At 34.8% G+C, this 70,588-nt stretch overlaps 9 protein-coding genes across 15 annotated transcripts in view; 5 read left to right on the top strand and 4 right to left on the bottom strand.

Annotated features, from left to right (window-relative positions):
- LOC122599436 (phosphatidylinositol 4-phosphate 5-kinase 9-like) overlaps positions 1-6,298 on the top strand; it is a 6,646-nt gene extending 348 nt beyond the window's left edge. The window contains exons 2-9 of one of the 2 annotated variants that reach the window (XM_043771949.1): positions 791-2,116; positions 2,211-2,378; positions 2,533-2,698; positions 2,903-3,013; positions 3,167-3,354; positions 4,106-4,263; positions 4,400-4,559; positions 5,750-6,298. In XM_043771949.1, the coding sequence (XP_043627884.1) occupies positions 900-2,116; positions 2,211-2,378; positions 2,533-2,698; positions 2,903-3,013; positions 3,167-3,354; positions 4,106-4,263; positions 4,400-4,559; positions 5,750-6,026 (2,445 nt within the window). In that variant the 5' untranslated portion in view covers positions 791-899 and the 3' untranslated portion in view covers positions 6,027-6,298. The remainder of the gene's footprint in view (positions 1-790; positions 2,117-2,210; positions 2,379-2,532; positions 2,699-2,902; positions 3,014-3,166; positions 3,355-4,105; positions 4,264-4,399; positions 4,560-5,749) is intronic. The other variant, XM_043771957.1, reaches the window with a different exon arrangement.
- A 3,063-nt stretch (positions 6,299-9,361) lies between these two features.
- LOC122611169 (phosphatidylinositol 4-phosphate 5-kinase 9-like) lies at positions 9,362-14,562 on the top strand. Its single transcript, XM_043784149.1, has 9 exons — positions 9,362-9,393; positions 10,016-11,340; positions 11,428-11,595; positions 11,729-11,894; positions 11,964-12,074; positions 12,240-12,427; positions 12,711-12,868; positions 13,016-13,175; positions 13,911-14,562. The coding sequence occupies exons 2-9, from the start codon at positions 10,124-10,126 to the stop codon at positions 14,185-14,187; spliced, it is 2,445 nt and encodes an 814-aa protein (XP_043640084.1). The 5' UTR covers positions 9,362-9,393; positions 10,016-10,123; the 3' UTR covers positions 14,188-14,562.
- Positions 14,563-23,815: 9,253 nt separating this feature from the next.
- Positions 23,816-28,225, top strand: LOC122610296 (ras-related protein RABC2a-like). 2 transcript variants are annotated; one of them, XM_043783292.1, is made up of 7 exons: positions 23,816-23,916; positions 24,040-24,284; positions 25,275-25,343; positions 25,605-25,670; positions 26,377-26,498; positions 26,649-26,777; positions 27,752-28,225. In XM_043783292.1, exons 2-7 carry the CDS (start codon positions 24,155-24,157, stop codon positions 27,854-27,856), a joined length of 621 nt encoding a protein of 206 aa, XP_043639227.1. In that variant the 5' UTR covers positions 23,816-23,916; positions 24,040-24,154; the 3' UTR covers positions 27,857-28,225. The 2 variants fall into 2 exon arrangements, with proteins under 2 accessions (XP_043639227.1, XP_043639232.1); XM_043783297.1 differs by lacking the exon at positions 23,816-23,916 and having other exon boundaries at positions 23,993-24,284.
- A 403-nt stretch (positions 28,226-28,628) lies between these two features.
- On the bottom strand, positions 28,629-31,207 carry LOC122582016 (poly [ADP-ribose] polymerase tankyrase-2). The gene is made up of 6 exons (XM_043754363.1): positions 30,968-31,207; positions 29,658-29,749; positions 29,368-29,446; positions 29,197-29,291; positions 28,986-29,081; positions 28,629-28,905 (listed from the first exon to the last, which is right to left on the bottom strand). The coding sequence occupies exons 1-6, from the start codon at positions 31,137-31,139 to the stop codon at positions 28,822-28,824; spliced, it is 618 nt and encodes a 205-aa protein (XP_043610298.1). The 5' UTR covers positions 31,140-31,207; the 3' UTR covers positions 28,629-28,821.
- A 1,532-nt stretch (positions 31,208-32,739) lies between these two features.
- Positions 32,740-33,653, bottom strand: LOC122586075 (zinc finger protein ZAT5-like). Its single transcript, XM_043758180.1, has one exon. It carries the CDS (start codon positions 33,612-33,614, stop codon positions 32,835-32,837), a length of 780 nt encoding a protein of 259 aa, XP_043614115.1. The 5' UTR covers positions 33,615-33,653; the 3' UTR covers positions 32,740-32,834.
- A 6,370-nt stretch (positions 33,654-40,023) lies between these two features.
- Positions 40,024-40,611, bottom strand: LOC122595062. Its single transcript, XM_043767356.1, has one exon. It carries the CDS (start codon positions 40,609-40,611, stop codon positions 40,024-40,026), a length of 588 nt encoding a protein of 195 aa, XP_043623291.1.
- A 1,627-nt stretch (positions 40,612-42,238) lies between these two features.
- Positions 42,239-48,953, top strand: LOC122600672 (indole-3-acetaldehyde oxidase-like). The gene is made up of 9 exons (XM_043773428.1): positions 42,239-42,525; positions 43,515-45,179; positions 45,445-45,695; positions 45,775-45,984; positions 46,357-46,575; positions 46,671-47,732; positions 47,871-47,969; positions 48,074-48,263; positions 48,353-48,953. The coding sequence occupies exons 1-9, from the start codon at positions 42,384-42,386 to the stop codon at positions 48,568-48,570; spliced, it is 4,056 nt and encodes a 1,351-aa protein (XP_043629363.1). The 5' UTR covers positions 42,239-42,383; the 3' UTR covers positions 48,571-48,953.
- A 744-nt stretch (positions 48,954-49,697) lies between these two features.
- Positions 49,698-51,048, bottom strand: LOC122579892 (signal recognition particle 43 kDa protein, chloroplastic). The gene has a single exon (XM_043752154.1). The coding sequence runs from the start codon at positions 50,967-50,969 to the stop codon at positions 49,857-49,859; it is 1,113 nt and encodes a 370-aa protein (XP_043608089.1). The 5' UTR covers positions 50,970-51,048; the 3' UTR covers positions 49,698-49,856.
- Positions 51,049-56,960: 5,912 nt separating this feature from the next.
- On the top strand, positions 56,961-67,975 carry LOC122585692 (abscisic-aldehyde oxidase-like). 5 transcript variants are annotated; one of them, XR_006321765.1, is made up of 11 exons: positions 56,972-57,348; positions 58,593-60,233; positions 60,424-60,674; positions 60,750-60,959; positions 61,635-61,853; positions 61,949-63,010; positions 63,158-63,256; positions 63,360-63,549; positions 63,643-63,872; positions 67,209-67,264; positions 67,644-67,975. XR_006321765.1 is itself a non-coding variant. In XM_043757814.1 (10 exons), the coding sequence occupies exons 1-9, from the start codon at positions 57,171-57,173 to the stop codon at positions 63,864-63,866; spliced, it is 4,074 nt and encodes a 1,357-aa protein (XP_043613749.1). In that variant the 5' UTR covers positions 56,972-57,170; the 3' UTR covers positions 63,867-63,872; positions 67,644-67,975. The 5 variants fall into 5 exon arrangements, 4 of the variants coding, with proteins under 4 accessions (XP_043613751.1, XP_043613749.1, XP_043613750.1 ...); XM_043757814.1 differs by lacking the exon at positions 67,209-67,264; XM_043757815.1 differs by lacking the exons at positions 67,209-67,264; positions 67,644-67,975 and adding an exon at positions 65,371-65,729.
- Positions 67,976-70,588: the final 2,613 nt, after the last annotated feature.

Genomic DNA, 70,588 nt, shown 5'->3' with positions numbered 1-70,588 from the left:
TATATATGTCAGAATATTTCTGTATATATTTTTGTTATTGATAATAGCTTTAACTTAATGTGTCCACGGATTAAGTTGAAATAATATTCTTCTGTCATGAATCTTATAATAATAATTTATATATACAAAGATATAGATATAGTATTTGATAAAGAGGTTGAATAGAGTTTTGGTCAACAATATATGGTTGATTTGTTGACTTTTTATATGGCGTTAATGCCAAGGCCATAATTGAAATTGGAGCTGGTTTTGTTCACAAAAAATTATCTGGTTTTTCTTCATTCTCTAATTTATGATTATAATATGAATGCATTTGTATGTTTGGATATATTTATCTTCCCCCCATTACCCTTTATATATTTTTGTTGCTATCGAATTATTTGAGTTTTGTTGCTGTTCAAGTATTTGAGTTATTGTGTTAAATCTGTTTGAACAAAGGTAAATGGAGAAGCACACGTGTTCAGGTTACTGGGAAAGTCGAGTTTCTGGCTCTGATGTAGGCCGCCTAACCAATATGACCGAGGTCGTTTCCTAGAATTTTTCCCGGGCCATCCCAAGCCCGGTGAGGTTGAACAAACAGAATACACATACACACACGATGTATGAGAAACTTCTAAATGCTGTGTTGATGTTTGTGATCTAGATATATAAATCATCAGAATATCTTTTTAATATTATTATTTTTATTCGAATTTGATCATGCTTGATTGTATAATTGTTTAATTTTTTGGTTATGAATATATATGCTTAGTTTTTTATTGTCATCTCATGTTATTTATTTTATGAATAGGTTACATGAGTAAACTGTGAAGTTTTTTGACCCTTTGTTACAACTCTCAGAAGGTCTTGTAAGCACATACAATTTTTTGTAGATACTGAAAAGCCTTTAGAAATTATGCATGTCTGGCCCTGTGGCCATAGCTGACAACGTCGAACGAACACTATCTTTTACAAGTAGGACAAGGTCTCTTGATTCTGTTCCATTTCATAACAATGACGTGAACGGTTCTATGACGAATGGTGAAACAACCGCTCGATCTTCGACTGAAAGCGTAGCTTTTAGATTTGGAGAGCTTAAACTCCAAAATGGAGAGTTTTACTCTGGTTCACTGCTTGGGAATGTACCCGAGGGTTTAGGGAAGTATGTGTGGGCAAGTGGCTGCAACTATGATGGGGAATGGAGACGGGGAATTTGGCATGGTTATGGAAAACTTCATTGGCCTTCGGGGACCTATTACGAAGGGGAATTTACGGGTGGGTATATGCAGGGGACAGGAACATACATTCGGGCCGATAAGTTAGTATACAAGGGTAGGTGGCGGTTGAACAGAAAGCACGGGCTAGGTTATCAAACTTTCCCAAATGGAGACGTGTTTGAAGGATCTTGGATTCAGGGTTCACCAGATGGTCCGGGTAAGTACACTTGGGCTAATGGAAATGAGTATTTGGGTAACATGAAAGGAGGGAGAATGTCGGGTAAAGGCGTTTTTACTTGGACTAATGGTGATTCTTATGAAGGGAGTTGGTCTAATGGAGTAATGCATGGTTTTGGTGCTTATACATGGAGTGATGGAGGTCGTTATGTCGGTACTTGGACATGGGGGTTAAAAGATGGAAAAGGAGCATTTTATCCAAGTGGCTGCAGATTGCCCCAGAGACAAGAGCTATACCTTAAAGCTTTAAGAAAACGAGGGTTGTTATCAGATCTTCAGAAAGTTAAACAAGTTTCGCGCATTCAACATGCTTCTTCAATTGACATGGGGAACTTTAAAATTGGTGGTAGCAGATCATCTGATGAGCCCCGCAACAATAATGTATCATTAGAAAGACGATGGAGTCTAGAGGTGGCCATTGAAAATGTCATGGGACATGATTTGGCATCGTTTATGTCTGATTCGGGTAGGGAGAATGATACCAAGACTCCAATTCTTGAAAGAGAATATATGCAAGGAATTTTGATTAGTGAGCTTGTGGTTGATAATAGCTTTTCACCTGGTTCTAAGAGAGAAATGAGGCGTCAGAAGAAAATTGTGAAGGAGGTTAAGAGGCCAGGGGAAGCGATTATTAAGGGTCACCGGAGTTATGATTTAATGCTCAGTTTACAGCTTGGGATCAGGTACACATTCAACTCAAGTGATCACTGTATGGTATTTCACGATTCTTAGTTTGGACCAATACACATTGAACTTGTTTGACTGACGTGTGTTTAGGTATACCGTGGGGAAAATAACACCAGTTCAAAAGAGAGAAGTACGAACTTCAGATTTTGGCCCTCGAGCTAGCTTCTGGATGCAATTCCCTAAAGAAGGATCTCAATTAACGCCTACTCATCAGTCAGAGGATTTTAAGTGGAAGGATTACTGTCCAATGGTTTTCAGGTTGGTTACTCCCATCTTTTTGACATGCTGAGGTTCTATATTCAAGTGTGTATTCATTTGGCCCGTTCTCGACTTCTTATAATCTGTTTTTCAATGATTAAGATATTTGAGCTGTTATTTATTGTAACGCACTTTTTGTTTGTTATGACACTAGGAACTTAAGAGAGATGTTCAAGATTGACGCTGCTGATTACATGATGTCGATTTGTGGCAATGATGCCCTTAGAGAACTTTCTTCTCCTGGAAAAAGTGGCAGTGTCTTTTTCCTCTCTCAAGATGACCGTTTCATGATTAAGACATTGCGAAAGTCTGAAGTACAGGTATCCATATAATATGAATATCCAGCTATTCATCATATATAATCATTACTTACATTATTAATCTCACATACATCGTTGTCTAATGTACATTTTCCTTTCAAAAGGAAACAGAAAACAAATACATGTTTTTTTTTTCTTTCATTTCTGATTCATTTTACACCCGTGAGATTCTTCAAGCACACACTGACTTGTGCTAGTGTATAGGTCCTTCTGCGGATGCTTCCAGATTATCATCGTCATGTGCGAACTTATGAGAATACGTTAATAACTAAATTCTTTGGTCTCCACAGGATAAAACCATCAAGTGGTCAAAAGGTAACATTACCTTTTATTCTTTTTCCGCATAATAAGACCACACATATATTGCTATATATGACATCTGGAAATTAGTTTCTTTTAGTTAACATTACCTATTGCGCAACTAACTTTTGGCCCGACCTTTCTAATTCATTGTTATAATTATTTCAGTTCCGGTTTGTAGTGATGGGTAATATGTTCTGCACAGAATTAAGGATCCATAGAAGATTTGATTTGAAAGGTTCTTCCCTTGGAAGATCTGCAGACAAGGTTGAAATAGATGAGAACACAATACTCAAAGATCTTGATTTAAACTATTGCTTTTATCTAGAACCTTCATGGTGTGGTGCTCTGCTAAAGTAAGTGCTGCATGCGTAATCATCTGCATTTTCATGTACATCTATATCTGAATAGTTCTAGCTGTCTCTTAAAAAAATGGTGACATCCAGGTCTTGGAATTTGGTAGATTTCATTTGCAACCAATAAGTTACATAATTTATTTATTCAGCAACCTGCAGATCGTCATATATTTATTTAAATATAAATATATTCTAGTTTGAGTTCTACTTTTTGTAGACTATGTTGGGTTAATAGGGTTAGTTTACGGGTTATCAGTTATGGGTGAACACTTTATGGGGTCACCTGTGATACGTTAACGGTTGTGGGTCAAGAGATCTAATGGTCCAGTGGTGAAGGGGTCTTTTACCGTCCCAATTGGATATGAAATAGCCAAGTTTGCTTATTTCATTTAGTTCACTGCGCATGATGGGTTTTGTGCCTCTTCTATTACAAAAAAGTAGTAGGATGTGACTTAGTCTTTTTAGCATGTATTTGTTTGAGTTAAAGTATAAATAGAGAGTAGTCTGTAAGTTTCTTTTGTACACCCAATTTTTCAATTAATGAAGCTTTTTATCCGTGTGTCAGTTTTTCTTTTACCCGTATTTACATACATATATCTTCGGATTCCCTTCCCCCTCTCCTAATATGATATCAGAATCGAAGATGTCGAGGCCTGTGAACCAACAGACTAATTGGTCCGTTTTCTTAAAATAGTCTACTCAACTGACATGATGATTGATGACGTTACCATATTTGTCTTTCTGTTTGCAGGCAGATTGAAATTGACAGTAACTTTTTAGAAGCTCAGAATATTATGGATTACAGCCTTCTGCTTGGTGTTCATTATCGAGCCCCTCGGCACCTAAAATCGTTGATGACGTTTAACCAAAGTGTAACAGGAGATGGACTGGGGATCGTTGCCGAAGAAGGTGTGCCTTACGCTGATGGATATTTTGTAATAGATTTCATAGATTTTGCACATGTCTGCAATTAAATGCATAAAAAACGGTAAGTGTCAAATTTCTGATAGCAAATTCCTGACCTTTTCTGGTGGTTTATAAACAGAATCAATGGAGGATGAGATATTACCCCAAGGGCTCGTTTTGGTCCCACATGGATCTGAAGATAGTAGCGTTGTTGCGGGTCCACATATTCGAGGTAGCCGTCTACGATCATCAGCCACTGGTGATGCAGAAGTGGATCTGCTTCTTCCTGGCACAGCAAGGTATCATATATAATCATAAACTCACTATTAATATAAATTTAGGAGGTGGCAAATTGGGCAATTTACCCTTGATTTTAATTATTTTTGCCTAATAAAAAAGAAATGTTGGTATATTTTCTTAAGAAACTATCTTGTTGACATTTTGAGCCTCATGGATTGCAACATAAGAAAGTGTACAAGCGAATGTGGCATCCGTATACCATGTAAGAAATCGGATCATTAAATCAAACAAAATATCCAATGGGTGGGTCAAACTATAGGTGTTTGTCAAATGAGTCAAAGAAAACATAAACAGTCAATTGAAGAGCTGGAATTTGAACGTTTGTCTAGGAGTAAAGAAATAACCAAAAAAAAGGTAACATAAAATACCAATGTTGACAATGTGAGGTACTTAAAATCATCTCAAGTTTAGTTTTGCATTCAAAAGTTTTGTCAAATTAGTTACCTGCAGTTGGGGATTTAATCGGTAGCATTCAAAAGACTCCTATGTGGACTAACACGTTGGCAGGGTTGATGCTTGGACTTCCTCATAGATTGCCCTGCAGGTGGAGGTGATGTTGACAGCCACGTGGCCTGAGGCTATGAAGTCGGATTCTACGTAGGTGGAGGTGATGGGTTGGACGAATGAGTGGACTACCACATACACATTTTTTTTAGAATGGCAGAAAGTACCACATACACATTAATTGACTAACCTGCTGACCCGTCACCCATATTGAGCTTCCGGGGACGACGTTTTTTGCAAAATTGGATTTATAATCCATTTCGATGGGGAGAAATTGTACATACCCACGTTGTCAAAATTGGTGTTTTATGTTACTTTTCTTGGCAGTTTTCGCTAGTAACACTAACTTTATTTACCATAAGGGCGCTCTAATTATATTTAAGGTCTTTTCCAGCTACGGAACAGAGTATTCACCAAATAAAGAAATGGCTTGGCATCATAGTTATAGTTAATGCTTTTGCATATTATAAGTTTTAGCATATCTATGGTGTTTCATGGTATATGCTAGACTAAACATGTATACTCCTAAGGTTGTGTTCTTGAGTAATTTTTTGAAAAAGTATATAGATCAGGAGCTGATGTATCTTAAGGCAAAAATCATGTGAAACAAAACTTGTGCAATCACATCATGATGACCAAGCTTGCAATTTGCTTCATTTTGATTATTCAAGTTTTCTTTTGTTAGGTTACAGATACAGCTAGGAGTGAACATGCCAGCAAGAGCAGAGCTTCTTCCAGGTGTAGAAGAAAAACAAATGTTTCACGAGGTATATGACGTCGTGTTATACCTGGGTATCATTGATATATTACAAGAGTACAACATTACCAAAAAGATTGAACATAAATATAAATCACTCCAATTTGATTCTCTATCCATATCGGCTGTGGACCCCACATATTACTCCCAACGGTTTCTTGAGTTTATTAGGAAGGTATTCCCTCAAAACGGCGCTGCAAACTAGAGCAGTACTACGATGTAACGTTGTTCTTACCGAGGTATGCTCTTCAAACTTTTCCGATGAGTAACAAAGGTGTTAATTTCGAAGGTTCAAGGAAAACAACTGGGAACTAGAGAGGTAAATGCATTGCAAGGTACAGAAAGTGTGGTGAATAATATGAATTTTGGATCTACATAGAATGGTTAGGCAAGAAACAATACTTGTTATGTTGTTTGCTGGTATTCTCCATCTGTTGACAACTTGACATTAGTTTTTTAACCTTTTTTTTCCATGCATACATATATATTGGTTTTTGTACTTGCATGCTGATACGCTGATTTGCTTGAATCATGCGTATTTGAGCATTTACATTTGGAAAAAGCGGCGTAACCATAGAAATGAGGAGAAAAGTGTGGAGTGAGTTTAATTATACAAAATGTCAGGAGGTGTTTGGATACAAAATGGTAGAGACTAGATAGATAATATTTGGAATGGGGGGATACACTTGGCGATATGAATCATTTGCTAAATAAACATATTCGTTCATCCGTTTAGAAACACGAGGGAAAGTGCCCGCGCATTGCAGCGGTGAGATGGTAGGGTTGATAGGTCATAGGAGGTGATAAGTCATAGAGTGTGATAGCCAAATGCTTTATCCGTACCAGCTCCGCCCTCGCATTTAAAAGTTCGTCGAAAGTATATCGAATGAAATCTCTAATGAAAGAGCATGAAATTTTAAGAACACCCATACAATTTTTATAATTTATTGATATATGGTTTTTGAGATAAAATTTTTTTGAATGAATTAGAGGAATAAAATGATTTATAGAGGATAGAGAAAAAAATGAATGGTTAAGATTTGAGGAGAGAGAAAAAAAATGAGTGGTTGAGATTTAAGATTATTATATGTATATTAGATAGAGATGTTTAAATTAGTGAATAAGGGTATTTTGGGTAGTTCAAATCATGAATTGAGATTTTTAAAAAGGGCAAAATGTTTTATAAGATAGTATAGATATAGAAGTATAGATATAGATATGGCTTGAGGAAATATATATACACGACACTTATACATGACTCTCCTTAAAGCTTAAGATGAGTAATGCCTTAACAGCTAACATTAAAGGGTACGTCTTAATTGCTTAGAAGATAGTCAGATAGATGGCCTTGTCTTACTGTTTGACCGAATAATCACGTATGGGGTAAACATTAAGCCTTGTAGCCTGACAAGCTACATAGAGGTAAAAATGATTGGGGAAGATGTTTATTTTGTTTCGGATGACAAACTGATTAAGTGGTAGTGTCATTAATTCGGACTACATACCAGTAGAATTTGCCAAATTCAAGTTCAGAGGCTATCTGAATATCACGATATGTTCCAAAATTCTACCGGTATGCATGTTTCTGTAAATGTTGAGACTTCCTTTAATAAGGATGATACTGCACAGTCTGCACTCCATAAATAAAACGACAAAAGACAGTTTTTAAACAAAGTTAAGCCACATGCACGGCAGGATTATCTAGGAACAGGTGACATACAAACATATAATCCAACCAGAAAATCAACATTAATTACTAGTATAAAAAAAAATTAAAAATTCACACCCTAATTTATAATTTATCTAATATCTAATACTATTTTATAAAGCATTTTGCCTCCCCCTCCTTTTTTTTTAAAAAAAAAATGATTTGAACTACCCAAAATACCCTTATTTTTTATTCACTAATTTAAACATCTCTACCTAATATACTTATAATAACCTTAAATCTCAACCACTTATTTTTTCTCCTTCCTCAAATCTCAACTACTCATTTTTTCTTTCTCATCCATAAATCATTTTATTCCTCTAATTCATTCGAAATCTTTTATCTCAAAAACCGTATATTGATAAATTATAAAAATTGTATGGGTGTTCTTAAATTTCATGCTCTTTCATTAGAGATGTCATTCGATATACTTTTGATGAATTTTTAAATCTGAGGGCGGAACCCGTACGACTAAGACATTTGGCTATCATATTTTATGACTTGACCTATCATTCCTACCATTTCGCTGCCGCAACGCATGAGCACTATCTCTCGTATCATAGAAGGGAGTAACCATGCTACAACAAGCCCTAATTAATACTTCCACGCAATCTGAGTTATTTTAAGATGAATGAATACAAGAAACAATGGCCAAACACCGAGTCAATCTATCAAAGATTTGAGTCTCAAGTGGGGTGGGAATGTGGGATGGGGCAGACTGGCAGAGAAGAGAATTATAATACTAGTAAAAAAGAAATGATTAATCCTCTTAACAAAATAAATTAAAAATCTTTTTAACTATTGGATGACGACATGTGCAAAAATTAGGGGACAAGATTAGGAAAGAGAATTAGTGGATAACACGTGTCACCTTCTTAAGGTTTTAGGAGGATTTTTAGGCTATTCTTTAGGAGGGTTAATCATTTTCCCTAGTAAAATAAGACTCGAAACACAGTTTTGCAAAACATATTATTATTAGATTAGAAGTGGCAGACAGTATAGAATGGTTGTTGGGTCGAATTGGGTAATAGGTCAAAATGGATAAGGGGTGGCAACTTTGACAAACAGGTCAGAATTGGTCACGCTTGGGTCTACCACTCAACCCTCAGCCATACAGATAACAGAAAAAATTCAGCATTTAAAAAGACAAAAAGAAAACAAAAAAAAAAACAAGAAAAAAAACAGAAAAATTTCTACGGACTAGTGTTAGTTTATCCTATGCTAGTTGTTAAGTATATATGTTACTTGCAAACTCCAAAATAAAACTTAACTAACACGTACTAAATTTAACCAACTGATATTTTTGATAGGAAATGTCTCATGAGTTACGTCTACATATCTCTATCAGTCTACTATAATATGATTAACACACATGAATAAGGAATAAACTTATTAATAAATATATACGTGCGTCAAACATTGTTTTATAAAATAAGCTAAATCAAACTGTGTATAACAAACGACTATTAAGAAGACTAGTATATGGAACATATATGTCGACGATTCACAAATAAACAAACTTTTATACTATTATTATATTAATATTAATTTTTATATAATTACATTATTTTATATACTATACTATATGTGGAATGGCAATCACATATTTAACTATTAATTATATAATTAATTAATTAAAGTTTAGCTAAATGCAAGCCGACATTTATCAACTAATTATTATACTAATGCAAGTTGTTTTGCAGGTCGAAATCAGAATGAATGGCAACACTATGTATATGATTATGACCTCTGATTCTTTTTTTTTTTTTTTTTTTTTAATCTTGTACTAGTATTAAAGAGAATATTGAAGAACAGAATTTGAAAATGCTATAATTTGTTAAAGAGAACCAGAGAAACAAAAAATGTAACTTACTTTAAGTTTTTTTTTCCCTTCCATTTTGCTTTCTCTAATTTATACATTCAAATGAAAAAAGTCGTAATCTTTTCGAGATAAATGGTTTATATCACAGACGACAAAAACTCAAATACATATATATCTATATACTTATACTTGTTGCTATCGAATTATTTGAGTTTTGTTGCTATTTGAATTATATGTGTTATATATGTACGTATGAACAAACGTAAATGGAGAAGGATACATGTTCAGGTTAATGGGGAAAGTTGAGTTTTTCGCTTTGATGTATGCAGCCTAATCAACATGACTGTAGCGGTTCTCTAGACTTTTTCACCCGATGGTTACCGGGTGAGGTTGAACAAAGAGAACACGCATACAAAGACTATGTATGCAAATTGTGTCTGTGAAGTAATTTGAAAAAGAATATAGAGAAAATTCTAAATGTTGTGTTGAATTTTGTTAGCTAGACTTCATTTTCTATAGATCATCAGAGTATCTTTATGATTTTTCTTACAATTATTGTTTTTATTTCTATCTTCTTTTTCGAATTTGATCATGTTGTTTGTTATTTAGTTATATATACTATTAGTTTTTAATTGTTGTCTCATGATATTTATCTTATAAATAGGTTACAGGAATAACCAGTCAGAATTTTGCGACTCTTAGATACAACTCTCAAAAGGTTCTAAGCACATACCATTTTTTGTAGATACTGAAAAGCCTTTAGGAAGTATACATGTCTGGCCCTGTGGCAATAGCCGACAACGTCGAACAAAAGCTAGCGTTCTCAAGCAGGACAATGTCTCTTGATTCTGTACCATTTCATAAAAATGACATCAACAGTTCCATGACGAATGGAGAAACCACCGCTCCTTCTTCAACTGAAAGCGTAGATTTTAGGTTTGGAGAACTTAAACCCCAAAATGGGGAGTTTTACTCGGGTTACCTGCTTGGGAATGTGCCCGAGGGTTCAGGGAAGTATGTGTGGGCAAGTGGCTGCAAGTATGAAGGGGAATGGAGACGGGGAATTAGGCATGGTTATGGAAAACTTCACTGGCCTTCGGGGGCCTATTATGAAGGGGATTTTACAGGTGGGTATATGCAGGGTACAGGAACATACATTCGGGCCGATAAGTTAGTTTATAAGGGTAGGTGGAGGTTGAGCAGAAAACACGGGCTAGGTTATCAAACTTTCCCAAATGGAGACGTGTTTGAAGGATCTTGGATTCAAGGGTCACCAGATGGTCCGGGTAAGTACACTTGGGCCAATGGAAATGAGTATTTGGGTAACATGAAAGGAGGGAGAATGTCGGGTAAAGGCATTTTCACTTGGACTAAGGGTGATTCTTATGAAGGGAGTTGGTCTAATGGAGTAATGCATCGTTTTGGTGCTTATACATGGAGTGATGGAGGGCGTTATGTCGGTACTTGGACATGGGGGTTAAAAGATGGAAAAGGAGCTTTTTATCCAAACGGCTGCAGATTGCCACCGAGACAAGAACTATACCTTAAAGCTTTGAGAAAACGAGGCTTGTTGTCGGATCTTCAGAGAGTTAAACAAGTAACGCGCATACAACATGCTTCTTCAATCGACGTGGGGAATTTTAAGATTGGTGATACCGTGTCATCTGATGAGCTCCACAACAATAGTGTATCTTTAGAAAGACGATGGAGTCTAGAAGTAGCTGTTGAAAATGTCATGGGACATGATTTGACATCTTTTATGTCTGAATCTGGTAGGAAAAATGATACCAAGACTCCAATTCTTGAAAGAGAATATATGCAAGGAATTTTGATCAGTGAGCATGTGGTTGATGATAGTTTTTCACCCGGTTCTAAGAGAGAAATCAAGCGTCAGAAGAAACTAGTGAAGGAGGTTAAGAGGCCAGGTGAAGCGATTATTAAGGGTCACCGGAGTTATGATCTAATGCTCAGTTTACAGCTTGGGATCAGGTACGCATCAACTCAAATGATCACTATGTTATTTCACAATTATCAGCTTCGACCAACACAAATTGAACTTGTTTGACATGTGAGTAGGTATACCGTGGGGAAAATAACACCAGTTCAAAAGAAAGAAGTAAGGGCATCAGATTTTGGCCGTCGAGCTAGCTTCAGGATGCAATTCCCTAAAGAAGGATCTCAGTTAACGCCTAGGCATCAGTCAGAGGACTTTAAGTGGAAGGATTACTGCCCAATGGTTTTCAGGTTGGTTGCTCCCATCTTTTTAACATGTAAGAGGTTTTATATTCAAGTTTGCATTCATTTGGCCCGTTCTCGACTCTTATAGAGGTTTTATATTTATCTTCTGAAATTAACATTTTGTTCGTTATGACACTAGGAACTTAAGGGAGCTGTTCAAGATTGACGCTGCTGATTACATGATGTCAATTTGTGGCAATGATGCCCTTCGAGAACTTTCTTCTCCTGGGAAAAGTGGCAGTGTCTTTTTCCTCTCTCAAGATGATCGTTTCATGATTAAGACATTGCGAAAGTCTGAAGTACAGGTATCCATATAATGTGGATATCCAACTATTTATCACATCTATTCATTACTGACTTGTGCCAGTGTATAGGTCCTTCTGCGGATGCTTCCAGATTACCATCGCCATGTGCGAACTTATGAGAACACGTTAATTACTAAATTTTTTGGTCTCCACAGGATAAAACCATCAAGTGGTCAAAAGGTAAGACTACCTTTTTCTCATATAATAAGACCACAAACGTTGGATCCGCTGAGTAATTGAGGATATGACATCTGGAAATTAGTTTCTTTTGGTTAATTCAAGATTACCTATTGTGTAACTAACTTTTGGCCCGGCCTTTCTAATATATTGTTATAATTATTTCAGTTCCGGTTTGTAGTGATGGGTAACATGTTCTGCACAGAATTAAGGATCCATAGAAGATTCGATTTGAAAGGTTCCTCCCTTGGAAGATCCGCATACAAGGTTGAAATAGATGAGAGCACAATACTCAAAGATCTTGATTTAAACTATTGCTTTTATCTAGAACCTTCATGGTGTGGTGCTCTGCTAAAGTAAGTTCTGCATGCCGAATATCTGCATTTTCTTGTACAGTAAATCTATACTTTGATAGTTCCAGTTGTCTCTTTAAGTATCATACTGATATACAGGTAACAGGTCTTGGAACTGGTAGATTTCATTTGTAACAAGGAAAACCTTTAAAAGTTGCATAGTTTATATATTCAGCAACCGATTGATCGTCAAATATCTTTTTAAGTATATTCTAGTTTGAGGAATTTAATTTGTTTCTACTCAACTGACAAGACAACATGACCATATTTGTCTTTCTGGATGCAGACAGATTGAAACTGATAGTAACTTCTTAGAAGCTCAGAATATTATGGATTACAGCCTTTTACTTGGTGTTAATTATCGAGCCCCTCAGCCCCTGAAATCGTTGATGTCATACAACCCAAGTGTAACAGGAGATGGACTGGGAATCGTTGCAGAAGAAGGTGTGCCTTTACACTGATGCGTATTTTTTAATAAGCTTTATTTAATCTTGCATTTCATATGTCTGCATTTGAAAAGAATAAATAGCAATAAGAACTGTTAGATTTCTGATTGCAAATTCCTGGCCTTTTCTGGTGGTTCAATAACAGAATCTATGGAGGATGAGATATTACCCCAAGGGCTTGTTTTGGTCCCACATGGATCTGAAGATAGTAGTGTTGTTGTGGGCCCACATATTCGAGGAAGACGTCTACGTTCACAATCCACTGGTGATGCAGAAGCGGATCTGCTTCTTCCTGGCACAGCAAGGTATCATATTGATATGATCCCACATCGGCCAAGTATGGGATTGGTTAGTGGTTTATAAGCCTAGGTGTCCCCTTCTCCTTTGAGCTAGCTTTTGGGAGTGAGTTCTACACTTAGCTTATGGCATGATGCGAGCCTATTATGGGTTGCGTTAACATCACATATATAGATATCATAAACTCACTATTAGGGAACAAAACTATTAGGGAACAAAATGTCCAATGGGAGTGTTTATCAAATCAGCCAAAGAAAATGTAACCTGGAATTTGAGTTGTTTTGTAGTAAAGAAAAATTACCAAAAAAAGGTAACATAAAATACCAATGTTGACAATGTGGGGTATTTAAAATCATTACAAATCTAATATTGCACTGAAAAAGGATTAGTTACCTGTGTAAAATTGGATTTATAATTCTTTTCTGTAGGGAGAAAATGTACATACCCACATTGTCAAAGTTGGAATTTGTAAATGGCAGTTTTCCCTTGTAATTAACACTAATTTACTTTATGGGCCTCTAATTTTATATGATTAAGTCCGTCTCCAGCTAAGGAACATGTATTCTCTTAAGGGTGTGTTCTTGAGTTTGTTTTGAAGAAGTATATAAGTCAGAAGATGATGATGGATCTTAACTCTTAAGGCAAAACTTGTGCAATCCATCATGGATATATAACCAAGCCTGCAAATTGTTTATTTTTTACTTTGCTTTATAATTTTGATTATTCAAGTTTTCTTTTGGTAGGTTACAAATACAGCTGGGAGTGAACATGCCAGCAAGAGCAGAGCTTCTTCCAGGGGTAGAAGAAAAACACATGTTTCACGATGTATATGACGTAGTATTATACCTGGGTATCATCGACATATTACAAGAGTACAATATCACCAAAAAGATTGAACATAAATACAAATCATTTCAATTCGATCCTTTATCCATATCGGCTGTGGACCCCAAATATTACTCCCGACGGTTTCTTAAGTTTGTTAGGAAGGTATTCCCTCACAACGACGCTGCAAACTAGAACAGTTTTACAATGTAACGTTCTCATGCATTGAGGTATGCTTTTCAACCCTTCCCGATGAGCAACAAAATGGTAGAGTGAGATCAGATGGGTAAATTTTGGAGAGGCCAGTTACATTACATATATGAATCATTTGCGAAAATAAACATAAACATATGGCTCGAGGAAATATATATGTATAACATAAACATATTTTAAGTGGGGACTTTTCATCAGTTTAAGAGCAATATTGTCTTACCATTGAAGGCTCTTTCTTACATGATACATGGCCTTATCTATGTCAAACATTTACATGCTTGATAGATAGATATATAGAAACAATTCCAACATGTTGTTTGTTGTTGTTGTTGTCCTGTTGTAAGTTTTTCTTTTTGATTTGAGTAGATCTTGATATACAAGTTTTTCTTTTGATGTTTGTTAGGTATTTTAGATGGCCGGAAAATGATATATATATCCTCCTAAAATGAAACCTATTAAACGTATACACCCGACTTTGTGCAAGTAATAATGGAAACAAAACCCCCAGAATAGATATTTGCCGGAGAAACCAACAAGTTGATTAAGTGGGTGGATGAGTTAATTAAGCTTATTTGAAAAAGCTTCTGAGTACTATTTGTTAAGAGGATTTTGAGCCTAATTAGCTCTTTTGGAAAAACTCAATATCAATGGCTATTGGCTTGTTTAATAGAAGTATATATAGAACTCTTAAAACACTCTCCTTAAAGAAGTGTATGGGTGTATTAAGGAGAATATTGTATCTTGAAAACACAATAAGCAAATAAGCTCGTAAATAAGCAAATCTAGCTAAGCACGTACCCCTAAATGATACTAACAATGTTGTCACATATTTATATATGTTTGAAACTAGATGGGTGGCCGCGCGTTGCGGCGACACTAACAAATTACAACATGTTTTACGCTTACCGTTCGATTCATTGGATATTTATAAAAGAGATTCGTTGTATGTGTGTGGTAATAGTTTTGGGGGTTGAAATATTGTAGGGGTATTTTTGTCCAATTGTGTATGTGATATATAGAAGATGTAAAAGAAAAAGGGTAATATAGTCTTTTTAAATTCTTAATTAATTAAACATGGGTCTAGTTTATTTTATAAAAGACTAGACGGATGCTTGCGCAATGCAACGGTGATGGTAGTAGCGAAGACGGTATGGCAACGACAGCAGTGGTGGCGCCGATGTGCAGCGGAGGCGGTGGCATGGTAGTGATTGTAAATTAATTGATGTGAGAAGGGTTAATATGACTATTTAAAGGTTAGAGGATTTATGTTGTAAGTTATTTTATTAAGGGTATTATAGGTATATAGGTGAAAATGTTTAAATTAGTGAATAAAGAAGAGGGCTAATATGGTCATTTCAAAGTCTTAATTACTTGGGTTAAGTCACTGGATGAATAATGTATTTTCCCTCATTTACATGGTTGTCCATTGAACTGGATTATTGATGTGTATCACCCATATACTTTTCATTTTTTTACATGGTTGACCAACTGCTGACTTAATGACCTGCTATAACAGGTTAATCTCTATTTACATGGTTGCTCATTGAACTGGATGACTAATGTATTTTGTCTCATTTACATGGTTGCCCCTTGAATTGGATTATTAGTATATATCACCAACATACTTTTCTATGTTTTACTTGGTTGACCAAAATGTTGACCTGATGACCTACAATAACAGGTTAAACTCTATATATACTTTTTATTTTTCCAGAAATTATCTTCATCATCTTCATCAATTTTCTAGATGAAAATTCCGGCAACCATGTTCTTTCGTTTCAAATTGACCCAAACGTCTATAAACTGGGTCATACTGGGTCGCCAGTTCAAAAATTTGAGTGATACTGGACTTTAAAATATTTTCAGGTGGGTTATTATTGATCAAAAGGAAAAGTGAAATCCTAAAGTACAGGTCATAACAGATTGAGTTGATTGTTGGGTTGTTAAAGCTTCCAAGGTTAAAGATCATAGACTGATTTATATTGCTAGTACAATTATATTATTATGATATTATTAAAAATATAAACATATCTACTATATGATTGTACGATTATTATATAATATTATAATATAGTTGTTTCGGTCAAAAATTATCTAAGATAACTTTAGAAATGATTTTAGATAACTCAAGAACCGAAGATTTGTAAGTGAGGTTAGGTGTTCAAGGATCTTCAATTAAAAGGAAAGTTTTCTTAACAATAATAACTAAAACTAAGAGTTTTATCTAAAAAGAAGTTTGAGAAAGTCTTTGAGATAAAAATACTTCGAGTAATTAAGAAAACTGTTGAAGATAAAGCTATAGTACTGAAAATTAAAGCTAGGATCTTTAAATAAAGAAAGGATTTTGCTAATGAAATAGTACGAAAAGAGTTTTGATCAGAAAACCTCTAACAAAGACCTTAAAAAGACTTTTTAAAGAAGATATGATAAAAACAACGAAGATTAAAGCAAAAGGTGAAAAGACCAGATTCGATAAACCGAAAATACAATTTTTTTTTTATATCCCCACTGCGCCGCAGTGGGAATCCTCGGCCAAAGATTGAGGCGTAGTGGGTTTAACACATCCCCCACTACGCCGCAGTGGGAGTAAACCAGATTTGTTTCCGTGGCAATCTTCCAAAACCATTTTAACACTTAAACCAAATTGCAAACCAAAACCAGATTTACGCCGCAGTGGGCTACCTGATCAGCAAACCAAAACCATTTTAACACTTAAACCAAATTGCAACCTTCCCATATCAAGATGAACTTCATAAAACACATTCTTAAGATTTTCAAGACACATAAAGACACAATTTAAACAAATTTACATCATCAACATGTTCACAAATCATGGATACCATCAAACGGGTCATTTACCCATTTTGTCATCGTTTCAACCAAAAATGCAACTTCATAATTGATTGAAAACTTTACACCTGATCATAGACACAAGTTTAATAAAAGTATGACCATCAACATACAATGTACCAAGAGCCAAAAGGTATGAGACTTCTAAGCATCTACCAAAAGATCGTCATTCATCCCCAAATGACCTAATTACCTTCAAGAACTTGCTAAATCCAACTTCGAGCTCAAATCAACTCTTTTCAATTAACAATACCAGTTCCTCCTTCCGGAACTACCTATAAAAGGGTAAACAACTAAAATATAAGCAAAGGCTTAGTGAATATACTTGCATACATTTACGGATACGAAGGAGGGCAAAGTACAAGGGCTTTTACATGTAACCTATGGCATCGTCATGTCACATTTACATATTCACCTTGTACACTAACAACACATATATGGATCCATATAAGCTAAACAATCATATCTATCGGGATTCTTAGGCCCCAGAGGTTCTTAGGCCTCATAATCACAATGCCCCACATGAGCTCATGCCACATCAATTACCACACATGGATTTACAAACTTCAACATGAAATGGTCAAAACCACCATGGACAAAAGGCTTCAACATGATATGGTCAATTGATCCAACATAAACATAAAGGTATGCAAATATACTCACCTCCTTCGCAACTTGGAAAAATAAAGCTAAACGATTATGCACAACAAGCTTCAATCTATGATCATATCATAAAATGTATAAGCTTACATTCACAACTTGACTAGCTCAACCTAGTCATACTAAATCATAGCCTTTCTAAACCCAAAACCCAACCCATTTGTCATTGAGTTACTTTCATTCTTACAATAACACTAGGTAGCTCATTCTACCATTTTCATCATTATTTCAATAACTAGAAAAAACTCATCTTTTCTCAAAAACTCAAATTATCACATGAACTTATCAATTTCATAATCAAACACATCATATAACTCAATGACAACTAGGTTAACTAAGGAATTGAGAAAAATTCATCCATAAATCACATTCTAGCAAAAACCCCCAATTTGGTTCATCCATGAACCCTAGTTTCAAAGGAAAGATAAAAACTAAATTAGGGGAAATCAATACCTCAACAATGGAAGACAATAGATTAGGGTTTTCAATTCACAATTTCTTCCCCTTTTTCCTCTTAAATTTTCAGCCACCACCACAACCCACAAACCCTAACTTTTAATTCTTGAATAAAGATTATTTGATGGTGATGGTTAAGATGATTTCTATTATTGAATTAAAGAGAGAATTGCTTTGATTTTTTTGAAGGAATAAGATGAATCTTGCATGAAGAAAATGGAGGTGAAAAGAAAAGAGTGAGTGGAAGATAGTACCAAACAAAATTGGATGGCTGGCACATTTTGGGGGTGCCACGACCCACTTCTAATTTTGTGGGCATTTTACCCGCTATCCGCTAAAGTTTCAACTAAATTAACCCCATAACCAAAAATAAAATACTAGGAAATTAATTTAATGTCAAAACTATAAAAAGGGGTTAATTTCTTTTACCTTAAAATCTTTGGGGTGTTACAAAAAGACTCAAGATCTAGATTATGATCCCTAAATAAAAGATTTTCTGGCAATAACTCTTGTGAAATTTGATTTTAATGCATAAAATGGAAACAAGTAAAGTGTTTTAATGTCAAAAACTCAGTAAGTTTAAGGTAAACTTTTCACAAAGAATTAAATACATGCACAAGCTAAATATTTTGCAAAAAGAGTTAATAAACTACTAAAAAACGTTTCATAAATGCAAACTAAGACAAATAAAAAGTAAAGAGCATGAACACAGAGCATTTTTACGAGGAAAAGCCCTTAATCCATCTGGATTGCCGACATAAAAACCTCGGGATGAAGCAATTGCTCCTTCCTTGTTGTTTTATTATTATAATTTAATGTTAATTACAATACGAGGGCACAAGTGATCGTTCTAAGTAGTGAATTTGTGGTTGAATGTTGGTGTGAACGAACTCTGAGTGTTTACAGAGATTTATTGGAGTTTTAGAGAGAAGATGTGTGTATTTTTCTGTGGAAAACCGAATTAATCAACCTATTGATCACTTGCCCCTTTTATAGGGAAAAAGTACAACTAACTATCCTAAAATTCCGGGATCTTGGCAGATTCTTCTCTTGACTTGAAGACTTGGCTCTTGAACGTTAAAGGACCATTTCTACACATTTTCCAACAACTAACTCCGACTTTGGGGGCAAGAAAACACTTTTACACGTTTCTATATTTCTTAGATAGAATAAATAACCGTTAGTAATCTCAGAGCCCAAGATCCTGGACATATTTCGGATCTTGACCCATATCTTAATATCCTGACCATATGTCAACTATTTGAACATATCTTATGATTGTAAGCACGTTTTAGGATCTTTCTCATTATTCATATTTATGATCCTGAAGTACAAAGTTTAGCCATGAATAGTAGTTACGATCTTGATACCCCATGATCTTAGATCTGAAAATCTCAATCCAAACAATAGTTAATAATAATCTCCTCTATTTCTATCCACTGATTTCAATTGTTGCTTTTATATTGCAAATTTTTATGAAAAATTGATAAAGAGGATGAAGCAACAATTAATAAATTTCTGAAAAAATAAAAATAAAAATAGAGATTAACTTGTTATTTTAAGTCATCAGGTCGACATTTGGTCAACCATGTAAAAGTTAGAAAAGTATGTGGGTGGTGTATATTAATAATTCAGTTTAATGAGCAACCATGTAAATGAGGGAAAGTACATTAGTCATCTAGTTCAGTGGGCAACCATGTAAATAGAAATTAACCTGTTATAGCATGTCATCAGGTCAGCAGTTGGTCAACCATGTAAAAAATTAAAAAGTAAATGGGTGATACACATCAATAATCCAGTTCAATGGATAACCATGTAAATGAGAGAAAGTACATTGTTTATTTAGTGACTTAACCTTAATTACTTAAAGAAAAAGGGTAGTTTGCTAGCTTTACATAGTAGTATAGATATAGAAGATATAGATTATAGATATAGAGATATAGATATGTGATTGGTAATAATGGATAAATTCTTGAAATCGTGTTTGTTCATTTTCGCAATAAAATATTGCGACCATGTATAGTACACAATATACCATATTTTATTTTTATATTATATCTAAGAAAAAGATAAAACCTGCTTTTCATCCAACTTTACAAATACAAAAGGAAAAATCCAACCTGAATGGGTTGGTCCACGAGGTAATAAAGTCCAAAATAAAATGGAGCCCCGTATTCGGTAAATGATCGACGGCATTTAATATTTAAGAGAATAGCGAGGCCTACGTACATGAACATGCCATAATAATAACTATCATTTCAGAAGCTCTCCTTTCCGCCTCGACTTAATTGTGGGGTTTGCCTTTGCCCACCCGGTCGATCAATCATATTCATCCTACCCATGCTTTAGCTAGCTCACTCTCTTTATTTTTCTTTTCTTGTTGTTGAACACTTTTTATTATGTTTGATCTTTTCCGTGTTAAGAAAAACCAATAAATACACCTTATTTGTTTCAATTATTTTGTCTGCAGACGAGACGACATCTTTTTATATATAAAGAGTAGAGTATTCAATGGGTGTAATTTTACGATAGATAACAATGTAAAGGTTAAGATAATTGCTTAAGGTTAGATGTTACCGTCGTAACTTTTTCTAAGACTTCAAAAGCAAGTAATTACCATATCAATTTGCATATCCCTGAACTTTCCAACTATTTGACTAGTAATATAGTAAGGTAAGTCAAAGAGACGTACATATGATATATCATGATTGGCATGACTTTTAGTCAACCTTAATAGAAGTGAAAATCAATTTATAATATCAATTTATTTCACGAACAAAAGAATATGGTGATGTTAACATATGAAGACGGGATAAAGTTTAAATGAACATCCAACCAAAACACATTCCGTAATATGTTATTTATATGGTTTCACATTTCTGGTTACCCAAAAGTAATAAGTGCTTTTACTCAAATATATTTGTCTAACTGGGTATCTCGAGATTTCTTGTGATGATGAAATAAAACTTCTAACCACCATATCACACATAATTGTCAGTGATGAAACCAGAGATGAAAGCGATCCCTCAAAAAGTTCTTTTAACACAAACACAGTATCCATGTATATAGTAAAATATATACGATTATAAATAACTAGTTTATATATTGTACGGGTAATAAAAATTAATTAATATTTATACTTATACATATAGCATTTCAACTACTCCTCATCTAAAAATTTAAGACTCTCAATTTTTAAATTAACACAAGATCTGAGACATCCCTCTTTAATATGATAAATCTAAACCATTCATTCTTATACGATAGAAAAAACAATTCAGTCATTTTACATGCTTTTGAAAGAAACAAAAAGATAATATTTAATCTAAGGAATTCATTCTCTTACATTCTTATCCACACATCTCAGTGACACTTACACATCACTCTCAAATTTCTCCTTCCTAAGACGTATAATATTATTATATATAATATATCATGAGAGGATTGATAAACTACTAAAAGCTATATGAACATATTTACTTCACAACTAATATATATCGTCACAAATAACATTTAACCACGACATATCAACTCGCTGTTATGCGCGGGTACTCTGTTAGTGTGTGTGTGTATATATATATATATATATTTATGATAAATATCAAAAGAGAATGTATCTTAAGAAAAGAAGAGAAAGAATGTTTGTTTTTTGATTTTTTTTCACTTTTTTCATTCTCTATAATTAACTAATTAAAAAAAATTAAGATATTTTTTTTAAAAGGACATAACCCGTAAGCCATAGGTGAAGTCTGTCAATTTATGACGAAACTCTGATGGCTAAGGGCGGACCCGTTCAATAGATTACCCAATTACCAATCACTTCCTATAATTTATCATCTCCTATGACTTATCACTCTTACCGGCTACCCCTTATTAATATTTTAAAGGCGAAACCTGTACCGTACTCTTATATGTATAGCTCACCAACTCATATAAGAATTTTTTTTTTTAATTTTTAACTCTTCTTAAAAATGAGTTAATTAAAAAAAAAAGTGAAATAAAAAAATAAAACCTTAAAAAAATCAAAAATAAATCTTCTATTTCTAATTAAAAGTAAGCAAAGCTTAGTGAATAATCTTGCATACGTTTATACACACGAAGGAGGGCAATGCACAAAGGTCTATTGCATATAGACTATGGCACCGTCGTGCCATATCTATAATACTCACCTTTGTACCAACGTATTACATGGATCCATATAAGCAAATGATTACAATCTCAATAAACAATATCAATGCTACACATGAGCTATGTCCCACATGAACTATGGCCACTACTTAGGCTCGTAATCAAAGATGACCACTACTTAGGCTCTTTAAGATATTTTTTAAGATCTCTACCATATATATATATATATATATATATATATATATATTAAAATATTCATATTATCAAAATCTAGATTTTAACACTACACTTAAGATCTTTATACAATAGTCAAAGTGTAAATTAATATAGAAAATTGGATACAAAACAAAAAACTATCCCGACTTGTCGACTAACTGCCTAAGGTGAAGATGGTAATTGGTAGGGGGCAGAAGAGGAGAAATAAAATAAACTTGGCGAGTAGGGGCTACAATTTGAGGCATTGTCCTAGTAAATGATAGTTGTTATTTAATGGGAAAATCTTCTTGTTATTTATGAGTTTTTTTTTTTTTCAACAACGTTTTAACAAAATTGATCCTAAACACATATACCAATCATGATCATAATTTTACATAAAATAATGAACCAGCTACAAATATAATAAATCATGACCATAAAATTATGAAAGAACAAAATATTTAGATTATGATAATGATAGTCATAAAAATCCATTAGTAAAGACGTTTCATTGTTAAAAATTAATAATAAAAAATTAGTTTATTGATAAGACAAAAAATACCGTTTATGCATGTAATAAATTATAACTGAATAACTTTTCAGAAATTTTTTTTACTATAACTGAGTAACTGACACTATTGTCATTTTCAAAACTTAGTTCATTTTTAAATCTTTTACACAAATAGGAAACAAGTTTTAAAATAAAGCTAGCTATCAAATTTATTGAAAGATATAACTCCAAGCAAAATAACAAAATGATCTAGTTAAATATTTATTATTATCTACATTACTTTATAATAATTCTAAATTTCTCATGTTAAAAATTATATTTTTTATATGAGATATTATCATTTTTTTAGTGAACTACTTTACACCATCAACCATTTTTTTAATATATTTTCATTACCACATTTACATCAATCACATATATAACCCAATGACGCCGCCATAAACAGTCACCATTACCACCAGTCACCGCCGCGATATTACGATATCTCTTTATATATAACATACGACTTATGTCTTAATTTTTAAAATATATTGATTTTATTATATTATTCTTACTAATAAATAGAAATAAAGTTGATCATTCATTTCTAATTTTAAATATTTCATCAATAAATAAATAATATAAATTTTTTGAACAACTTAAAGCGGCAGTCGTCGAATCATTTTCAGTCATATATATTGAAGTTTATGAAATTTAAAATTTAAATTTAAATTACATCAAAATTTTAGTAATACTTTTTAGGGAAAAACCCACCAACGCCACTATCTGAAATGAATAAAACAGGAAGTAGAAAATATGTTGAACGGATACTTAAAAAACCGAAACGTGCAGCTGGTGACTTGATTCGCATCTCACTTTCTCTTTCTCTCTCTCTCTCTCATTACAGAAAGTAACATCTCATCATCTTTCAGGTATGTATGTATCCTCCCTCTCTCTCTCTCTCTAAATTCTCTCTCTAGATAGATTCCATCATTTTAGGAACTCATGTTTACTCTCTGCCATTCAGTTACTAATTTATTCACACTTTTTTACAGCAAACAGTCTGCCTGATTTCTCAGCTGCCGTTCAGATATATATATATATATATATACACACAGATATACGAACGGAGACAGCTATACGTATATCGAATTGAGTTGAGTTGGTAAAATGAGTACGTCGGTTGGTCAGTATGATCTGTCATTTAAGATCTTACTCATCGGAGATTCAGGCGTCGGTAAAAGCAGTCTTCTCGTCACTTTTATTTCTAATTCCGTCGATGATCTACCTCCTACTATCGGTAACTTTTACTTACTGATCGGAATTCTGTATTCAATTTACATCACCATTTTAATCTTCCAAAGAATTCATTTTATGTTGACAAAATAATGTGTCTGTGTATACATATATACATATACATATATATATATATTCAGAATATGAATGTATTTTTAAGTGTATCTGATTTTAAGTAGTGATATATTCTATGTTTGCAAAATTGTGTGTATCTACGCTACTTAGAAAATCTATTAGTTATTGTATGTGTCTGGTGGTGCCGTGGTGGTGACCTTTGCTGACTAATAAGTTGCGAAGTCGTCAAGACTGACTAGGCACCATCGGTTTACTAGATAGGAGAGGCTACATTAGATATAGTTCAAAATTGAAAGTTTGATATAACAAAAGCCAGTTCTAAAGTCGCGAAGACACTATAGCAAAATGTGATAAGTTGTTATGCTGCTTAAAAAAAGTGACAGGTTGTATATATTCAAGATATGGTAAGTAAGAATTGATCTGATCTGCCTATGCTCTCGCAATGCCTGTTGATAATGTAATGTTTGTGTTCATATAAAAAGCTTTGTAAACATGTGTAATTCACATTCATAGTCAAAAAGGGAAACTGCTTGGTCTTACATCAAATGGCCACCTGGGACCCTCTATGGGGGATTTGGAGGAGGGATTTGACATGATAATCGATAAATATTAACTCCCAAGACCGTTTTCGACGGTCCCAATACCGTCTTCGACGGTTTTTTGGGGAGGCTAAGATGTAGAAAACCTTACCCGTATCTAAGATAGAGAGGCTCCTTCCAGGCTCTACCTAAAATTAGTAGAGGTACCCCGACCTTGCATGAAGTAAGGATCGAACCCATGATCTCTGTCTTCAGAGGCAAGGGTGTTAGCCACTTGATCCAAGCTCAATGAAAAGTAATAATATGTAACCTCAATCGTTTGTATGTAACTCTCTCATGGGTTTTAGTTTCTATTTATCTTATTCTTCATTTTTGAGCAGGTGTTGACTTCAAAATCAAGCAGTTTATAGTTGGTGGGAAAAGATTAAAACTTACAATTTGGGACACAGGTATGTATTAGCAACAATTATATTTCTCAGTTTTATTCTAAGGGGTTGATTCTAGATATTTGTATTGGTCATTTCTATATACTTTCATGCTTTATGTGTCATTTCCCAAATTTTCCTCAGACAAGAATCGAATCAGGTAAGTGAAATTTTAGGAACAGAATGATTAGTATATATTGCGTGGCGGCTTGGCTAAATATTGCTAATGCCGTACCTAGCAATTTACTATTACATGTCACTTATATGTGACGATGTTTTTTGCAGCCGGGCAGGAGAGATTCAGGACATTGACAAGCTCCTATTACAGAGGGACCCAAGGGATCATTCTTGGTACACAATCGCTATTTTTTATTTAAATTGAAATATTATGTTTTTTTGAACCGAATATTTTATCGAGGAACCTAGCATTTACTTTATTAATGAACATGCCATATACTGGTTGGACACCCAGTCGACCCAATTATACTTAAGTTTCTGACTTCCAATAGTCATTCACAAGAAAGAAAGCATTGAACATCATCAATAAGAATATCTTTCTGAGGAAGTTTAGAGTTGAAAGAAACTGCATTACAAAACTTAAAAATTTACCGAATCGCTGAAGCCCCTCAAAGACAGAAGAACTTTAATGTCATCTGCCGTACCCAAACTGATCTTTTACCACCTCAAAACCTTTAACCATAATCAGCAGCAATTGTATAATGTGCAGACACATATTTCACTGCATTAGTATTAAGAATGCAAATCTTTGAAGCATTAGTGGACTTCAGCTATGCACATCATATGGACAGAAAAAAGCTCACGACATTTACTATTGCACTGCAACTAATATCTAGTTTTGAAATAATTGTATGGCTTTATTCTTTCAAAATCCTACCAGTTTCAAATCCTTCATGGAACACATTTTTAATGGTTGAAGAACAATCATGTACCCAACATATCCAAGAATTACATAATGTAGCGTGTATGCTAATCAGTGATATTTATCATTTGATTTTGTGGTTTTCCAATGACATATTTAACTTTACATGTTTTGCAGTGTATGATGTTACAAGGAGAGAAACCTTCACGAACTTGTCGGAAATATGGGCTAAAGAAGTGGATCTTTACTCCACTAACCAAGACTGTGTCAAGATGCTTGTTGGGAATAAAGTTGACAAAGTAAGCTGTACATTCTATTGTAATGTTTTATACTTGTGAACCTGCTTCCATGCTTCCAATTTCTTCTTATACGCAAAATACATAGGACATGTGTACTTTAGGTGAAATTTGTCTATACCATTTTTTAGTTTTGTGCAAGTCCTATTTCAGGATTCTGAAAGATTTGTGAGCAGAGAAGAAGGTGCTGCCCTTGCAAAAGAGCTTGGCTGTTTGTTTCTTGAATGTAGTGCTAAAAATCAAGAAAAAGTACATCAATGTTTCGAAGAACTTGCATTAAAGGTAAATACAGAACTTATAACTACATAATTTTTTTGTGATCGGCCTTTACTTGAATATGGGATCAGAGCAGATTTCATGAACAAATCAACTTAGGAGTAATCATTGGGAAGAGGCTGGACCAAACAGGAACTGGAAAATGAAGAATAATGGAATCTTGAACCACCATGTAAACCTATTTGATGCCTGTCCTGTTTGGAACCAGTTCAGTCCGAAAGCTGATCGTAAAGTAAATGGCAGGGGTTTAATAGGTCAAAACTGTAAACATTAAACAATGTATGTTTGAAAAAAGTTGAAGAAAACTAAATCGATTGTGATTGTGGACTGGGCCAAACCCAGCCGGTACAAACTGGTTTCTATAATATCCAGTAGCTTTTAATACATGAAACTGGAGTAATACATTTAGAAATTCAGACTCTATCGGATATTTATGGTACCGATGTGAGTTTGGTTTTCCAGTTCTGTCAATGTTACAAATCATGCTCTTGTCTGTATTTGTGTCAAAGAATGTTACATTCTTTTAAAAACTTGATTTCCTCATCAATGAGGTCCCACTATAAAAGGTGGAAAATGGATGGATCAAGGGTGACAACAGGTTGGGTAGAATTGACTTTAACACACCCTGTCCAAAAATGATCTCATAATCATGTATCACATGCGATCATCATCTTAACAGTAATCAAAAAGTACTTCTACAACATGATGTAGGAGTAGGAGATATTTTGAAATAAACGCAATTTCCTGAAGTTTCGATTCGTTTTGTTGTCTTTACTTTTAAGTGTTGTTTCTCTAACCGAACCTAATTTACTATTTTGCGACAAGAGGGGGCTCTTAATATTTTTTTAATTCTCATGTTTGACTGCCTAGAGACAAAACACAAGTTAAATTAACCTTAGTTGTAAGTAAATGGATCAGAAGTCCCACCTCTGGTCTCATACAGGACACATGATTCTCACTGATTTCATCTCATACTACAGATAATGGAGGTTCCGAGTCTTCTGGAAGAAGGGTCTACAATGGTGAAAAGAAATATATTGAAGCATAAACCAGAGCACCAGGGCAATGGTGGCTGTTGCTCATAAGATGCTCCTTTATATGCTTTATGGTTCCAGCCATGGAGCCTGAGTTGGTAGCTTCTTGAAAACTCTCATGATGTAAATCTATGATATCTTCTGTAATTAGGGTTGTGCTTGAGTTATCCCTATGGTAAATCTCAAAATAAAAACTGGAAAAAGAAAATATCTGCCTCCTCGTGTAAAGTTGTTTGCCTTTAAATATGCACCCGCGCTTGCTCTTGTCGGGAAAAAACAAGTTGGTGTAATTGTAAGAAAACAGGTAGTGATTATTTTGTCATGTAGCTATGATATGTAAATAGCTTGGTACTCACATTGGTGATGTTTTGTGAAATTTTCAAACAATAACAAGTGATTTGAGATACAGATTTGATGGGATTTATTGTTTCTCGTATTGGTAATTTGGTGATATTGAATGCGCAAGGACCGGTCCAAACCGGTCCCTGGAGCTGTGAGTGTCCTAACACATTGGAAAATGCAATCCTTCCTTTAGATGGTCCTCGAGCCAATATTTTAGTCCTGTTTCGGGATGATATTTCTTGCATATCAAAGACCAGTCTTGTTGAGCCAAGTTTAGAATTAATATAATGAATTTGTTTGTATTTTGGTTGTCATTAAGTTTTCGATACAGAAAAGAAACTAATTGCCTAAAAATACAAACAATTTTCTTACCATTATATCTTCATCTTCCACTAACTGCAAGATAAATAGTCGATTCAACCCTAAATGTGAGATGAATTGATAAAAGTATAAACGAACTAGCAAAATACAGTCTGCAAAATTATGAGGAAATTAAATATTGCAAATGGATAAAAAAATTTAAATACCGAAGTGAGACTTTTCTACAGCAAATTATCAGAACTTTTGCAACAATACCATTACATTCAACACCTATAAAAAATAACTGGCTTAGTCATAAACTCCTTTAACTTCTCAACAGCCAAAAACAAAATCTATAGATTTGACCATTACACCTATGATGCCATTGCACTTTGTCTGGTTGCGGCTTCTAAGATTGTCCAAGTTTGTGTGTCCGGTTCAACAAGCTCCCCTGGGGTCTGTCAAGTTTTTTAACACATTAGCACCACTTGCCCATCAACAACAAAAACATAAACCTTCACCAATCTAATATACAAACCTTTCCATAAACATTTGTCTTAGTAGGTGATGCCCCAATTGAAAGCAAAAGTTGAACAATTTGATCATGTTCCCCTCTAGCCGCATGATGAAGAGGCTGTTCAAGATCAACCAAGTGTTTATATTTACTATTTTTGGGAATTTTTGTTATGCATTGATAAAGATTAGAACTGAAAAAAACTTAGATGTGCAATTAGTTGCAAGCCACTTACAGTGTCCCCTTCTACATCAACAGATTCAAGCATTCGTTTCAAACCCTCTGCAGAATTGGCTTTAGCAATCAAGAGTTGGGCTATCTCCATAAATCCTAGATGTGCAAGTAAACCAAAATGTTAGGTAAAAGGCGTGCTATTTAGAAGTAAAACGTAGAGTATATGGCCAACCTCCAGCACATGCATCATGTAGAGGAACCCCACCATCTTCATCCTTAGCCTCCACTGAAGCTCCCCTTTCCAACAATAGCTGCACAAAAAACATGATGGTAATGGGTAAACAGCAAATAATGGATTTAACAATGATGCAAAAGATGGAATCCATGCTTTTACTTTATATCAAAACATTTATTTTTCTCCTTTAACTTTCTCCAAAGATCATGATTACCGAGAACCACAATAACACATGCAACAATGATAGTAATTTTGTAAAATTTGGAGAGTAACAGATGGTAACTCACCTGGACACATGACAGATGACCATACAGACATGTGAGATGAAGAGCAGTATCTCCATCCTCAACAGGTTCATCAATGCTGCCATCCAAATTATCTTTTGTCGTTGTAGAAGTTGAAAAAAAAAAGGATTATGTTTGTTAGCGTTACACAGGCTCAAACAGATTAAGCATTTAGGCTACTGCAATTCTGAATAACAAATACAAACGAAGGACGTCTTTCAAATGCTAAAACTTTCATATACACTATGTGTCAACGCTATGAAATCAAACGCTAGATTTTTTTATTTTTTTTGTGAAATACGCACTGTTACTAATATCATATTCTTTTCAATTTAACCTAAACTGAGCTCTTGGCGGCTGTCGCCTCATCAACTGATCAAAATCTCCTAAACTAAATCATGTATGACCATATATAGATATTAATCATGCAAGCATGGCCAACCATTTATTTTTTTGAGTGTTTTTATGCTTTTGAGGTGTGGACACTTGTTAAGCCAATGGTGGGAATGCAACATATCTCTGCAAAATGGGAAGACATCATTAATGAGCTGATTGCTTTGTCTAAAGCCATCTCAATACAAAGTGTTATTGGAAAAGTGTTGGTTACAGCAACAGCATATTTCGTGTGGCAAGAACGGAATAACTAGATATTTACAAACAAGAGTAGTACTTTCTCTCAAATTCGTAATATCATTGCTGAAACCACTCGACTAAAGCTTGCTTCATCGAGTTTAAAAAACAGCTAACAACTTGAGGTTATTGGAAGACACCAAAAGCAAATTTGGTTTAGTTGCTTTCTTTTCCTATGTAATTTTTATGCTCTTATCTCTATTAATTGCCTAATGTAGGTTAGGATCAAATTCATCAGGTTGTGCTAACATAGCTGGCTGTAATCAACTAATCATACGAAATGTGGTATGTGAACTAATGTTATATTCCAACCACATTACTGGTACTGTATCATTGTGATGTAGTTATACAATTCACAGGGGTATCCCATTACCAAAAAAAAAAAAAAAAAAGGAGAGAGAGAGATATTAATCACGCACATACCTAGCCCATATTGTAAAAAAATTGGATACTGAGAGCACCAAAATAATCAATCTGTTACTAAAAACTTGTATCGCTACTATTTATGTTGATTTCCGCTCTTAATAAAATTTCATAATTTTGAGGTCCCAAACAAACCCTAAATATCAATAATAAAAAAAAATACTATTCTCAAACATTTAAATCATGATAATAAACCTAATCAATCATATACGAATCGTGTAAGGATATATATAGCCTATAGATACAACATATATATATACCTAGGGCTCGGCGAAGTCCGTCAAGATCGCCGTGCATAGCGGCGGCGGCGAGGTCGCGAAGGTGAGGGGGTGTATCTTCAAAATCATGTTCCGGAAACGCTCCTTCTTCAACAAAAAGGATTCCTTCTTCATCGTCATCGCCATCCAAGTTGTGTCTTCCCGGAACCGCCATTTCTTTTTACCGCCGGTGATTGATAATTATGCTAAAACCTCGGAAAGAAAGAAAATAAAATTTAGGCTTATATTACACGTTTATAATCATCAGCAAGTTGTTATATTAGACCCTTATTTGTTTGTGTGATAGCTAAAAAGGCCCCCGACGGTCCTACCTATGTTCTATTTCAAAGAGTTGCTTCCTTGCATATATAATTTTCTTAATCCTTACACAAAACAATTTATTAGCCATATACAACCAGGGCCCACTTAATTTTTTTGTGGCAGCGAGACTAATTTAAGGATTTTTTCTCTAAAGTTTCTAACAAAAACCGTTTCATATGTTTAAACCAGCCTTTTAATTATCAAACAAAGTCATCTTAGTCACATCAAATAATGTAAAAACTGTAAATTTTTGCTCCAAAATAATTAGGTTTTCATGTCGAACATCAAGATAAAACTTAAATTTGAAATATTAAAATATAAAAATATATATGGAAAAAGTACCCTTCCATTCAGCACAAACATAAGGCTTTATGAGATGAGCATAAAGGTTTTTTTTTTTTCTCTTTCTTTAAGAATCTCAATAAATCATATCTTCTTTAAAATTATACTCAAATTAACAAATATAAAAGTATAATAAAAATTATTCGCAAGAAAATACTTAGCAAAAATTATGCTATGTATTATAGAAATAAACTCAAAATATTCCATTAGATTAAACTCAACATTACTTTTTGTACCAAAGTTAAGAAAAAAGGTGCAAAAAAGTCGATGAATCTATTAAACTAAAATCCAAAATTTTCACTTTATCGGAAGTGGTTTAGGCAGGATTCAGGAAGCACGTCAAACATTTTTAATCTTCACTTGCCAAACATTGTCCTATAAGCCCAATTGTAGTTTATTAAATTATAAGCCCAAAAAAAGAGTAAAGGGCTGAAGCTAGGCATGAAACCTGAAAATTTTAGGGGCTCTTAACATTTGGGGCCTTAAACAGGCGCCTAGCTCAATAATACTATTGGGCCGGCTCTATATACAATAATATATGCATTATATAACCGTAATGCACAATCATGTATATTTTTGTATATGGTAAAGGGATTTTGTGTAGAAATTGCTCCCTTTCAAAATCGATTTTCTTTGGGGCTTTTCTTTGGTTGTTTTTGTCTTGAGAATCGAGTTGTATATTGTATCATTCCCTCGGGGTTTGTTTGGGACTATATCAAAAATATCACGGAGTGAAAACCAGTGATCTGATCTCCGTTGGTGGAAGTTTTTCCCATGTCTAGTTTTATTTTGATATGAATTTTTTCATCCATTTTACAGTACTAGCATTTAAAATTTTGAGAAGATTCTAGTAGTTTGTAATTGTTGTAATGCAAGAATGTTGTACATTGTATTTCTAGCAACTTGTTAGGAGTTTTGTTTGATATATTACTCCTCCGTATAATTTTTTTTGTTATTAAATAAAAATGATTTTCTTTTTAACAAAAATTTTAAATTTCTCTAAATTTCTGAAGTAGATGGAGGTTTGATTCTCTTTGTGTGACAGTTTTTACTCCTTTTGGAGTAGATCGAACATAATAAACAACAATCTGCTAATTTAATTTACCACCTTAATTGTTGAATAATCTTGTTACAATAAATCGTGAATATAATAATCAATGAATAATGATGTTAGAATTAATTAGTACCCTAACCGAGCCTAAACTGATTAGAATTGACAATCAACCAAAGAAGGTGCCGGAAAGATACTAATTTGGTTGTTTGATCCAAAAGGGATTTTGGTTTCACTGTGATTATCTTCGATAGGAGCAGCAGGAAGATTTAGGTCCAACATTAGTAGGGTTTTTTGCGCCTTAAATTCGCCATTTGCATTAGTATTTTTGTTAGAAGAAGTACTTGTAGTCGCCTTCATGATAATGGGACGATGCCGCCTCATGTGACCACCTAGTGCTTGACCCGAAGTAAAATCAGAACCACATATGGCACATTCGTGCACCCTAGGCCCTTTGGTTGAACCACTATAAGTCAAACGCTTGTTTGGTCTAAGGAAAAGCAAAGTTGATCTATTTTGGGAAACCTCTTGAACATCCCGGTGGGGTTTATTGTGGCTAGCTTTATGGCCACCAAGGGCTTGAAAAGAAGTGAAACCACGATCACATAATTTACATTCGTAAGCATATGATGGAGGCGGAAACACCATGTTGAGTGGCTCTGGCTCTGGTAAATGGTTGCCATGAGCCAAAAGCATTAAGCAATCGACGATATCTTGGTCATCATTGGCATTGTTTTCTTGAAAATTGTTGGTGAACTCAATGGAATGGTAAACGGTTGGAGCCCTAGGTTCGTCGGTGGTGGTGGTGGAGGAAGATGAGGTTGAGGCTAGGCTTAGGGTAAGAATCGATGAGGGTCTTGGACGTTTAGTCCTTTTTCGCTTGATGTGGCTTTGCATATTCTCAATGATCATCATGTGATCACCAACTTCTTCCATATAGTTGATATTGGTTTGGAGTTGTGGTCTCTAGTTATTATATGTCTATATGTACGATGTAAGAGACCAGAGACATTAAAGGTGTTATATAGAGTTTTTATATATAAGAAATCGAAGAAGTCGCCCCCATTGAGTATCTCCACCAAAGGAGCTTTGCCTTTCCAACCTTGGAAGTTACTTTAACCAAAAGCAATAGTTATATAACTAGTGTATGTATGTATGGGTGTGTATATATATGTTTAAAATAAGTGATATATATTCCATGTGCAATATGCAAGTTAGTGTAAAATGAAGTGAAGGGAATCGATCGGTTTGCTTTGAAGCAAACACAACCTATAGCTATAGCTAAAGTTGATACCTAATGGAAGGGTTTGGAGGATTCCTTACCCAAGTTTAGAGTGCAAGCCTCGCACACTACGTACATACCCTTACTTCTCATACTACTATATGTCACTTTCCTAGCTATTTTTCTACAATCAATTTTTTCTTTGATTTTAATTTCAAAATTATATTTGAATGAATTAATGAATTTAGTTTGCCATATGTGTTAGATATAAAAGAAACATGCTTAAAGCTTGAATAAGTTAACTTGTAATCAAATATGATTATAATGTATGCTAGTAAAACTTGGATTGAAATTCTTCAAAGTTGATCCAACAGTTGGATTTAATTCAATATTTATAAAAGTTGAGAAAACTTTAAAGAATTTTAATCCGTAATACTATATGTGTTTGAGGAGTTATCATCTTATTACTATTGTACATTCATTTATGTGGAAAATCTTATAACTTATTATTTATGAAATTTTAAATTCTCATAAAAGATGGACCTAAAAGTAGAAGTCAAGTAAATGAGATACTAGTAGTATGACCGAAAAATCATGTTGGTTTTAAGCGAAATTTAATTCCTCTATTATTTGATCAATCATTAATTATTATCTTGGTCGATGAAATGAATATTACTCCTTATAATAGTTTGCGCATAGATGACTCTAAATGGTATAAGTAAATTGTTTGAACTCCTTCAATTCTCTCGCGCTGATAGCTCTTTATAAAGATTTGATGTGATTGTACGTTTTACACAATTTTAGTTTTGTTTGAACGAAACGATACGGTCAAATTTACTCCTTATCGGAAAAGATATGTGTGGACCCGTTTTTTATCAAAGGGGATTACTACTTTTTATAGTGGCAGTAGCGGATTTAGAAATTTATTTTTGAGTGTGCAATATTTAGCTTAAACTAGTTACCTTCTCAAACTGTTCACCTATTCGGGTCGGGGTTTTTTCGAATCAAAATTTTCACTATTAGTCTAGTTTTACGGGTATAAGTTCCGATTTGTAATAACCATATTGATAAGAGCTAGAAACACCATTTAGATAATAAAAATTAAGATTCATATCTTAAAATTATTGTTAAATTCATGAAAAGGTGTTATTTGCGGACAACCCTGATTCCCTGAGGTAGCCTCGTTCCCACAACAACGGGAGGAGGGTGTTAATTACATCATGAATTCGTGAATCGTGATCATCATTAATGATTGTAAATCTAGTCAATTTGTTGACTTTTAACACTTTCCTGTTGTCCTAGCTCTGTAGCAAATCGGGGGTATTGGTGAAAAGTTGTTACGAAAAGTGGGATAGCATGGAGTTTTTTGGTTTTTTTTTATCATGGGTTCAAATCTTAATTCTATCATATGTAAATGTGGTGGGGGCTTAACAATGTAATAAGTTATAACTATCTACAAATAGGAGAACAAATCCTTTAGAATTCGAACTCAGATTGGAAACACCAAAACTTGATGGTGTTAGTCATCGTTCCATCTTTCAAAAAAATTTGATACAAAAAAATGGAAAGAAATTTAAATTTTCTATATATTAACGAATTCCTTTTTATAAAATTCTCTTAGAAACTTTTGAGCCAAACGATCTTATCGTCTATTGCATTGTTATAGATATATGTAGTAGTGATTATTACAATTTTCCACTTTAATATTCTGCAAATTGAACCGGGTTCTCTTTAAACGTCGAATTCAAAATCTTTTATACATTCAACGGATTCAACAAAATGAATGGAACATTAATACCATTAGAGTAGTTTTTTTAAGCAGATTTGGATCACTTGCACACCATCCACGTACTCGATCATCTCCCCACGATCAAGAGGAATCTGGTCCAACATAAAAAAACTCAATAGTTCATTTCATGTGAGATTTTATGCCCTCTTACAAATCAAATTAAAAAAGGTAAAATTAATCACGAAGATAATCAAATTATCAAAACATTATACGTCATTTGTTTAACATATATTATATTACCAGCTAATCAACCGGGTAATTACCCGGGCATGATTAGAAAAATATATAAAAAAATTTCATATTTGACTACACAACTTTTATGTCTCACATCTTCATACTCGAGCTCATCAGTCCAAGTAATACATAGTCGCTCACTCGCTCACATTGAAATAGCAAGGCGAGATTGCAAAACCAGACTCCTTTTAAGTAACTTTGAATACCAAGTAGGGTTTAGAATTCTGGAGTGTAAGTAACTTTGCAATTTTTTCTATTGTGTGTATGCATCAAAAAATTTGAACATTCTACGTAAGTATCTAGCTAAATTGAACACTTAATGTAAAATTTTTACATTGACCAATCAAAAACTTCTACGTGACAACTCATATAGTTATCACGTATACATTTTTACATTAAGCGTTCAATTTAGTGAGATACTTACATAAAATGTTCAAAATTCTTTGATGCATACACACAATAGAAAAAGTTGCAAAGTTATTTACACTCCGGGATATTAATCCCTACCAAATAACCAACTAACCATATCATTATCATTGCTTTGTCATACTGAAATCTGATCCATTGATCTAGCAATAATATTACCAACAAACAGAATACACTTGATTGATTTGAAAAATGTAATAAATGAAATTGTTATGCGAAGATGAGATTAAAGGTGAAAAACATTAATGATAAAAGAAACTTTCAAAAACGTAAAATATTACTATCGTAGAAAAAAAACAATCATAAAAAACCAAGGGTGTTTTATGTGATTGTCTAACTTTTGTCTTAATATAAGAGTTTAGTATTTGGGGTGTAAGTAACTTTTACACTTTTTCTATTGTGTGACTGTAACTTTCATTTGGTTCATTGTATGTAACTAACCCGCTAAATTGAACGATTAATGTAAAAGTGTATACGTGGCACACCATATGAGCTGCCACGTAGAAGTTTTTGATTGGTCAACGTAAAAAATTTACATTAATCGTTCAAATTTAACGGGTTAGTTGCATACAATGAACCAAATGAAAGTTACATTCATACAATAGAAAAAATATAAAAGTTATTTGCACTTCGAGATACTTAACTCTAAATATAATGCATAAAAGGATGCTTAAAAATGTCCACAAACTAATTATCCTATCTCTATTTCTATGATGTAATTATCCTATCAGCATGAATCCTCCAAAAAGAAAGAAATTTAGTGCAGAATGATTGCAGAAACTTATGAAAAGAAAAAAAAAACCAATACGTAGATATGTGAAGTTTTCATAGCTATATCGAAAAGTCGACCATCACACAGTTGGTGCCAAAAATTGGACAAGAGACATATGCAGTCAACCAAAGTTGAACCCTTCTAAAACTAACCAAATTTTACCCAAAGTTAAGGCTGACAAATCGTGTCTTAACAGGTTCGATGCGCACAAAATTTTTAGCTTTCAAACATGAAAAGCACTCATTTAACACTTGCCTTTTATGATTTGAGCTTGACAGTTATTCATTTTATGTATCAAAAAAGTTAAATGATGAACTTTAAATTATTGAAAACAATTATTTTTAAAAATAGAAAAAGTTGCATAGTACATTTTTTGCTTAATAGTTACTTTAACGGGTCTTAACAGGTACCCAATTGCCAGCCTTACCCGAAGTGATATTGTCCCCTACTCATCCGACCTCCCCATCTTGAAACCTTTGATGGATGTCAAATAACTTCAAGGAACACTTGATAATATCTCTCCTTTTGCAGTAGATGAAAACTCGTGCATTTTCAGTTGTATAAATTTCCGCCCAATCTTTTCAATGCTGATTCAAATGGAAGTCTAGTCCTAGTTGAAGGCTCGTATAAGAAAGTATCCATTAAATACCTTTCAAAGCTGGTTTCACGTGACTTCTCAATCGTTCGATTTCATGTGCCACCTCAAATATAGCACTCAGAATCTCTCTAATCAAATTGTCGAGATCATCTTCGGATGAGACAAGTCAGCAGATATGCAATTTTTCTTTAAATGATCACTGAAGCAACTTGGTTTACTACATATCGATTCATGACTTTGCATGGTCATTAGCATACTTAAATTTAATAATGTTGCACAACTTTAAACTATCAACTTTTTTATTAGGAGGGTTGATAAACAACCTTTCCTTTGAACCAAAAGTCAAGGGTTCTAGTCCTACAACTCTTAAATGTAAAACCCTTGATATACATATAAAAAAAAAGTCATTGTTGATAACCACTTTAGCAGGTCGAGTGTTTGGTACAAACTCAATTCTACATTGAATATATAAAAACAAATGTCATTATTTAAGCTTATAACTACTCCTAAAACCAAGTGGCTTTAGAACATATCCTTATGTGGGTTATATGTTAAGCAATAATACAATGGCTACTCCTCTAAAACATAGGTCCAATATTAGTTATCTACATTACATGTCTAACCAATATAAGAGTACTTAATCTCGTTTGATAATATAAGCAAAATGCTCTAAAGTATAGAAAGGCATCCATTTATAAATCACTAAGGTTGATACATAACTAAATCACATCCTCACTAAATATAAAGATAAGGTATCATGTATTTCACTCAATATTTACATAACTAAATCACATTCTCACTAAATATAAAGATAAGGTATCATGTATTTCACTCAAATTTTAGCAATTGTAGTACCCGATGACCAATTGATTTGCTATTGCAATCAATAAAAGATATGGAGTAATGATTATCACAAATATTCTCTGTAAGTGTTTGTAAGCTATTATAATTTAGAACCGATTATGATTCCTTTCTATGTGAAATGAAGGTTATAAACTCTTAACTAAGCTATCCAACATTCAATTTATAATGGTACTGGTATTAAACGAACACACATTAAGACATATAATGCTTAAATTGAAGTTACTACCAAAGATCATATATTCTTAAATGACTTAGTTTGAGTTGAACTGGTAACCATCAAAGACAAAAGTAAATGTATCAACAGCAAAGCACTCAAAGTTATTTTAAGAATTAAGAAAACATACATGTAAAGTAGTGGATGAAGTAGTATAGTAGTTAAAAAGGAAGGATACACGAAGGACTAAGGAGTCTATTTGTCATTGTGTTCTTAATTTCTTAGGGTGGGGGGAGGGTTTCCCCACTCCTTCCCTCCCCTCCCTGATTTTTCTTCTCCTCCCCTCCCCTCCCCAAAACCTAGGAGCACTACAACACCTCTCCCCTCCCCTCCCCACCCTTTTCTATTTAATTTCATTTCTATTTATTTTTAAAACTAAAACATTTTATTTAATAAACTAAAACTAATGCAACTTAAAAACACAAATAAAACACATAATCTTATTCAAACATACGAAAACAAGTAAAACATAAAACTTAATCAACATAAACATACAACTAAGGCGCCGGCCATCCGTACTGCTCACAAAGGGCGCGTTTCTGCGCCAAAACCATCTCCAACATCGGCCCGCTGAGGTGATCGTGTGGCCTGATCACGAAGTCCATATCATTCTGTCGCTGCTGACTCTGGACCATCCGTGTCATCTCCTCCTCCCGTTTTTTCCTAGCCTCCTCCGCCGCCATATAGCTATCCATCATCGCCTTCTGCATCTGCATCTTCTCCTACCGAGCTCGTTTTTTATCCTCATTGTCGCATTTCAACTCCACGACCATCTTCAAGAACTCCTCAGATGTAGTAGAGGAAGAAGGAGCAGCCTGCTTACCCTTAGGTTTACGGCGGGGTGGTACGGGTCTAGCCTGATGTACTGGTGCATCATCCATGTCGTTCCCTCCCTCCTCTTCTTGCTCCAAGTGGTCCTCATTCAAGTCAATATGGACCGACGGCTCCCCTGATGAACGTACATGGACAGACCCTTCCGTTCTTGCCCTTTTGCTACCCGACTCCTCACAAATCCCCTCCAAAGTAAGAACCTCCGACCATTTCGGTCCTCTCCTCAAAACCTGCCACACGATCACCTGCGGAAACCCGAACTTGTTATTGTATTTCCGCATATACAATGCCACGGCCGACTTAAACACATCCTCGTCACTTTGGCCACTCGACATCTTACTTTTCTTCACATTGTAAATACCACAAAAACCCGAAACCTTATGTTTCAAATCCTTCTATTTCGACCGACACATTTCAGGGGTACGTCCCGATTCACGGTTCAAGTGTAAGTCCAACTGAAACTTCACCTTCTTCCAAAACGAACCCGCCGTTTGGGCGTTTCCGACGTATGGATCCTCAGAAACGTTTAACCAAGCTTTTGCCAAACACGCCTCTTCATCCTTCCCCCAATTTCGACACTCTCTTTTATCTTTAACCGAGACTTGGGTCTCGGGTATTGCTTCCACCTCTTCCTCCACCACGTCTTCTTCTTCTTCTTCTTCTTCTTCTTCTTCTTGAACCTGCTGAGTCGCAAAGTGTGATGATGAACCACCCGCGAAACCCGAAAACCCGGGTTGAGTTTCATTCGCAAAACCCGAAAACCCGGTATTTGGTTGCACACTTGACGGGACAGAATCGAAAAACAATGGATCCATACTATTCAAGAAATCTTCAACACGTTGTGGCCTATACACATTTTCGGCCGTATTTTTTTGCGAAGGAGGAGGTGGCATAATATCGCGATTGTTTAGCGGTGGCGCGTTTCTACGTTTTTTGGGTAGATTTGAGTAAGTAGGTTTTTTTGATTTCTTCCCCCTATTCATTTTTGAGGGTTTAGATGGATGATTTGGTTGGAAAAAAAAAATAAAGAAGAAAGAATGGAGGATGGTCTGTTCGGCCAGAAAGAAAAGAAGAAAAAAAATGAGGAAGAAAAGAGAAAGAGAGAAAAAGTAGGGGGCCCCACGTTTTTTTTTTTTTTTTTTTTTTGTAACGGTCACAAAAGTGGGTACCCAAACCGGCACCACTGTGCCCAGGCTCCTCCCCTCCCCACCGGTACCGGGGGGTCGGAGCGGTGTTCCTTCCGGTACCGACCCGGTACCGGTCCGTGCCTCACCCACTCCGTCCACTCTTATGGCCATTATTCTCATCCATGGTAGTAACATGTAAAACAGAGTAAAGGCTAATAATAAGCAAATTCATTATGTACAATCAGATACTATGTAAAAATAGCATATTTTTTGAACCGATAATGATATAGTTAATTTTTAGCATTTTATCAAACACCTTGTATGTGTCAAACAAAACTCGATACACCTTATAAGAAACATACTAATATGTTATCGCTTCATTTTCTCACTCATTCTGATTGTGCAACTTTCCTTACAATGCTTCGATTTAATGTATTTAACAAACAAAACACAATCATAACCGTAACCATACATCGAAATAAAGCCATGTTGAAATTGTACCTTAGAGATTTTATAGATAACCCATTTTTTCTATTGATATAGTTCTAGCTAATCAAATATCGAAATAAAACTTGAAATATAAGACGCACCTGAATTACTTTAGATTATGCTTCAGTTTATCTTTAATTTTTAAGCTTTTGATTTTGTAATGCAACCATTTTTTTACATGATTATAATAGAGATATTTCAGTAGAGATTAAATCAATGAATTCTATGGAATAAAGTTGAAGTATTTTAATGAATTAAAACTGGTATTCGGTATATAAAGGTAGAAGAAGAAAGAAAAAAAATTATTGAAAAAAAAATTATCAGGATAAATTTGTTTCTGAAGAGAAACTTGTATTGAGAAAGAGCATTGCTGCCACGTGTAAAACTTTTAAAGGGATATTAGTTTTGGGATCCTCTTTTTATTAAATTAAAAAAGATGTTAAATATATACATCAAATCTGTATACTATATATTTAAGGGACTTAGAAAATCATAAACAAAATACTTTTTTGAAAGGTAGATTCCGTTAGAAATATCGTGTCGCGATTCAACAACGAAAAGTTTAACATACACTGTCTTAATCGGGTTCTCGTTAGAGAGCTCTCTCGAAACAAAAATGTTTATTTTAATTACTCAATGAGAAGAACCCCTACTAACCCGTTCAAAAATACAATAATTAGTAAAAACGTAAACTCTTGCGTTCTTCAGTCCAGGTTCAAATCCTTTCATTGGATAACTACCTTTACCATTAAAAGTTTCACCAAAATGACTAAACAAAATACTATAATAGACTAGTAGCATAGTCCACCATTGAAGTTTCACCAAAATGACTAAACAAAATATTATAGTATAGTCCATCATCACCCTTTTTTGCAATATCATATCATCATATCATATAAGTAAAACTTTCACGTGGCATAATTAAATAGACACAGACTTTTCAGCTGCACCACCCATATGATATATCTACGTACCTAATTATCTAAACCGCTATACATGTTTCCCACACGCCAATAACCAAGTCAAATCAACAAGAAATTAAACCAAATGGGAGATGATCAAGAAATATGTTTATCTAGCTCCTTGCTAGACTACATTTATCAATAATATATCACTCTTAATGTTAAAAAAAAAAAAAAATGGAAGAAAACCAGCAAAAGCTAGTATTTGCCATCAATGGAGAACGTTTTGAACTCTCAAGCGTTGACCCGTCAACAACATTGCTTCAGTTCTTGCGTTCTCGCACTCGTATCAAGGGTCCTAAACTTGGTTGCGGTGAAGGTAATTAGTTTGGTTTCATTTATTTCACTATCTAATCCGAGACTCTCTACGTCTAATTATACTAACAACAGTAGTATACATCTGTTAAATTTTTACACTATTTTATTATACATAGATACATATAAATAACATTTGAATGGATGTGATTGGATGCTAGCTTGAAAAAAAATTAAGGATCAATACCTATTAGTATTAGAAGATTAGCCGGGTAGGGGATTTTTGGCACAAGGTCATGGGTTTTAGCCGGCACACCCTATAGCCAAAACTGCTGACGACAACCAATTGGCTGGTTGGTTATCAAATTTTTTCCACAAATAACTACTAATAGATTATGGAAAATGATTGATCATCCTAAACATTAGCCTAAAGTGGATTCAACTTAATCTCTTGCTAATCTTACATTCTTACCCCTTGAATTTCCACATGTCATATTGGGAGGATTTTAGGTTAATGAATTAAGAGGATTAATCATTCTCCATAGATTATATATAAAGTGAAGTGATCAAGTGAGAACCAAAACAAGGATGTGAACCATGAGAACCATTAAAAAACCATCTTTAAGTCGGAGCCCTTAGAGGCTTAGAGCTAACGGCTACGCCTGTAACGTATCCAACCACCACCATCTCTTGGATGACCGCCTATCAAATCCACAATAATCCCATATGCATCAAGTGACAACCCTTTTAGATCAGATAAGGGCAATGCCCCCACCGTATCCATCCGTTTTTAACACATAACCCATATAATTTTTATTAAAAAAAATCAAAAAATAAATATGAAATTAAAATTTTAGAAAGCCACACCAAAAAAAGAAAAGGAGAGGAGATAGTGGTTCTTACAAACAAGCTTGAAAAATCATTAAGTAGTGATACCTTGGACTAAAATCGTATGCTTAATTAGAAACAGACATAAAATGCTAATGTTGACATGTGTCAAAGTCAATATGAATATTCATTTCTCTAGTGAAGTTTATTTATGCATAATTGTAGGTGGTTGTGGTGCTTGTAATGTTCTACTGTCCAAGTTTGACTCCAACCTCAATCAAGTTGAAGATTCCAGAGTGAGTTCATGTCTTACACTTCTTTGCAGCATAAACGGGTGCTCAATTACTACAACCGAAGGACTTGGGAACAGCAAAGATGGATTTCATTCTATTCACCAACGTTTTGCAGGCTTTCATGCATCTCAGTGCGGTTTTTGCACTCCAGGGATGTGTGTCTCACTCTTCTCGGCACTTGTCAACGCAGAAAAAACCCATCGACCAGAACCGGCTCCTGGCTTGTCCAAACTCACTGTCTCAGAAGCCGAAAAGTCAATTTCTGGGAATCTATGCCGGTGCACTGGTTATCGACCCATTGTTGATGTATGCAAAAGTTTTGCCGCTGATGTTGATATGGAAGATTTGGGGCTTAATGCATTCTGGACAAAGGATGCCAAACTTAGTAAATTACCTTTTTATGATCCAAAAGAGATATGTACTTATCCCGAGTTTTTGAAAATCGAATCCAAGTCTCCAATGGTTTTGACATATCAGAATAGGTCTTGGGATACTCCAGTTTCTATGGAAGAACTTGGGAGCTTGTTGGAAGCTGCAAAAGGTGTGGCAGTTAAGTTGGTTGCTGGTAACACGGGAATTGGTTACTATAAGGAAACGAAGCAGTATGATAAGTACATTGATCTAAGGTTTATCCCCGAGCTTTCTATAATAAACAGAGATGACTCACAGATAGAAGTTGGAGCAACCGTTTCAATTTCTAAATTAATCGTGGCTTTAAAAGAAGAAAAAAATGGTGATAATTGCTCGGAAGGTAATATGGTTTTCAAAAAAATTGCTTCCCACTTTGAGAAAATTGCTTCTGAATCCGTTCGAAATTCAGCAAGTATAGGTGGAAATTTGGTAATGGCTCAAAGGCAAAGTTTTCCTTCTGATATCGCCACTGTACTTATTGCTGTGAAATCAAAAGTCACTATCCTCATAGGGACCGAAAAGGAAAATATCACATTAGAGGAGTTTCTGAAAAAACCTGGTTTGGATTCAAGAAGTGTGCTTATGAGTGTGCAAATCCCATGCTTGAAACCAACCAAAAATAGCTGCCTTTTAGAATGCTGCTTTAGATTCAAGAAGGATAGTCCTAAACTTTTATTTGAAACTTATCGTGCTTCACCACGCCCTCTTGGGAATGCATTGCCTTATTTAAATGCTGCTTTTTTGGCTGATGTTTCTTCATGTGACAGTGGCGTTGTTATAAACAGTATTCAGTTAGCTTTTGGTGCTTTTGGGGTTAAACATGCAATCAGGGCGAGCACGGTTGAAAATCATGTTGTGGGAAAAACGCTAAGTGTTGGTTTATTATATGAAACTCTCAAATTGGTAAGGGAGGCCATTTCACCTGAAAATGGGACATCCCATCCTGCTTATCGATCAAGCTTGGCTGTTAGCTTTTTGTTTGACTTCCTCGTACCAATGCTTGATTCTTACGGCTCCATTCCTAAATCCAATTACAGCTCTCCTGAACTTTGTTCAAAAATGACATTTAATGATTGTGAAAGAACGACATTATTGTCATCAGCAAAGCAGGTGGTAGAATCGAGCGATGAATATTACCCTGTTGGCCAACCAATCATAAAGTCTGGTGCAGCCATCCAAGCTTCTGGTTTGTGTTAATTATTAGTTTTTAGTTCTAGAAAAGTTAAGATGTGGCAACCTGGCGGATTGGGTAATGGGTCGAGACCGGATTTGGTTGAATCAGGCCACGTTGACCATCTATTTATTTGTTGATTGTTTCCTTCTTGCTATTTTTTTTTATCTGATTTTACCCATTAGGTATATAACCCAACCCAAATTGACTCAACAACAATAAATTGAGTCAAACTTTCCATCTCTCAGTACTTAAAGTTGAATCTGTTTTAATCATACAGGTGAAGCTGTATATGTAGATGACATTCCTTCGCCATTGAACTGCCTTCATGGAGCATTCATTTACAGCACCAAACCATTGGCACGGGTAGAGGGCATTAAGTTAAAGTCTAAAACAGATGTAAATGCTGTTATTACATTTCAAGATATACCAGAAGGTGGGGATAATATTGGATCTAAGTGCTTATTTGGTCCTGAACCTCTTTTTGCCGATGAGCTTACCGAATCTGCTGGCCAGCGTATAGCATTTTTGGTAATTTAATCTTTTTTAGGACTTAATGTTAGATAATCTATATAATAATGAAACATGCTACAAGAAACGAATTTGTTAGGTCGCAGATACACAGAAGAATGCAGATATGGTAGCTGAAATGGCGATGATTGATTACAACACCAAGGACTTAGAGCCACCTATATTAACTGTTGAAGAGGCGGTTGAGAAATCGAGCTTTTTTGAAGTCCCTTCATTCATACGTCCGTCTGAAATTGGAGATTTCTCAGAGGGAATGACTGAATCTGATCACCAAATCCACTCAGCGGAGGTATTTAACTGAAATATGTCTTTTCATATTAAGTTACTCGTATTTTTTGGAGGTAGCATTTTTTACCAGTTCACTTAACAATGTGTTGTTTTTATCTCAAATTGGTAAAATGGGTCAAATGAGTCAAAGGGGTCAAAAATCATATTTGCCAAAACTTTTTGTAAATGGGCAAATCGTAGTTACGGGTCGACCACACCTGTCGATTTTGGACACAACCTGAAAACGACCCATTTCAACATCAACCCATTTATAGTGTGACCCAACTTGCCCGATGCTCTATTTATGTTCTTTTGAATTGGAAGCCATTGATACACAGTAACGCTCTTTTTGAAGGTCGTTGTAATAAATTGTTTGTTTGTTCTTGAAATCCAGATTACACTTCCATCGCAGTACTATTTCTATATGGAGACACAAACTGCATTAGCTATCCCAGATGAAGACAACTGCATGGTGGTGTACAGTTCCACTCAGTTCCCCCAGTATGCACAAAGTGTGATTGCACGGTGTCTTAACATTCCTGAACATAATGTCCGGGTAATTACAAGAAGAGTTGGAGGAGGGTTTGGTGGGAAGTCTTATAAATCTATGCCTGTGAGTATCGGTTCTTACATATCAAATTTCCATTTATAAGTCTGTATTATGGTAGTAATACTACAAATCCGATGCTTTGTATATTGATAAAATAGGTTGCGACAGCATGTGCACTTGCAGCATACAAATTAAGACGCCCGGTAAGAACATATGTCAACCGGAAAACTGACATGATAATGGCAGGAGGACGACATCCCATGAAGATAAATTACACAGTTGGGTTCAAATCAAATGGGAAAATCACAGCCCTACATCTTGATATTTTAGTCGACGCTGGGATGTCGCTCGATGTAAGCCCTATAATCCCATTGAGTTTTATTAGGGCACTCAAGAAGTACAACTTTGGTGCCTTGTCATTCGACATTAAATTATGTAAAACAAACCATACTAGTAAATCCATAATGCGCGGTCCAGGAGAAGTACAAGGGTCTTTTATAGCTGAAGCGGTGATAGAACATATTGCGAGTGTGCTTTCTCTAGAGGTTGGTTCTGTCAGGGAGACAAACTTCCATAATTTTGACAGCCTTCAGTTATTTTATGGTGCAAGTGCTGGTGAGCCTTTGGAATATACTTTACCAACTATATGGGATAAGTTAAAGGAATCTTCAAACTTTGACTATAGAGTCGAAATCATCAACAAATTCAATGAGTGTAATATGTGGCGAAAGAGAGGACTTTCTCGAGTACCCATTTTGCACGAGGTGTCACTAAGACCCACGCCTGGCAGAGTAAGTATTTTACTGGATGGTTCAGTTGTGGTAGAAGTTGGTGGTATTGAGTTGGGTCAGGGGCTATGGACCAAGATTAAACAAATGACTGCATATTGTCTTAGTGCGGTGCAATGTGATGGAGCCGATGGGATCTTGGAGAAACTACGGGTCATACAAGCAGATACGTTGAGTATGATTCAAGGCGGTCTTACGGCTGGAAGTACTACTTCTGAAGCAAGCTGTGAAGCAGTTAGACTTTGCTGTAATGTTTTGGTTGAAAGACTTGTTCCTTTAAAAGAAAAACTAGAAGAACAAATGGGCACAGTTAAATGGGAATATCTTATTACGCAGGCTGATTCCCAATCCATCAATTTATCAGCAAGCTCATATTTTGTGCCCGAGAATACGTCCAGTGGATACCTTAATTACGGTGCTGCAGTTAGTGAGGTAACTTGATTTTATCAACAACAAAAATACCTAATCCCGTCAAATACTATGTAAATATTCTTTGCAGTATGACGTTTCGTATTCTTTTTATTGTGTGATGAATTACACGATGCCTTGCGAATTATGCGGAAAAAACAGGTGGAGGTGAATATTCTGACCGGAGAAACAAAAATTTTGCAAGCAGACTTAATATATGATTGTGGAAAGAGTTTGAATCCTGCTGTCGATTTGGGACAGGTTTGTGTTTACGGTAATTGATAATCAAAACGGTTTTATAAACAAGTACTTTGTCTTGGGACGATATACATATAGGAGCTCATTTATGACTTTCTTTCCTACAGATTGAAGGGTCTTTTGTGCAAGGGATCGGGTTTTTTATGCTTGAAGAGTATCTTACAAACTCAGATGGCTTGGTTGTGGCGGACAGCACATGGACATACAAGATACCGACGATTGACACCATGCCCAGCAAACTCAATGTGCAAATACTAAACAGCGGACATCATAAAAAGCGTGTTCTCTCTTCAAAAAGTATGATCAAAAGAAGTCGCTATATTAATATGGGGATATGTATATCGACTAACTTCCATATTTCAATACATCTTTCTTGTGGAATGCAGCTTCTGGAGAAGCACCGTTACTTCTTGCAGCTTCTGTTCATTGTGCAACAAGAGCCGCGATTAAAGAAGCAAGAAACCAACTATCTTCTTGGAAGGGTTTAGAACCAGATCATTCAGTTTTCCAGTTAGATGTTCCTGCTACCTTGCCAGTGGTGAAGACATTGTGCGGGCTTGATAATGTGGACTTTTACCTTCAGAGCTTGTTGTCTAGCTCATAAAAATGGTAGCCTTTGCTGTTACAAGGTTATTTGTTGAGGTTGATGGTTGCTAGATATGTAGTTTGTATCCTCATCAATAAGCATTATCAATAATTGTAGGGCTAATTATTTGGAAAGTTAAGACTTTACCAGGGTAACCTTTCACCCAGATATCTTTACTGGGTCTGAACAAAAAACATCATTTCGGTGGGACAAAACTTGGAAAAACAACTATTGTGGTTAAAGTGACCTATAAACTGTGCTGATGTGTATCCAGTTTTGTTCAGACCTAGTAAAGATATGTGGAACAAGTTTGGATACAATTCAGGTAATTAGCCCTAAGTTATAATATGATGTCCTTTATATTATGATTCTTAATCAATATATTTTGTGGGTTTCCTGAACATGTTTGCAAAAAGGGGGGGGATACCACTTTTAGCCTTCTCCTTGAAGACTATCACAAGTTATAACAAAATCAGACTGCAGGCCTTTGTACCATATTTTCACTTGTAGACATATAATCGGATTGGAGATATTTTACATCAAAATAAAACAAAGAACTAAATGATAGTATGACCCAAAAATCATGTTGGCTTTAAGCATCAAGTACTCCTGGCTCATCTATTATGTGGGAAATCATTATCATGCAACTCTTGACTATTTCTAATTGGGAGTCGACTCAATTACATGATACTCGTATTACTCATTGTTACACCAAGTTTAGTAAGTAACTGCTCAGTGCCCCTTCTGCGGGTTTTGAGCCCCAATACCTCGACGGTGTATGGGGGAGGTTAAGATGTAGGCAGACCTTACCTCTACCTAAGTAAAGAGGTTGCTTCCAGTTTCTACCTAAATGGTAGAAAAGGCCCTCCAACCTTTGCATGGGACGAGAATCGAACTCATGACCTCTGTCTCCAGAGACAAGGATGTTTACCACTGATCCAATCATGCTGCTTATTGTTACACCAAGTTTATTAGGGTGAAACTTAATTAAAAGGACTGAATCATTGAGGTGTCCCTTCGAGTGACACATATTATACGAACATCGGGACATATCTAAATATGGAAGTTTATATAGGTACTTTTATAGGCTTAGCAAACTATTTTGTCTATATGGCCATGGACATAACAAACATACATACATGTTATTTACATAAATGAAACTCGTGTTTCATATCAAGAATCTTATGATACAAGTTAGGCGTTGGAGGCCATACCAAAATTTCATTACCATTTGACTATAACTAATGTTCAGAATCGTTTCAATTCTAATATCAAAAATACAACGCTTCATACAAATCAAAGTATCAAGCAATCGCATTCCCTGTTAAAGGGGTCTCAACACCACTCTCGAAGGCTTTAATCAACTCCGGATCAACATTTTCTTCTGGCTCCCAGGTTGCCTCTTCTATGTCCGTCCATTTAACTAAATACTCGTTTTTGCCTTCTTCACCATCCCGTCTCCCTAACACACACTCGGCCTCTGCATATTCCAACCCGTCTTCAAAGTCTTTAACCAAATCCTCTGCAATCATCGCGGCCTTAACCCACTCGTTATCCCCTCCATCTTTCCATTTCACCAAATACTCGACGTTATTCCCTTTCCCTCTCCTCTCCATAATCTTGTCCACCTCGACGTATTCATATATCGCCCCTTCTAAGATCTTAATTACACTTTCTAACCCTAATCTTCTAGCAAATTGCACCGGGTTCCCTTTAGGCGTCGAATTCAAAACCTCTCGTGCTAAATCCAACGGCGTCCGTCCTCTATCGTCTCCGGCTTCCGGATCCGCCCCAAACTCCACCAATACCTTTGCCACACCTGGTCTCACATACCCTGCCGCCATATGTAACGCCGTCAACCCACCGCCGTTATCACGGTGGTTGACGTCAGCTCCGGCCTCCACCAACGTCCGTACACAAGATTCCGACCCAAGTCCGGCGACAAAAAGTAAAGCCGTCCGGCCATCGGAATCCACGGCGTCAACATCCCGGCCGTCATCGGAATCAAGAATCTCCTTCAACTTCCGGTCATCTGCTTTTTTGGCGGCAATCCACCACGGGTTTTCATACTCCGCCACCACGTCGGCGGCTATCAAGTTAGCCGGAACCCATGTCGGCGCGTGATCGTCTTCCCATTCAATCAAATACTCCATTCCAGCATTATCCTCCAATGCTCTACTGCCAATAATTGTTTTAACTTCACCATAAGTTTCATCTTGATCATAGTCGGAAAACTGAGGTGGGTTTGGCTCAGATTGACTTTCCACGGCGGCGGCGGCGACGGAGAGAAGGTGGGGACGATGGTGAGGACGGAAACGGAGGTGGGCAAAGAGGGAGAATGGTGGATGTGTCGTGGGCCGGTGGTTATGGGCCAGTTTGAGGCCGGAAAGTGATGGGTTGACGGAAAGAGCTTCCATTTTGTTTTTTGATGGAGGATGATTGATAGGTGGTGGAACATACAGAGAAGAAGATGGATATTGTGGGAATACAGGATAAGAAATCACATCCAAATTATTATCATCTTTTTTGTTTGGTTGTGTTTTAGAACAAAAAGGCTATATTTGTAATTTCAAATTTTAACAAATAAAAGAAAAAGAAATCACTCTAAAAGATTTTTTTTTTTTCCCAGATATGCCATATAAAGAAAAAACCTCAGTATTTGTTTGGGAGACTTAATCCATATGTTATTTATCCATTCAGTCACTTATTAATTCAGTCACTAAACAAATAAGCCCTTAGTAGTGCACACAAAATCACGATAACATATTAATCAGGTGAAAATATTATCCCGTAACTTAGGTCTTCCTAAATTCATATTTTCACGGATGAATTTTTTTATCACTAAACTATTAATCTGTGGTTTCTGAAATATTAATACTATCCATGTTCCAAATGAAATGCGCGTATTTTCAGTTCTAAAATATATTTATCCTTAAACATAGTATATATCAAGTTTACTATTTTATTTCGATGTTTTTCTCTTCATAAAGTTGACTTTTAAGAATCTGTGATAAAATCAAATTAATACTGTCATCGTGCAATTACACTACATAGTACATAATGATTAAAAATCTCAGTAAAGTTTGGTATTATTTATCGAGTCAAGATACTTAATAGGGTTAAATATAAATTTCGTCCTGTGGTTTATCAAAAAAACGGTTTTTCATCCCTCTGTTAGTTTTTGAGTTTTTTTCATCTCTGTGGTCTGACTTTCGTCAAAAACCATTCGTCCCTGTCGTTAAATCCCACCACGTGTGGGTATTTCTGTCATTTTATATTATTTATCAATTGAGTTTATCACACATGGGATCTCTTATCTCACTCGTATTTGAACTTTGAAAACCAGGGAAAGAAATTTGCACTTTTAACTCTTTTCGAATTAATATGAATACATACAAAAGATTTGTATTTATATCTACTTATCTATACAATAATGATAATCATCATGTTTATTAACAATCAACAACGAATTTAAAATTCATCATCACCATCATTTTCAATTCCAAATTGCAATCAACTAAGATTTAACCATGATCATACTTCCATTTCCACATAATACAATCCAACAATCAAATCATTAAGTCATTCAAATTCATTCCAGAATTCAAACCTTAAATTGATACCTAATATCATGCTGCTATATATGCAATCCTCTAAAAACTTATACATAAACACAAATATGTTTCCAGATCTGGAATCAGACCCCAGATCTTATCCTATTTTATTTACCACCCGGAAGAGATCCAGAAACTTACCAATCGTATTTGACGATGTGTAATATAGAATGATAATATAGTATTATAGTCTCATGTTTGAGGTTTGCTCTTGAATTTCTCGACCAAGGATGGTCATCTCGATATGACCTTCATCTTATGGACGTATGGTATACCTTCATCTGTTGTTGCCCTTCGACCGCCGTGAAATTATCTCCGCCTCCACCGTCTTCTTTGAAGGTTAGCTTCAACCTTTTTACTCTTTTGTGTGTATCAGACATTTTGATTCAAGAATCATACAATAAAGCCCCAATGTTGTTACTGTTGTGAGGTTGTTTTGATATTTATTTACTGTTCTTGTATTGTTGTTAGTAATGATTTGATTGTTGGATTGTTATCATGTGGGAATGGAAGCATGGTGATTGTTATTAATGATTTGATTGTTACTGGATTTTTTTTTATATTATTTCATTATTTTAATTTTAGAATCTGGGTTTTGAAGAATAGAGAATAACAAAGAAAGAAGGCGGGTGAAAAGACAAAAATACCCTCACATGATTTGCACGTGAGGGGACTTAATGACAGGGACGAATGGTTTTTGACGAAAGTCAGACCACAGGGATGAAAAAAACTCAAAAACTAACAGAGGGATGAAAAGCCTTTTTTCAATAAACCACAAGGATGAAATTTGCATTTAACCCTACTTAATATGTGACGAAGAAACTAGAGTTAAATGTTGTTTTAGATTTGATTTCTTAACACGTTGATAAGATCAATTGACATTTTTTCTTACGTAAACATCGATATTTTTTTCGGTTAAGTTTTTTTGAGTACGTAGTGTGACGGGTTTATCATATGATTCATATCGATCCACATGTTGGCTACTTTTGTAATCTTACTTTTAATGACTGTTATCATTTTCTTTCAATTGTAATAAAACTATGAAAGAAAATCGAGACTTGGGCTGCTACTACTCCTTATGAATATTGGGCCTGGTCCAAGTTAGATAGGTCTGAAGTCGCATCGAGAATTACTCGATTACACATGTTTGTTCACCCCATTACTAGCGGTGACGAAACTAGAACTGAAAGTAACTGGTAGTTTGGTAGCACAAATTTTTTTCCACTAGCATTGTATCGTCATAAAGTAAAGATAACAATGATAACGACTCAAATGTTACCATTTTTAGCATTTTTTAACAGATTTGTGGTTATTTTTAATTAACTTTTTAGAATTTTTGGCATTTTTATTAGTTTTTCTTTCAGGATTAGTACTTTAAAATGTAAACAACTTCACACAAATTGTCATAGTGTGTATCGAACTTTAATCAAGTGCATTGTATGTAATGAACTTTCAATTATTGTACATTGTATGTATCCGACCAATTAAAAACTTACATGTGACAGCTTATACAGTTACCACATTTACATGGTACATACAACACAATGCACAGAATTTCATACACACTATGACAAATCGTGTAGAGTTATTTACATTTTAAAATACTAATCCTTTTTCTTTATCAATTAGTTGTATTGATACATCTTTATAAGTTTTATTGATAAAAAATGTTTCAAAAGTTTAAAGTTGGTTACAAAACCAGTATTCCATATCTATTTGACCTGTAACATCAATAAATAATACATTATTTTTCGAAAAAAATTTAACTACATGAATTTAGCGTACCTGTAGCCCGGGCTACCCCTTGTATTAATGTAGTTCCGTCCCTGATTACTAGCCCAAAAGTGGTTGCTAGCAACTTTAATATATCTATACTCCTTTATAAAAATTATTCATCCCTTACAAATAAAAAGTGTTATTCAAATGTTACATACGAAAGTATTAAATTGCCCTTAATAAACGCCCATTAGGAAAATAATTTTTATAAGTTACTAAATTTGCCCTTAATGAATACACTTACACCCTAAACCTTTATTTTAAAAATTAACACTTTAAGCCTTATCTTTTTAAATATTCAACTATAATCTTTAGATCAACCTACTTGACACCGCCGCCGCCACCACTAATAATACCACTACAAAAACCATTAGATCGTCGTCCCCGTCAATGCCGTTACATTGCACGGGTACCATGCTCTTCTATGTCTATATACATATATATATATATATATACACACACATTTAGTTCTTTCCATTTTTTTCAACTTAGTAACAATCTAACTCATCCATTTTATTCGTTATTTTTAAATATTCCTATATGAAATACTTATAATATTTACTTGAAATACCTATAATATTCTTACCGAACTTAATTTACAACATTTATCTTTAACTCTTAAATAACTACACCACTTCATTTACATCAACTAATTTTACATTAAAAAACACACTGTTACAATATTGTGTGGACATAAGACTAGTTTATATATCATGTACGGAGTATATTTTTTAAGCATGGGGGGGGGGTCCCACTATATGCATGGCTAGCTGATTCCTAGTTAAAATGCGTATTTGATTAATTAATCTATATCTGTTTTTCAAAAAACAAATAAAAATAAAAATAAAATCTATATTTATATCTATGAGGGAAAATGTCCGCGCGTTACAACGATGAGATGGTAGGGGCAGTGGCGAAGCTAGAAATTTTTGAGTAGGGATCGGGATCTAAATTTTTTTTTCCTAACGCTATTTTTCAGGTAATATGTTCGGGTCAGTGATTCGATTCGGGCCAGGTAAAAAATTAGATACTATTATTATAAAAAAAGGTTCAATCACGGCAAAACTAAACATTTGTCCAAGACAAGTAAATATTAAAAAGGAGACAAACGGTTGGTACCTGGTTCGATTCACTGAAGAAATTAGAGTTCAATCTTTCGACCTTTAAAAACCTTGAATTCAGTGGGCTAAATTTTTAATTAAGTAATGAGTTTTAGTTTGGGCTAAGTAATTTTGTTGGTTTATGTAAAATGTAATGGATCAATTTTATTGCTTAGTATATAAAAAAAATTTCACAATTAAGATGGGGGGTCGAAACCGAGTATATCAAAATTTTTCTACACGAAAACAATATACCCCCTACATCGCAAAAAAAATTTCGGGAGGTCGGGCGCCCCTCCCGGCCCCTATGTAGCTACGCCCTTGGGTAGGGGTGATAGGTCATAGGAGTTGATAAGTCATAAAATGTGATAGCCAAATGTTTTAGCCGTATGGGCTCCGTCCTCGGATTTAAAAATTCGTCGAAAGTATATCAAATGACATCTTTAATGAAAAAGAATGAAATTTTAATAACACTCGTACAATTTTTATAATTTATCGATAAACGGTTTTTTAGATAAACAATTTTGAGTGAATTAGAGGAATAAAATGATTTATGGAGAAGAGCGAAAACATGAGTGGTTGAAATTTGAAGAGAGAGACGAAAATGAGTTGTTGAGATTTAAATGTATTATAGTTATATTAGGTAGAGATGTTTAAATTAGTGAAAAAAGAAGTGATGTAATTTAGGTGGTTCAAATCATCTTTTAAGATTTTTATAAAAAAAAAAAGACAAAATGCTTTATAAGATAGTATAGATATCTATATCTATATGTATATTGTCTTATAAAGCAATGACTTTCTTTTATTTTTTCAAAAGAACTTGATTTATCCAAATTATCTTTTATTTTATCTAATATACCTATAATACTCTTAAATCTCAATCACTCATTTTTCTCTCACCTCAAATCACAATCACTCATTTTTTTTCCTCTCATCCATAAATCATTTTATTTTTCTAATTCATTTTTTATCTCTCACTACCGTACCACCTCGGATATTTGACTAGTTATACTCGATTGATATTGATGTTGTGATAAGGCTCAATGGTATTATAATGTATCGGTAAAGATCGTCAAAAATACTATTTTCTCTTAGATTAATGACTTGTTGAAAAACGATTGCATGATTTCGTTAATATCATGATGATATTTTTGTGGTCTATTATCGAGACAAAGTTCAAGAAGAAATAAATAAACTACAAATGTGTATATAGTATTTAGTGCTAGTATTTTTAGCTATCTAAAAGTGTTTGGCTTTAAGCTTAATATAAAGATCCTTTGTTGTACACTATAGATACCTATTTTCATCCAATCAAAGACGGCGAAAGAGTCCAGACAACCTATACCACCTTGAATGGGGTTGCAAATGGCATAACATGTCTATTTTATGTTAAAGGAAGTGATATTCATATCACTTCTTTTGATAAATGTATCACAACTGTGCATTGTTAATTTGTACAATTAGCAATACAACTTGTACATTGTGATACATCTATAAAAATTAATGGTACAAATATCATTTCCCTTATGTTAAAACTTAAAAGAAAGTGGTTGGATGGTATGTAGGACGTGATATATTTCCTTTACGGGAAATGATTAATCTTTCTAATAAAATAGTTTAAAAATCCTCTTAAGTATTAGACGATGACATGTAAAAAAATTATGGAGCAAGATTAAGAAAGGAAATTAGTGGATAACATATGTCATATATTTAAAGTTTTAGAAAGATTTTTAAGCTAATCCTTAAGAGGGTTTATGATAACACATATCATATACGAGTATTTAAAGTTTTAGAAAGATTTTCAGGCTAATCCTTACGAGAATTTATCATTTTATTTTATATTATATATTTTTTATTTTATATTATATATACTATGATAGTGACGAAAGAATAAAGAAAAGGCAAACTTTTTACTCTTCTAGTGACAAAGAAGATTCGCAAAAGACACGAAAGGCGGCTTTTAGGTGCGGAACTAGCCATACATCAACTGCCAACACTTGTTTGCTTTTCCGTAGCTAGATTTGCTTCGACGGCCTCCCACCGACCAATATCTATCTATCTATCTATCTATCTTCCAAACACCACCAACCAACGACTAACAAAGTCAAACTCAATCTATACAACAACAATGGAGCATACCACTACTAGTGACACACAAGAACAACCATCAGTAAAACAGAACCACCTTGTTTTTGCGATTAATGGACAACGTTTTGAGGTCTCTAACGTTGACCCGTCAACGACTTTGCTTCACTTCTTGCGTTCTCAAAGTCGGTTCAAGAGTGTTAAGCTTGGCTGTGGTGAAGGTACGTTTGCTGCTTCATTCTCACACTTATTATGTTTATTTTATTTATATCTATAGTACTTGTAATAGTAAAATGTAACCATGATTCCTCGATAAGGTCGCGTACATAATAATCTAGTAAAAGATTCTCCTTGGATAGACTAAACCAGAAATAACCTCTCTGGTTATCCTTAGCTAGTAATGATAAAAATTCGTAGTTTGTTTGTCTAATTACTGTTTTTGAGGAGAAGTGATATTTGTACCACAAATACTGATTTATCTACCACGGTACAGCTTTTATAACATATCATACAAGTCAGTAAAACACAAGCGTCTCGTGGTAGATATATCATGGTACGAATATCACTTCCCTTTTGGGGCATAATTGTAGTCTTATTTAGCTAATATATATTCCCCTTAAGCTTAAATTGACAAGTTTATAATTAACCACTTAAAAGTAAGCTAGCTTGTATTCTTAGTGAAATTTCATTTAGACAACCCATAAACTCTTAAAATGAGCTAAACAAATGCGAGTACTACAAGAATGGAATCTTAATTACCACCGATATTAGTCTATATCTATATTGGTGAAGGATTAAGTGAGAAAGGGTCATCTTCATAATGTACGATGTGTAAGAAGCGCTATGTGCTTCCACGCGTCCTCGATCCTCTGTGTCTTGCCAAAAACGGGTACCTGACGTTGATGCAAGTGAACCTGATCGATGCTCCTAATTTTTACACTCTGATGCTATTACTACCAAGTCAGCTGCATCAAAGTGTTAGGTGCATTGCATAGAAGAGCAAGTCATTAGTCTCGAAGTATTACAAGCATCAGAGTAAAAAGCATGTGCGTCGAGGTAGTTAGGTGCGTCAACTATATCTGGTGCATCAAAATACCCTTTTGGCCGGGCAGTAAGATTTGGTCTCATGTTATGGTTAAAAATTTCAGGTGGAAAATAATTGGCTATGAAAGTACAACCATTTAAGACATAATCTATTGACAGACCTTCAAGAATTTCTTAATATATTGCTTAATGAAGCTTTTAGGATTTGGTATGTCTGATGAATATATATATATTTTTTTCTTAATTTTGTGCGTAAAATTATTGGCGGTATGATATGTAATATATCTGATAATTATGCTGATGGTACCAATTGAATTATGAGATTCCAACATTATATTGAAGCAGATATACCCTTTTACCTTAATGTAATGCAGTGTCTGGTTTTAAGTGTTTGCATATTACATGGATTTCGTTATTGTAGGTGGTTGCGGTGCTTGTAATGTTCTACTGTCCAAGTTTGACTCCAACCTCAATCAAGTTGAAGATTATACAGTCAGTTCATGTCTTACACTTCTTTGCAGCATAAACGGGTGCTCAATTACTACAACCGAAGGACTTGGGAACAGCAAAGATGGATTTCATTCCATTCACCAACGTTTTGCAGGCTTTCATGCATCTCAGTGCGGTTTTTGCACTCCAGGGATGTGTGTTTCACTCTTCTCTGCACTTGTGAATGCAGAAAAAACCCATCGACCTGAACCCGCTCCTGGCTTGTCTAAACTCACTGCCTCAGAAGCCGAGAAGTCAATATCTGGGAATCTATGCAGGTGCACTGGTTATCGACCCATTGCTGATGTATGCAAAAGTTTTGCAGCTGATGTTGATATGGAAGATTTGGGGCTTAATGCATTTTGGAATAAGGATGCCAAACTACATAAACTACCTATTTATGATTCAAAACAGATACGTACATACCCCGAGTTCTTGAAAAACGAATACAAGTCTGCCACAGTTTTGAATTATCAGAATTGGTCTTGGCATAGTCCGCTTTCTATAGAGGAACTTGGGAGATCACTGGAAGCTGTAAAAGGTGTGAAGGTAAAACTGGTTGCTGGTAACACAGGAATCGGTTATTATAAGGAAACCAAACATTATGACAAATACATTGATTTAAGGTTTATTCCCGAGCTTTCTGTAATTACGAGAGTTGACTCACAGATTGAAGTTGGAGCAACTGTTTCAATCTCTAAATTAATCTTGGCTTTAAAAGAAGAAAGAAAAGATGATTCTTGCTCCAAAGATGATATGGTGTTCAAGAAAATTGCTTCACATTTTGAGAAAATTGCTTCTCAATCTGTTCGAAATTTAGCAAGTATAGGTGGAAATTTGGTGATGGCTCAAAGGCAGAATTTCCCTTCTGATATTGCTACAGTACTTCTTGCTGTGAAATCAAAAGTTACTATCCTGACAGGGGTAAAAAAAGAAACTATTACACTAGAGGAGTTTCTTGAAAAGCCCACTTTAGATTCAAGAAACGTACTTTTGAGTGTACAGATCCCATGCTTGAAATCAACCAAAAATGGCTACTCGAAGAAAACTGGGACAAAACTTTTATTTGAAACTTATCGTGCTTCACCACGCCCTCTTGGGAATGCATTGCCTTATTTAAATGCTGCTTTTTTCGCTGATGTTTCTTCATGTGATAGTAGCATTGTTATAAACAGTATTCAGTTGGCTTTTGGTTCTTTTGGGGTTAAACATGCAATCAGGGCGAGCATGGTTGAAAATCATATTGTGGGAAAGACGTTAAGTGTTGGTTTATTATATGAAACTCTCAAATTGGTAAGGGAGTCTGTTTCGCCTGAAAATGGGACATCCCATCTTGCTTATCGATCGAGCTTGGCTGTTGCCTTTCTTTTTGACTTCCTCTTACCAATACTTGATTCTTACGGTTCCATTCCTAAATCCAATTACAGCTCTCCTGAACTTGGTTCAAGAATGACATTTGATGATTGTGAAAGAGCATTATTGTCATCTGCAAAGCAGGTGATAGAATCGAGCAATGAATATTACCCGGTCGGTCAACCAATCGTAAAGTCTGGTGCTGCCATTCAGGCTTCTGGTGTGTGTTACTTAGTTTTTACTTCAAGAAAAGTTTGGGTAATGGGTCAAAAGGGGTTCTGGTTAAATCGGGCAAGGTTGACCCGTTAGGGATAAAACACAACATATCGAGCCATTAATAATATGTTTTACTTTCCGCCCCTAAGAAGGTCTTAACCTACTCATAGCCTGAATCAGTTTTAATCATACAGGTGAAGCTGTTTTTGTAGATGACATTCCTTCACCATTGAACTGCCTTCATGGAGCATTCATTTATAGCACCAAGCCGCTAGCATGGGTGAAGGGCATCAAGTTAAACTCTAAATCAGATGTAAATGGTGTTATTTCATTTCGCGATATTCCAGAAGGTGGGGATAATATAGGAGCTAAGACCTTATTTGGTCCTGAATCTTTATTCGCCAATGAGCTAACCGAATGTACTGGTCAGCGAATAGCATTTTCGGTAATTCGGTTTACTTAAAGACTTTCTGTTGTATAATTTATTAACAGGCATGCTAAAAAGAAATGAAATTGTTAGGTGGCAGATACACAGAAGAATGCAGATATGGCAGCTGATATGGCCATGATTGATTACAGCACTGAAGACTTAGAGCCACCTATATTAACTGTTGAACAGGCGGTTGAGAAATCAAGCTTTTTTGAAGTCCCTTCATTTTTATATCCTTCACAGATTGGTGATTTTTCGAAAGGAATGGCTGATGCTGATCACCAAATCCGCTCTGCTGAGGTATATTACCAAAATATGTCTTTCCATTTTCAGTTATTTTATCGTGGTAACATCAGTACTTCAGTACACTTAAGAAATTTTCGCTTTGGGCAATGTTTTATCTCAAACGGTTCAAACAAAACATATAAAATAGCTTAAAGGGGTATAGGTCAAATGGGCCAAACCGGTTGAAAGTTACACAACATCTTATTTTACTGCATACAACCTACTAAGTTGTTTTACATAACGATAAGTTATAAAGTTATAACATTTCTGTTGTTATCATAGGTACATAAGCAACACAACAATATATGCAAAATACTTTTTTAAAATGGACAATTTGTAACACCCCAAAGCCTGAAGCATTGGGTTGACCCATATACTTTCTAATCACAACTAAAACCATGATGGAAGGTATCAGGAGCCCACAATTCAAGGCTTTTAAGGTGATCAGGTTGTATGCTTATTCCTTTTACACAAACAGTACTTACGGGTCGTCCAAGATTGACTATTTTCGGATACAACTTCAAAATGATCCATTTCAACATGAACCCATTTTGAGCTGTAACCCAACATGCCTGATGCACCCATCGTTCCACTTTCATTCTTTTCGATTGGAACGAGTTCTTACGCAGTAACACTCTTTTTGAAGGTCATTTTTTAATTAAATGTTTAAAATTTGTTCTTGAAATCCAGATTACACTTCCATCACAGTACTATTTCTATATGGAGACACAAACTGCATTAGCTGTTCCAGATGAAGACAACTGCATGGTGGTGTACAGTTCCATTCAGGTCCCCGAGTATGCACAAAGTGTGATTGCACAGTGTCTTAATATTCCCGAACATAATGTCCGTGTAATTACGAGGAGAGTTGGAGGAGGGTTCGGTGGCAAGGCTATTAAAGCTATGCCCGTGAGTATCAGCTATTTCCTTATTAAATTTTGGTTTTAATTCCATATTATGTTACTAATACTGTAAACCCGCTACTTGTTTTATTGATAAAATAGGTAGCAACAGCATGTGCACTTGCAGCGTACAACTTACGCCGCCCGGTAAGAACATATGTCAACCGGAAAGCCGACATGATAATGGCGGGAGGAAGACATCCCATGAAGATAAATTACACAGTAGGCTTTAAATCAAATGGAAAGATCACAGCCCTACATCTTGATATTCTAGTCAACGCTGGGATGTCACCCGATGTAAGCCCTATATTACCATGGAATATGATTGGTGCACTTAAAAAGTACGATTTTGGTGCCTTTTCATTCGACTTTAAAATATGTAAAACAAACCATTCTAGTAAATCTGCAATGCGAGCTCCAGGAGAAGTACAAGCGTCATTTATAGCTGAAGTGGTGATAGAGCATATTGCAGGTGTGCTTTCTATCGATGTTGGTTCTGTCAGGGAGACGAATTTTCACAATTTTGATAGCCTTCGGAAATTTTATGGTGTTAGTGCTGGTGAGCCTTCAGAGTATACTTTACCACTTATATGGGATAAGTTAATGAAATCTTCAAACTTTGACTACAGAGTTGAACAAGTCAACAAGTTCAATGAGCGTAATATATGGCGAAAAAGGGGCCTTTCTCGAGTACCTGTTTTGCACGAGGTGTCATTGAGACCGACACCCGGCAAAGTAAGTATCTTACGGGATGGGTCAGTCGTAGTAGAAGTTGGTGGTATTGAATTGGGTCAGGGGTTATGGACCAAGGTTAAACAAATGACTGCTTATTGTCTAAGTTTGGTTCAGTGTGATGGAGCCGATGGGCTATTGGACAAGGTACGGGTCATACAAGCAGATACATTGAGTATGATTCAAGGCGGGTTTACTGCTGGAAGCACTACTTCTGAAGCAAGCTGTGAGGCAGTCAGACTTTGCTGCAGTGTTTTGGTTGAAAGGCTCATGCCTTTAAAGGAAAGGCTAAAAGAACAAACAGGCTCAATTAAATGGGACTTTCTTATTCTGCAAGCACATTCCCAATCCCTTAATTTATCAGCAAGCTCATTTTTTGTACCCGAGTATACGTCCATGAGATACATTAATTACGGTGCTGCAGTAAGTGAGGTAATTTTTTATTCTGGCGTTTTCTTATTTGTCATTGTTAAAGCATGTTTCTTAGATTTGTTTATGAGTCAAAAGCCATCTAAAAGTTCTTGCCGTATTTTTCGTGATGAATTTCACGCTGTGATGCTAATTATGTGGGAAAAGTAGGTGGAGGTAAACATTCTGACCGGAGAAACCAAATGCTTGCAAGCAGACTTAATATATGATTGTGGACAGAGCTTGAATCCTGCTGTGGATTTGGGACAGGTATGTTTTTAAGATAACTGATAGTCAAAATAATTTGATTTACAATATATTTTAAGACCCATATATAGTAAATTGGGATCAATTATGACATAACTTTCTACAGATTGAGGGGGCATTTGTGCAAGGAATGGGGTTTTTTATTCATGAAGAGTACCTTACAAACTCTGATGGCTTGGTTGTTGTGGACGGCACATGGACATACAAGATCCCAACAATTGACACTATACCTAGCCAACTCAATGTGCAAATACTTAACAGTGGACATCATAAAGAGCGTGTTCTTTCTTCAAAAGGTATGATCAAAAGAATTCACTGAGCTAAGTGGTACGTAATAAATTGGGAATGTAAACTTATTCTAATATTGTGATGGTTCTTGTGACATGCAGCTTCTGGTGAGCCACCATTACTTCTAGCAGCTTCTGTTCATTGTGCAACTAGAGCCGCCATTAGAGAAGCAAGAAACCAACTGTCTCGTTGGAAGGGATTAGAATCAGACGGTTCTGATTCATTTTTCCAGTTAGATGTTCCTGCTACCATGCCAGTGGTGAAGACAATGTGTGGGCTCGATAATGTTGAATTTTACCTTCAGACCTTGTTATCTGGCTCGTAAAAAATGGTATGCTTTTTTCTTTACACCTATACGTACATAATAAAGTAGCTAGTTTCAGCCTTCTGCTGTTGCAAGGTTCTTTGTGCAGATTGGTCAACATGTAATTTGTGTCATCATCCATTAACATCACATCACGATATAGTTATAATAATATAGGGGAAGTGACTAATCCTCCTAACTAAATAGTCTAAAAATTCTCCTAACTATTGGATGATGCCATGTGGAAAAATCAGGTGGCAAGATTAGGAAAGAGAATCAGTGGATACCACATATCACCTTCTTAAAGTGTTAGGAGGATTTTTAGGATATTTAGTTAGGAGGATTTATCATTTTCCATAATATAGACTCTTATATTATGCTTCTTGATCAATATTTCAACCTGGTTTCATAAACGTTTTTTTTTTAAATTTGTTAATTTAACAGGATAAAAAAACTAGGGGTGACAATAGCGCCAGGTTGAGGGTTTGGCTGTTTTATATTTACTAACCAAATCCGGCCTGATTATATAATAGGGTTGGGATCGTCAACTCTAACCCAAAATCTAGTAACCTGAATACAACCAACTGACTTGTTTAATGGTCTGGTCAAACGAGTTGACAGGTTTCTTTCGGATGAATTGGGTTGTTCTGTTTTAAGGTTTAATTTGGGTAATTTGATATAGCAGTAATAGCACATGCATGATTTGACCAACCAATTGTAGTTACATAAAAGTTTATCTGATAACACATTGCTTGCCAACTGAGCATTGCTCAAGTGGTACCTAAACCCGTAACATACGTGGTTTCATTGGATGGACTTTTGAAAAAATAGGGACGTTTTTGGTTCAAACAGCATCTTGAGTGTATCACACCGTGTTAAGAAATTTGCCTGAAGCTATTCCTTATCAGATGGACGATAGCTGGTGTCAAAACAACACCCGGGTCAAGCATGCCTCTCAATCTACACCTTTTGTAAGATATAGCACATTGTTTTCATACAATGATTGATGTTAGAAAAGATCACGTTTGATACGGAGATAGATTCTATATGACCACGTGGCACATTTCAATGTGGCAAACACTAAATATCTAGAAAGAAACCGTTATATAGGACACGTGTAGCCTTATTTCCATAGCTAAATTAAAAAATCTTAACTATCATACAACTTATGATACATAAAGTATAGTTCATTATTGCTAAAACTATCTGCCACTAGAAACTTAAGTTGTGTAACATGTTTTGGCCTACCATCACCTCCCACTTTAGTGGAAAGCCCAAAAGTCTAGATTTTTCTAATCAACTTTCTTTCCACTTTCACCTTCTTTATAATATCTATGCCAAATTGCCAAATATATATAAGTAGCACATAACACCATTTAGACCAACTCATTTTAGAGTATACACTAAGAAACAACACTACCCTTAAACAAATAATATATATAGAAAGAGAGGTGTGATGAAGAAGTTGATCATGCTCGTATTGATGGTGTTGCTACTAACACAAGAAATGGGATATGCAATGAAGAAAAGGAACATGATGATGATGGTTAATGATGAAGGTGATAATGGAAAGCCAAACTCAACGAAAAATGATCAAGAGATTGAGCCTAACAACCATCACTGGATTCCAAGAGGATCATGGCAGAGTGGTCAGGGTGAAAGTGGTCAATCTGCTTCAAATAATAATCATGATTAGAATTACATTACATTCGATTAGATTTTATATAGGTGTTTATATACAAGTTGCCTTGGTATGATTTTAAGTAACCAAGACTTCATTATATTTAATGTGTTGTTAGTTTTAGTACTAATCATTTTAAAAGTACAAGAGATGTAACACCCTGCTTCTAAACTCGAATATGAAGTGTTATTTTCAAACTTAAACAATGACCGAAGGGTGCTAAACAAAATTTCCCTTAATATATTTACAAATTACAATTATAATAGCCTAAATGATCCTTGACCTTGCTCTTCAACGAATCCTTTATGCGCAGAAGCTAGTTAAATTCCATTTCTCTACTCTTTCTTAATACCTGTCGCAGGGAAAGAAAAATTGCGACTGAGCCAATTGCTCAGTGCGTAGATATACAAATACATATAATAGACCAAGAAGTTTTTATAACAAAAATCATTTAACTCAAAAAAGTTTAAAGGATACCTTTAACGAACCAAAATATTAAAGACACGGTTTAACTAAATAATATTAATTCGAAACAAATATAGTAATAATATCATATCAATATTTTTGGCATTATCAAAAGAACTTATGTAACACCCCAAGATTTTGAAAGGTAAAATAAATTAATTTATATCATAGTTTTGACATTAACATAGTTTCCTAGTATTTTATTTTTAGATATGAGGTTAATTTAGTTGAAACTTTAGCAGATAACGGGTATAATACCCATCTAAAAAAAGAAAGAGGGTGTGGCACTTAGAGAAAGTGCCAGCCATTTCCTTGTTTGTGACTCACCCTTTTCTTCTTCATCATCATCATCTCCTTTTCTCCATTTTACTTCCAATTCAAATATCTTCAAGAATGTTTCTAATATCATTTAAATCCAAGAATTTTCCTTTAGCTAATAATAATAACATTCAAGTCTTAATCATCTAATTGGGAGAAATTAAGAGTGTGGGTTGTGTGTGTGGACCAAATTTTAGAAGAAAAGAAGACGACGACAATAGTGATTTTCAACTTAATTCTAATTCTTAATCTTGAAGGTAATAATTTCCATTAAGTTACCTTTGTTTGTTCTTGAGAATTTAGGGTTCTTATTATTAAATAAAATTGGGGGTTTTCTTTAAAATGAGTTATTAATCTATAAAATTGGGGGTTTTTCTTTAAAATGAGTTATTTATCTAAATTCAAGCATGTTCATGAAAAATTAATAAATTGGAAGTTAACAAGTGAGATGGTTATACTATAATGCTTTTTCTAAATTATTACTTGTAATGAAGCATATTGATGTGTAGTAATATGAATGTTTTGATAAAAGTGTTTTTAGTAATTTTTATGGCCAAAGCAAGAAAATGAAGATTTTGAGTAAAAATGTAGTATGATTATATAGAAGTGATTATGAGAAGATGGAAATAATGATCTTTGAGTATAATGTGTATGATCATATTGATGAGATAATGAAATGATGATTTTTGTATTAAAATGAGTTATGACCATGGTGTTGTAAAAGTAAAATGAGATGTTGAAAGAAGCCAACCTTAGAGAATGATGAGAATGTGATTTATATAAAACTTGGGTTGGGCTTTGAGATGCTAGTAAAGATAGTAATATTTGGCTTGTTAACCTTGTGTTTGAGGTAATTGAGCTTGATGACCTTATATGTGTAAATTGTGAATTATTGCTAGGTGAAAAGCAATATGATTGTTAGATGGTCATCATGGATTTGGTTGTCGCGAATGAGGTGAGTACTCTTGCATATGATTATATGTACGTTGGGTCGATTACCATATGATGGTGGATTCCGTGTATGGTAATCGATTTGGTGTTAGGGCCTAATTTGAGGTCGGGGCCTAAGAATCCCATAGTTGAATTGAGATGAGGCCTAAGAACCTCTTGTTGTATTGAGATAAGGCCTAAGAACCTCTTGAGATTATTATTTAGCGTATATGGATCCATGTATGTTTTGTTAGCGCAAAGGTGAGTATGCAAGTGATGGTATGACGATGCCATTGGCTACATGTGATAGTCCTTTGTGTTTTTGCCCTCCTTCGTGTGTATAAGCGTATGCAATGGTATTCACTAAGCTTTGCTTACTTTTTTAGTTGTTTACCCTTTTATAGGTTGTTCCGGATGTGGAAACAAGATTTAGTGCTTTGAAGATTAATGATGATATGAATTGTGGAAATGTTGACTTTTACGGTAAAAATTGGTTAATGGCTAGAACCCATAGTGACTCCCTTGGGACTATTGGCTCTTGGTACATATGAGGTGTTTTTGGTAAAGTTTTGTTATGTACATTTCTGGAAAAAGTTGAGTTATAGTCATAGTCTTTCGTATATTGATGTATTATAAAACCCTAGTCGATGTCAACTTGGGTAATATGACTCGTTTAGTCTTGTAAACTCGGTTTGTGGCAACGGATGGTATAAAGACTTTTGGAAATGTTGTGTTATGTCTTTTATGTCAAAATGAAGTTGTTTATCAGTTGTACGAAACTCGATAATGAGAAAAAGGGGTCGAAAGTTGATTAAAGTGTCAAAGTACGAAGCTACAGGACTGCCTTTGTTTCCAGGGACGGCCTTTGAGGACGGCTCTTGCAGAAACAAGAGTCGTGCTCTTCAATAATTTTTCACAAGTTTTTACTGAGTCTTCGTTTGATCTTTTCAGGTCCTGAAACTCGCATAGTAGTCTATTTACATCATTTTAAGAATAGTCCAAGGGTCTTTCCTTGATTTGAAACATTTTGATTTTTTTGCGAAAATTGGTCGTATTTTTCTAAGTATAAGACATAAAATTTTTGTGTTTCAATATTTGGGTCTAAATTGAATCTAGTCGTTTCAACCTATCAATATCTAACATTATCAAAAAGCCTACAAAGCTTCATATTTTCAATCCAACATTATCAAAATACCTACATTTCAGAGTTCCATATTTTCAAGCCAACCGAGCTACTACAACAAAACTAAACGCATACATTTGCATATCGAATCACAAGGATCGATAAAACAAATGCCAGACATATGTACAATGATCCTGCAGATCCAAATGTATCTTACAAATGTGAAATGGTGTGTCGGGCACAACACAACCATCCACCCTACCAGAACAGAACCTACAAACTAGAGTCGACTCATACGCTTCCCAAAACAAAAAGGCAATGCTTTTAGAGCACACTTACAAACAGAGACGCCGCAATGAATCACACTGTCACGGAAGTGTCACACCATTGGTGCCCCCAATGATGTGCCTGTAGTACCTCTACAGGTGGTTAGCTTGGGGTTTTCATATCAATTTTCATATATCAAAACAAATTTATAAATTGCTTTTCAAAAATAATCATACCGTACAATGTTTTAAAAGCTTTCTTATTCAGAATAAAAATTTCAACATATAAAGATTTTTCGTACATATATTCCAAAATTCAGAATTTATTTAAAAACCTTCAGATCGTAATTAACATATAGCATATACAAAAAAATAGTTTTGAGGCCTTAAAAGACATATCAAATCACTTTAACAAGAGAGTAACGCAGGAGGAATAAACGGAATTTAAATCATAATTTTGTTATATATATGTACAAATTTAAAACCATAATCCGTACTTTATATATAATAAACAAAGTTTAAAATCAGAATTCGTACCTCATGTGATGTTAAACTTCCTGTAACAACCACCGAGAAAACACTGCTTAATTCTAATTGCATAATTATCTACCGTCATGGAAGAAATCTACGTAGTATGTTTAAAGAGCCTCTCATCTTAATTATTTTTCTAATCTATTTGTTTGAGTATAATAATGAAAACCAGAATTTATGGTTGCTCACGGCCGTCTTGCATACCTCCACCTAAACGAGTTATGCGAACGGTACTTCCTTGGTCTCATCCCAAGATGAGAGGTTCTTTTTTAATTTTTAGTCTTGTTTTTTTATTTTTTCCTCTATGATCGATCTTTCGCAAGCCAATACGGTAATATATATAACCAATTCATTTAGATTCTTAATACAATACTATCACTTCCCACAATGTACATACATATCTATTAACTAAATGTGATATATATCTCCATAAATAAATCCAATATAAACCATCAAAATCTCTTGTCAAAAGTCGTTTACATATTCCGATAGCAATGTAACAATTTCCCCTAATATTTATCTCGATAAAAAGCTTATCCATATATTACATAGTATTATTTAAATTATTCAAACAATCCAAGAATGATATTCCATGATAATAATCTATTAAGTTAATAACATAAATTTAATTAGATAACATTTATTCGAAAACTTATAACGTATTTAAGTAATATTTTTTTTTCCCGGGTTGTTACAAGAGATGTGTAAGATTTAATTCTCCATGTAGTCTAATAAAATGGTTCACGTGGTAACTAGTGTAGTTGTGTATGATCTACATAATAACATAACACAAAGTTAGAAAGCCATACGTGTTATCACCGGTTGCCTTTTGGAGATAAATGAACTGTCTCTGTAGTTCCATAGACCAAAATTCTTAAATGCTCTCGAGTTTGTGGAGTAAAAAGGAATGAGCACTTGAAATTCAAAAAGACATTGTTTTTCACATTTCACGTGGTAAATTAAATTCATCGCACACTTTGAAATCTCATGTGTTGTGCAGCACTAAAGCTTCAACTTTGGAGGCCCACCGCATGAGGGTCCAGCCCAATCAAGAACTAGAATAGTATTTGACGCATTTCATTTATGTGTCTTCTAACTTCTAATTCTAAGTTCTAACTTTGGATTCTGGAATAGTCTTTAAGAGCACTCACAGACTCACGGTGCGTTTCACTCATACTCTAGAGGAGTAAAAATTAGTCTTTGTCAGCACCACATCTGCTCCATATCAGTCCAAGGACTAATCAAATAAAACATTCACAATGTCAAGACTAGTCTATGACTCACTATATATTTAATTTTACACTTTTAACCCAATAATAATAATACTAATAGTAATAATAATATAGAAAGTAAATAATAATAATAATAATAATAATAATATGAATAATAATAATAAAAGAAAAGTGAGTATGATGCTGTTATGCACCCA

This window comes from Erigeron canadensis, chromosome 1 (genome assembly GCF_010389155.1).
Source record: "Erigeron canadensis isolate Cc75 chromosome 1, C_canadensis_v1, whole genome shotgun sequence".
In the NCBI taxonomy this organism is placed as follows: Eukaryota; Viridiplantae; Streptophyta; class Magnoliopsida; order Asterales; family Asteraceae; genus Erigeron; species Erigeron canadensis.
The sequence above is the reverse complement of the archived record's forward strand: the minus strand, read 5'-3'. Positions and strand labels throughout refer to the sequence as shown.

Coding starts and splice junctions, on each gene's coding strand:
- LOC122611169 (XM_043784149.1), top strand. CDS start 10,124: ATGTCTGGCCCTGTGGCAATAGCCGACAACGTCGAACAAAAGCTAGCG. Junction 11,895..11,963: donor TGCGAAAGTCTGAAGTACAG/GTATCCATATAA, acceptor GCCAGTGTATAG/GTCCTTCTGCGGATGCTTCC. Junction 13,176..13,910: donor CTTCTTCCTGGCACAGCAAG/GTATCATATTGA, acceptor TTCTTTTGGTAG/GTTACAAATACAGCTGGGAG.
- LOC122610296 (XM_043783292.1), top strand. CDS start 24,155: ATGAGTACGTCGGTTGGTCAGTATGATCTGTCATTTAAGATCTTACTC. Junction 25,344..25,604: donor ACTTACAATTTGGGACACAG/GTATGTATTAGC, acceptor TGTTTTTTGCAG/CCGGGCAGGAGAGATTCAGG. Junction 25,671..26,376: donor GACCCAAGGGATCATTCTTG/GTACACAATCGC, acceptor CATGTTTTGCAG/TGTATGATGTTACAAGGAGA.
- LOC122582016 (XM_043754363.1), bottom strand. CDS start 31,139: ATGGCGGTTCCGGGAAGACACAACTTGGATGGCGATGACGATGAAGAA. Junction 29,447..29,657: donor GTCATCTGTCATGTGTCCAG/GTGAGTTACCAT, acceptor TTTTTTGTGCAG/CTATTGTTGGAAAGGGGAGC. Junction 28,906..28,985: donor AGACAAATGTTTATGGAAAG/GTTTGTATATTA, acceptor AAAACTTGACAG/ACCCCAGGGGAGCTTGTTGA.
- LOC122586075 (XM_043758180.1), bottom strand. CDS start 33,614: ATGGAAGAAGTTGGTGATCACATGATGATCATTGAGAATATGCAAAGC.
- LOC122595062 (XM_043767356.1), bottom strand. CDS start 40,611: ATGAATAGGGGGAAGAAATCAAAAAAACCTACTTACTCAAATCTACCC.
- LOC122600672 (XM_043773428.1), top strand. CDS start 42,384: ATGGAAGAAAACCAGCAAAAGCTAGTATTTGCCATCAATGGAGAACGT. Junction 46,576..46,670: donor AGTCTTATAAATCTATGCCT/GTGAGTATCGGT, acceptor TTGATAAAATAG/GTTGCGACAGCATGTGCACT. Junction 48,264..48,352: donor GCGTGTTCTCTCTTCAAAAA/GTATGATCAAAA, acceptor TGTGGAATGCAG/CTTCTGGAGAAGCACCGTTA.
- LOC122579892 (XM_043752154.1), bottom strand. CDS start 50,969: ATGGAAGCTCTTTCCGTCAACCCATCACTTTCCGGCCTCAAACTGGCC.
- LOC122585692 (XM_043757814.1), top strand. CDS start 57,171: ATGGAGCATACCACTACTAGTGACACACAAGAACAACCATCAGTAAAA. Junction 60,234..60,423: donor TGCTGCCATTCAGGCTTCTG/GTGTGTGTTACT, acceptor TTAATCATACAG/GTGAAGCTGTTTTTGTAGAT. Junction 63,257..63,359: donor CTGCTGTGGATTTGGGACAG/GTATGTTTTTAA, acceptor AACTTTCTACAG/ATTGAGGGGGCATTTGTGCA.